This window comes from Triticum aestivum, chromosome 7A, assembly GCF_018294505.1.
Source record: "Triticum aestivum cultivar Chinese Spring chromosome 7A, IWGSC CS RefSeq v2.1, whole genome shotgun sequence".
Classification (NCBI taxonomy): Eukaryota; Viridiplantae; Streptophyta; class Magnoliopsida; order Poales; family Poaceae; genus Triticum; species Triticum aestivum.
Window position 1 is genome coordinate 136008307 of NC_057812.1, and position 72089 is coordinate 136080395.

A 72089-nucleotide genomic window follows, 5' to 3' on the forward strand; every position below is an offset into this window, starting at 1 on the left:
GGGAGTACTTGTAGATCTGTTCGTGTTATGCTTCCGCCGATGCCTAGGCTATTTGAAGTGCATAGTTATGTATGCGCGGTACAGATTTCGCAGGTATATGAGGCAGACAGCAGAAGCCGAACTACTAGTCCTGCTCCGAACTTGGTCGATCCTGTTAAATGGAGACTGATGGCTTAATGGACAACAAGGTATGCAGTTTAATGAGACCGCTTTGTACTTTGGCTGAGGGCACCGTAGTGTGATCCTCAGTCCGGAGAGAGTGTTTCTCCTGCTCCCCTATAGAGTTGTATGTCACGTATACCATGTTCACTGTTTTCACTTCAGGGGGAAATTGCTTCTGACCCCCGGTATTTCGTTGGTGACCCTCTTCGTCATCGCTATCGCCCGGCGGCTCCTTGCTTTGTGTTCGGCGTTGAGCTTGCCGACCTGCTTGAAGACCCAACATCTTCTGTTGGTATGGTTAGCTGGTTTGTCGGGGTGGCCATGAATCTGGCAGGGCCAGTCCAATATCTTGTCTAAATTGGATGGTCCATCTTTATTTGCCTTGAATGACTTCTTCCGTTGACCGGATTTGGGGCTGCTGAATCCGGCGTTGACCGTTGTGTCATGCATTCTTTCGTTATCACTGCGGCGCTTGTTTTTGCCGCGTCGTGGTTTACCATTGTTGTCCCGGACTTCGGAAGTGCCCGGATCACTGGCGTTGTTGCTTCTCCGAGCGAGCTAGTTGTCTTCTTCCATGCAAAAACGGGTCATCAGAGCGGTAAAGGCTGGCATGGATTTTGGTTTTTCTTGACCGAGGTGGCAAGCGAGCCACTTGTCCCGGACACTGTGCCTGAAGGCCGCTAGGGCTTCCGCGTTCGGATAGTCGATGATTTGGTTCTTTTTAACTGAGAACCTGGTCCAGAGCTTCCTGGCTGACTCTCCGGGTTGCTGGAGAATGTGACTTAAGTCATCGGCATCTGGTGGCTGGACATATGTACCTTGGAAGTTGTCGAGGAAAGACTCTTCCAAGTCCTCCCAGCTACCAATAGAATTTTTAGGCAGACTGTTTAGCTAGTGCCGAGCTGGCCCTTTGAGTTTTAAAGGGAGGTATTTGATGGCGTGGAGGTCATCTCCATGAGCCATATGAATGTGGAGAATAAAGTCCTCGATCCACACCGCGGGGTCAGTTGTTCCATCGTATGATTCAATATTTACGGGTTTAAACCCTTCTGGGAATTCATGATCCATTACTTCGTCAGTGAAGCAAAGAGGGTGTGCGGCGCCTCTCTATCGGGCCGCATCGTGACGTAGCTCCGACGAAGTCCGTCTGCAATGTTCGGCCCGTGCCTGACTAGGCTTGTCACATCCGAATAGATAGCCATCGACACGTGCCGATGTACGTCCTCGCGATCCATAGATCAATCTGGTATGCCCTGCTCTATTGTTTAGGTCCTGACGGAGGTCATATGTGTGACCACAAGCTGTTTTATAATGAGGTGGGGCGGGCTGGTGTTCATCTTGAGTTGCCGCTTTATCCCGACTGTGTGGTAGTCGGTCAGCCTCGTTGCGTGATGATGGTATGGGCTCCAGTGCCTCATCATCGAACTGAGGTAGCAATTTGCGCTTCGGATAACTTTTGGCTAGGCGCTTAAGGCCATATTCTTTGGCTGTCAGGACATCAGTCCACCTATCGTTTAACAGGTCTTGATCAACTTGAAGTTGCTGCTACTTCTTTTTCAGGCTTCCTGCGATGGCTATTAGCTGGCGCTTGAAGCGCTCCTGCTCGAGAGGTTCTTCAGGCATGATGAAATCCTCATTGCCGAGGCTCACCTCATCCTTGGAGAGCAGAATATAATTACTGTCCTCCGAGTCTTTGTTGATGGCCTGTTCGTCGGAGCTAACTGCCCATCTTCCCGTTCTTCTTGTTCAGGAGTTGTTTCAACGAGGTCTTCATTATCGTCGGCACCGTCAGGAGTATTATCTTCTCCTATGCCGGTATTGCTATCTTTTGCACGACGTGACTTAGAGCGGCGCCGCCAACGTCGGCGCTTAGGCCGTGTCCCAGGAGGTTTGTCCTCGCCTGGATCTTCTTTGTCGTCGTCGTTAGATTCTTTAGGCGTATCCACCATATATACGTCGTACGAAGAAGTGGCCATCCCGCGTCTGGTAAACGGCAGGTTTTGGCCATGCTCCTCGTCTGCATCGTCATCCATACCGTCGATGTCTTCGGAGCCGTAATCGAGCATGTCTGTTAAGTTTTCGACAGTGGCTATGAAGTGGGTGGTGGGTGGGGAGCGAAATTCCCTATCATCAGCTTCTAGTTCAAACCGGATACAGTTAGGTTGGCAATCCCCCTCTAAGGATAGATTTTTTTAATGAATTCAGCACATCGCCCAAGGGTGAGTGCCAGAAGATGTCCACGTCGCTGAATTCGGCGATCGATAACCGATCATGCTCGACATGCGTGGATGCACATAGTTCAAAACTTTTAACCGGAAACGAGCCCGAGGTTCCGGTGACACAGGCATTACCAGAGGTTAGGTCTGTGTGCGGCTCCAATGCCGTGGAGTCTGCGACTTCCATGGCGGGGTTAAGCTTCCTGTCCTCGGATGGCGCGACCTGCTCCGGATCTAAGGCCAGAGCGGTTACAGGTGCAATTTCCTGGGTATGGCCCGATGACAGATCTAAGTCATGTTCATCGAGGTGATGCGGAGTGATTGCCGTGGTATCGAATCCGTCAAATATCAAGTCTCCGCGGATATCCGCGACGTAGTTCAAGCTCCCGAATTTGACCTGATGGCCAGGGGTGTAGCTGTCGATCTGCTCCAGATGGCCAAGCAAGTTGGCCCGCAGTGCGAAGCCACCGAACACGAAGATCTGTCCAGGGAGGAAGATCTCCCCTTGGACAGCGCCATTGTAGATGATTGAAGGAGCCATCAAACCTTTTGAGGATGGCACAGTGGAACTCTCAATGAAAGCACCAATGTCGGTGTCAAAACCGGTGGACCTCGGGTAGGGGGTCCCGAACTGTGCATCTAAGGTCGATGGTAACAGGAAACATGGGACATGATGTTTACCCAGGTTCGGGCCCTCTCTGTGGAGGTAATACCCTACTTCCTGCTTGATTTATCTTGATGAATATGAGTATTACAAGAGTTGATCTACACGAGATCGAGATGGCTAAACCCTGACAGCCTAGCATGTATGACTATGGTAATGATTGTCGCCCTATCCGGACTAAGCCCTCCGATTTATATAGACATCGGAGGGGACAGGGTTGTACAAGGTCGGTTACAGAGAAAGGAATCTTCATATTGGGTCGCCAAGCTTGCCTTCCATGCCAAGGAGAGTCCCATCCGGATACAGGAGAGACTCTTCGGTCTTGTTTCTTCACAGCCCATTAGTCCGGCCCATGTCCAACAGGCCGGATGCCCAAGGACCCCTTAGTCCATGACTCCCTCACCCGGGTCTATTTTATATCATATAAGTTTCCGATCTACAATTCTAGTTTACTATTTATTTATTTTTGCAATCTTTACTTTTCAATCTATACAACAAAAATACCAAAAATATTTATCTTATTATCTTTACCAGATCTCACTTTCGTAAGTGACCGTGAAGGGGTTGACAACCCCTTTATCGCGTTGGTTGCAAGGTTCTTGATTGTTTGTGCGGGTACTAGGCGACTTGCATGTAGTCTCCTACTGGATTGATACCTTGGTTCTCAAAAACTGAGGGAAATACTTACGCTACTTTGCTGCATCACCTTTTCCTCTTCAAGGGAAAACCAACGCATGCTCAAGAGGTAGCAAGAAGGATTTCTGGCGCCGTTGTCGGGGAGATCTACGCTCAAGTCAAGACATACCAAGTACCCATCACAAACTCTTCTCCCTCGCATTACATTATTTGCCATTTGTCTCTCGTTTTGCTCTCCCCCACTTCACCTTTGCTGTTTTATTCGCCCCTTTTTCCGTTCGCTCCTTTTTCCGTTCGCCTCTTTTCGCATGCTTCTTGTGTGATTGTGTGTTGGATTGATTGTTTGTCACGATGGCTCAAGATAATACTAAATTATGTGACTTTTCCAATACCAACAACAATGATTTTATTAGCACTCCGATTACTCCTATTACCGATGATGAATCTTGTGAAATTAATGTTGCTTTGTTGAATCTTGTGATGAAAGATCAGTTTTTCTGGCCTTCCTAGTAAAGATGCCGCTACCCATCTAAACAACTTTGTTGATTTGTGTGATATGCAAAATAAGAAATATGTGGATAATGATATTGTTAAATTGAAGCTATTTCCGTTTTCTCTTAGAGATCGTGCTAAAACTTGGATCTCTTCTTTGCCTAAAAATAGTATCGATTCATGGAATAAGTGAAAAGATGCTTTTATCTCTAAGTATTTTCCTCCCGCTAAAATTATCTCCCTTAGGAACGATATTATGAATTTTAAGCAACTTGATCATGAGCATGTTGCACAAGCTTGGGAGAGGATGAAATTAATGATACGTAATTGCCCTACACATGGTTTGAATTTATAGGTGATTATACAAAAAAATTATGCCGGATTGAATTTTGTTTCTAGAAATCTTTTAGATTCGGCCGCGGGAGGCACCTTTATGGAAATCCCTTTAGGAGAAGCTACTAAACTCCTAGATAATATTATGATTAATTATTCTCAATGGCATACTGAAAGATCCACTAGTAAAAAGGTTCATGTGGTTGAAGAGATTAATGTTTAGAATGGAAAGATGGATGAATTTATGAAATTGTTTGCTAATAAGAGTGTTTCTTCTGATCCTAATGATATGCCTTTGTCCACTTTGATTGAGAGTAATAATGAATCTATGGATGTGAATTTTGTTGGTAGGAGCAATTTTAGTAACAACGCTTATAGGGGAAACTTTAACTCTAGGCCGTTCCCTAGTAATTCCTCTAATAATTATGGTAATTCCTACAACAACTCTTATGGAAATTTTAATAAGACACCCTCTAATTTTGAGACTAGTGTTAAAGAATTTATGATTTCGCAAAAGAATTTCAATGCTTTGATTAAAGAAAAAATGCTTAAAATTGATGAGTTGGCTAGGAACGTGGATAAAATTTCTCTTGATGTTGATTCTTTGAAACTTAGATCTATTCCACCTAAGCATGGTATCAATGAGTCTCTCAAGGCCATGAGAATTTCCATTGATGAGTGCAAAGAAAGAACCGCTAGGATGCGTGCTAAAAAAGATTCCTTTGTGAAAGCGTGTTCTCCTAGTTTTCATGATAATAATGATGTAGAGCTAAAAGTGATTTATGTATCTCCTATTAAATCTTTGTTTTCCAATATGAATCTTGATAAAGATGGGACTGGAGATGAGTCAACTTTAGTTAAAAGGCGTCCCAACGATTCGGAGTTTTTAGATCTTGATGCTAAAATTAATAAAAGTGGGGTTGAAGAGGTGAAAACTTTACATAGCAATGAACCCACTATTTTGGATTTCAAGGAATTTAATTATGATAATTGCTCTTTGATAGATTGTATTTACTTGTTGCAATCCGTGTTGAATTCTCCTCATGCTTATGATCAAAATAAGGCTTTTACTAAACATATCGTTTATGCTTTAATGCAATCTTATGAAGAAAAGCTTGAATTAGAAGTTTCTATCCCTAGAAAACTTTATGATGAGTGGGAACCTACTATTAAAATTAAGATCAAAGATCATGAATGCTATGCTTTATGTGATTTGGGTGCTAGTGTTTCCACAATTCCAAAAACTTTGTGTGATGTGTTACGTTTCCGCGAATTTGATGATTGTTCTTTAAATTTGCACCTTGCGGATTCCACCATTAAGAAACCTATGGGAAGAATTAAGGATGTTATTATTGTTGCAAATAGGAATTATGTGTCCGTAGATTTCATTGTTCTTGATATAGACTGCAATCCTACATGTCCTATTATTCTTGGTAGACCTTTCCTTAGAATGATTGGTGCAATTATTGACATGAAAGAAGGAAGTATTAGATTCCAATTTCCGTTAAGGAAAGGCATAAAACACTTTCCTAGAAATAAAATTAAATTATCTTATGAATCTATTATGAGAGCCACTTATGGATTGCATATCAAAGATGACAATACCTAGATCTATTCTTGCTTTTATGCCTAGCTAGGGGCGTTAAACGATAGCGCTTGTTGGGAGGCAACCCAATTTTGTTTTTGTTCCTTGCATTTTGTTCCTGTTTAGTAATAAATAAATCATCTATCCTCTGTTATGATTGTGTTTTTTATGTTTTAATTAGTATTTGTGCCAAGTAAAGTCTTTAGGATCTCCTTGGGTGATTGTTGTTTGATCTTACTGAAAAAAGCAGAAAGTATGCGCTCACGAGAATAAATTTCGTTTTTACCAGAGAGCGATAAAATACCAATTCAAACTGCAGTAGATCAATATACAAATTATTTATATCATCCTAATTTTTCCGAATTTTTGGAGTTACATAAATATTCGAAAACTCCAAATTGCTATAGACTATTCTGTTTTTGACAGATTCTGTATTTCGTGTGTTGTTTGCTTATTTTGATGAATCTATGGCTAGTATCGGGGGGTATGAACCATAGAGAAGTTGGAATATAGTAGGTTAAACACCAATATAAATAAAGAATGAGTTCATTACAGTACCTTAAAGTGGTGGTTTTTTCGTATACTAACGAAGCTCATGAGATTTTCTGTTGAGTTTTGTGATGTGAAGTTTTCATGTTTTTGTGTAAAGATTTGATGGATTTTGGAACAAGGAGTGGAAAGAGCATAATCTTGGGGGTGCCCAAGGCACTACAAGGTAAAATTCAAGGACAACCAAAAGCCTAAGCTTGGGGATGCCCCGGAAGGCATCCCCTCTTTCGTCTTCATCTATCGACAACTTTACTTGAGGCTATATTTTTATTCACCACATGATATGTGTTTTGCTTGGAGCGTCTTGTATGATTTGAGTCTTTTCTTTTTAGTTTACCACAATCATCTTTGTTGTACACACCTTTTGGGAGAGACACACATGAATCGGAATTTATTAGAATACTCTATGTGCTTCAGTTATATCTTTTGAGCTAGATAATTTTGCTCTAGTGCTTCACTTATATCTTTTTAGAGCACGGTGGTGGTTTTATTTTATAAATTTTTTTGATCTCTCATGCTTCACTTATATTATTTTGAGAGTCTTTTAGAACGGCATGGTAATTTGCTTTGGTTATGAAATTAGTGCTAATTTGATAGACATCCAAGATGGGTATAATAAAAACTTTCATATAGAGTGCATTGAATACTATGATAAGTTTGATACTTGATGATTGTTTTGAAATATGAAGATGGTGATATTAGAGTCATGCTTATTGAGTATTTGTGAATTTTATAAATACTTGTATTGAGGTTTGCAAGTCCCATAGCATGCACGTATGGTAACCGTTGTATAGCAAATTTGAAGCATGAGGTGTTTCTTTGATTGTCCTCCCTATGAGTGGCGGTCGGGGACGAGGGATGGTATTTTCTTACCAATCTATCCCCCTAGGAGCATGTGTAGTGCTTAGTTTTTGATGACTTGTAGATTTTTGCAATAAGTATGTGAGTTCTTTATGACTAATGTTGAGTCCATGGATTATACGCACTCTCACCCTTCCATCATTGCTAGCCTCTTCGGTACCGTGCATTGCCCTTTCTCACCTCGAGAGTTAGTGCAAATTTCTCCGATGCATCCAAACCCTGTGATATGATACGCTCTATCACACATAAGCCTCCTTATATATTCCTCAAAACAGCCACCATACCTACCTATTATGGCATTTCCATAGCCATTCCGAGATATATTGCCATGCAACTTTTCACCATTCCATTTATCATGACACGCTTCATCATTGTCATATTGCCTTGCATGATCATGTAGTTGACATCGTATTTTTGGCAAAGCCACTGCACATAATTTTCTATACATGTCACTCTTGAACCATTGCACATCCCGGTACATCGCTGGAGGCACTCATATAGTCATATTTTGTTCTAGTATCGAGTTGTAATTTTTGAGTTATAAATAAATAGAAGTGTGATGATCATCATTATTAGAGCATTCCCGTGTGAGGAAATAAAAAAAGAGAATGCAAAAAAAAGAAGGCCCAAAAATGATTGAAAAAGAGAGAAGGGACAATGTTACTATCATTTTTCCACACTTGTGCTTCAAAGTAGCACCATGGTCTTCATGATAGAGAGTCTCTTATTTTGTCACTTTCATATACTAGTGGGAATTTTCATTATAGAACTTGGCTTGTATATTCCAACAATGGGCTTCCTCAAAATGCCCTAGGTCTTCGTGAGCAAGCAAGTTGGATGCACACCCAATTAGTTTCTTTTGTTGAGATTTCATACATTTATAGCTCTAGTGCATCCGTTGCATGGCAATCCCTACTCCTTGCATTGACATCAATTGATGGGCATCTCCATAGCCCGTTGATTAGCCGCGTCGATGTGAGACTTTCTCCTTTTTTGTCTTCTCCACAGAACCTCCATCATCATATTCTATTCCACCTATAGTGCTATGTCCATAGCTCGCGCTCATGTATTGCGTGAAAGTTGAAAAAGTTTGAGAATACTGAAGTATGAAACAATTGGTTGGCTTGTCATTGGGGTTGTGCATGATAGGAGCATTTTGTGTGACGAAAATGAAGCATGGCCAAACTATATGATTCTGTAGGGATGAGCTTTCTTTGGCTATGTTCTTTTGAGAAGACATAATTGTTTGGTTAGTATGCTGGAAGTATTATTATTTTTATGTCAATATTAAACTCTTGTCTTGAATCTTTCAGATCTGAATATTTATGCCACACTAATGAAAATTACATTGAAATTATGTTAGGAAGCATTCCACATCAAAAATTCTATTTTTTATCATTTACCTACTCTAGGACGAGCATGAATTAAGCTCGGGGATGCTGATACGTCTCCAATGTATCTATAATTTTTTATTGTTCCATACTATTATATTATCTGTTTTGGATGTTTAATGGGCTTTATTATGCACTTTTATATTATTTTTGGGACTAACCTATTAACCGAAGGCCCAGTGCCAGTTGCTGTTTTTTTGCCTATTTTCAGTGTTTCGCAGAAAATGAATATCAAATGGAATCCAAACGAAGAAACTTTCGGGAACGTGATTTTTGGAACAAACGTGAATCCAAAGGACTTGGAGTGGAACGTCAGAGCAACCAACAAGGAAGCCACGAGGCAGGGAGGCGCGCTACCCCCCTGGGCGTGCCCTCCTTTCCTCGTGGCCCCCTCGTTGCTCCACCGACCTAATTCTTCCTCCTATATTATACCTACGTACCCTGAAAACCATCAGAGCACCACAAAACCCTATTTCCACCGCTGCAACTCTCTGTACCCATGAGATCCCATCTTGGGGGCCTTTTCCGGCGCTCCGCCGGAGGGGGCATTTGATCACGGAGGGGCTTCTACATCAACACCATAGCCTCTCCGATGATGTGTGAGTAGTTACCTCAGACCTTCGGGTCCATAGTTATTAGCTAGATGGCTTATTCTCTCTCTTTGATCTTCAATACAAAGTTCTCCTTGATGTTCTTGGAGATCTATTCGATGTAATATTCTTTTGCGGTGTGTTTGCCGAGATCTGATGAATTGTGGATTTATGATTAAGTTTATCTATGAACAATATTTGGTTCTTCTCTGAATTCCTATATGTATGATTTGATATCTTTGCAAGTCTCTTTGAATTATCGGTTTAGTTTGGCCTAATAGATTGATCTTTCTTGCAATGTGAGAAGTGCTTAGCTTTGGGTTCAATCTTGCGGTGTCCTTTCCCAGTGACAGTAGGGGCAGCAAGGCACATATTGTATTTTTGCCATCGAGGATAAAAAGAAGGGGTTTATATCATATTGCTTGAGTTTATCCCTCTACATCATGTCATCTTGCCTAAAGCATTACTCTGTTCTTATGAACTTAATACTCTAGATGCATGCTGGATAGCGGTTGATGTGTGGAGTAATAGTAGTAGATGCAGAATCGCTTCGGTCTACTTAACATGGATGTGATGCCTATATTTCATAATCATGCCTAGATATTCTCATAACTATGCGCTTTTCTATCAATTGCTCGGCAGTAATTTGTTCACCCACCGTAATACTTGCTATCATGAGAGAAGCCACTAGTGAAACCTATGCCCCCCGGGTCTATTTTATATCATATAAGTTTCAGATCTACAATTCTAGTTTATTATTTAATTTATTTTGCAATCTTTACTTTTCAATCTATACAAAAAAATACCAAAAATATTTATCTTATTATCTTTATCAGATCTCACTTTCGTAAGTGACCGTGAAGGGATTGACAACCCCTTTATCGCGTTGGTTGCGAGGTTCTTGATTGTTTGTGCAGGTACTAGGCAACTTGCGTGTAGTCTCCTACTGGATTGATACCTTGGTTCTCAAAAATTGAGGGAAATACTTACGCTACTTTGCTGCATCACCCTCTCCTCTTCAAGGGAAAACCAACGCATGCTCAAGAGGTAGCACCCCTCCACCATTTACTCCTCCGGTCATATTGTCGTAGTGCTTAGGCGAAGCCCTGCGCGTATCACATCGCCATCACCATCACCACGCCGTCGTGCTGACAAAACTCTCCCCCGACACTTTGCTGGATCAAGAGTTCGAGGGACGTCATCGAGCTGAACGTGTGCAGAACTCAGAGGTGTCATACGTTCGGTGCTTGATCCGTTGAATCGAGAAGACGTTCAACTACATCAACCGCGTTATGCTGACGCTTCCGCTTTCCGTCTATGAGGGTACGTGGACACACTCTCCCCCTCTCGTTGCTATGCATTGTAGGAGATATGCCCTAGAGGCAATAATAAATGCTATTACTTATCTCCATGTTCATAATTATGTTTATGTTCCATGCTATAAATGCTATGGTTCTCGAGTCTGCAATAACCCGAGGCTCGGAGGAAGACTCATATGCACGTGTGGAATAATAAATGGTAAGCAGTATTCCTAGTCTGGCCTCTAAGACTAGCTCAAGTGTTGCATGATGATTCTGTTTTCCTGGTCATGGGCATGTCTATGCCAGCAACTTTGAGGGCACAATGTTAAGAGAACATTTGTGTTGAATCGACCCGGATTGATGTTATGCTATGAGATTCATTCATCACAAGTTAATCATAGATAACATAGAGATGGTTAACGTTTGCATAATTCCTTAGACCATGAGAGTATCGAGTTTCTTCATACTTGCTTCATGAACTTTGGGGTTTGTTAAACATCATCCGTAAATGGGTGGCTATTACGGGGGCTTACGGGTTCATGGAAAAGTGTGTCAAGTAACTTGATAGCTCAAGATTGGGATTTGCTCCTCCGACGATGGAGAGATATTCTCGGGCCCTCTCGGTGTTACGATATCCATCATCATCTGGCCAGACACAGTGTGATTTGATCACAGGGATGCCGCAACACGGAAACGAGAAAAGAGAACAAAACCGGTAACGAGGTAACTAGCATAGTGGACAAGTCGTTGATCCACGGGGATGCAAGTAAATCTCACCTCGGGTATTTGTAACATATCACGAAGCAACAGGAATAGCACACGGCAACTGGAGGTTCACTCGAATATTCATTCGTGTGGGTATAGGGGTCAATATGGGTGTCCACGGCTCCGATGTTGATCATTGATCGGAAGGGGTTCCAGGTCATGTCTATACTTCACCGAACCTATAGGGTCACACGCTTAAGGGTCATCTATCTGCTGAATACTAGACAGGGAGTCTGAGAGAAAGTCACCGGAAAAGTTTCGGAGACAACGGAAGAGTTCCGGAGAGAGAACACCGAAAGAGTTTCGGTAAAACCGAAAAGTTGTTTCGGAATATATTATTAGGTCAAAATGGTTTTGGCACTCGCCTAGAAATTCTTAGAGGGCCCCAGAATTGGTCTGGGAACTTTTGGGAATTTTCGGAGAGAAAAACCGAAAATGTTCCGGAGCTGCCGTAACCGCCGTTGTTGCTTTTCGCTGATAAAAATCACCACACCGGAAATGTTTCGGATCATGCCCAGAAGAATTTTAGAGGGTGCCAGAAATGTATTGGGACCTTCTGAAAATTTTCAGAAAAAATGTTTCGTGGAAAACATCTTGTCTCAGCACGAGGGGACAAGATCCCACGAATCGGGGGTTACATGTTTGGTGGCTTTTTGTCTAGGGAGCACCCATGTTTCTAGGAGACATGTTGGTGGCTTGTCCCCCCCCCCCCCAATGGGAGGGGGCAAGGTTGTGGCTGGCCAAGGGGGTGCCTCCATGGTGTCCCCTTGGTGCCCCACTTGAGTTACCATTTCATCCTTCATGTGGGACATGTAGCATGGGTGTTTTGGTATTTCCTCCACCACCCCACCCCTTGCCTTGGCCTATAAAAGGAGGAGAAGAGGCTGCCATTCTCCTCATCCCTTCTCACATACAAGTGCCATGTAATGATCTGGCTTCTCTCTCCCTCCCCGCAAAATAGTTTCATAGAGCCGAAAGGCTGTCTGGGTTCCGGCAGGAACTAGTTCTGGACGGCGAAGCCCTGTCCGATAGACGACACCGTATGTGTGCAACACTGTAGAGAGATCATAGTTTCGGTCTTAGTTCGTGAGTGCCTCCCGGAGGGCTGTCCGTGTGTCCGTCTGAGTTTCGAAGGTCCTCCCGAACGGCTGTCCGAGTGACCGTTTGAGTATCGAAGGTCCTCCCGAAGGGCTGTCCGCGACACCGTCCGGGGGCTATTCGACCGCCTCCCAGAGGGCTGTTTGAGGAGAAGATGAGGGTATACATCCTCGCGGTTGGTAGGTTGTAAATCCTAGTTGCGGGGATCTGCACCGCCGATCGTCATCGACTCTACTTCCCGCTGCGCTACGAGTCGGTAACGAAAAAGATCAAACCATGTATGCAGTCTCCATAGTGGTCCTGGGCTGGTGCGTAGGTCGGTAATTTTTTGTTTTCTGTTGTGTTACCCTATAGTGGCATCAAGAGCCGTGCTATGCGTAGATGCAGGTTTCGATCTAGAATACATGGAGATGTGTGGGTATTGCATAATATAATTGGGTAGTAGATGAGATCTATTACGAAAAATTATTTATGCGGGTGACAGATGAAATCTGTTACCCGACGTTCTTGTTGCTTCCCTAGAATTTGCGTTTGCTCAATCTCGAGACAGCATGGTGGAATTTGACAAAGTTCTGGCAATCCGTGATCCTGATTGATCATGGAAGTGCTATCAGTTCTTTGGGTTCTGCCGTAGTCAAAAGAAAGATGAAATTCGCAGATGAAAGGGCATTGCAGATATGATCTGCACGGGGGTCATGCATATGACGAAGTTTAGTATGGGGCTCGATATTTAATTATCTCGTGTTTCATACACCCCGAGATGTTAATCTAGCAACTTGAATAATCATACTTGATGATAAAACGTTGGTAGCTGCGGTTTAAGTCAAAACCTTAGAAGCCACGTAAAATAAAATTTTGCATAAACCGATTAGAGGCGTCTAACTTGGTTTTGCAGGATGTGCATGTGATGTGGTATAGCAATGCTCATATTCAATTTTATTATGTATGAGATGACTATATGATGTAATTAACATGACCTGCATGTCATGATTCGGCATGATGGTTGGAGCCATATGATTGTCACTTTAATGACCTGCGTGTAAACCTTAAGTAATGCACTTATTTTATTAGCCATAGAGATAGCAATATTATCTAGTGCATCGACAAGGTGGTGGCAATCTTCGTGAAGGTGAACACCGACGCGAATGCCGAAGACAAAGAAATGAAAGACTTCTCCATCAGAAAGGGCTATACCATATCATGCTATTATGAATTGCCTGAGATGTTTATCCCTTATGATGCACCGTTCTTGATTGCGCGGTAATCGCTTTTTATTAGGGTGATCTCTCACTAAAATATCAAGTAGTTAGTGTTCTCCCAAGTGTAGCACCATCACAACACCTATCTTTTCGGGGTGCGCCATGGATGCATGGGTACGAACGATTAGAGAAGTGTGAGGCGGGTGAGGTCAGACCTCGCAGCAAGATCACTTGGTTGTCTTGACGTTCATGGCAGGATCGTCCTGAGCTCGGAACACACACATCGAAAGATGAGCAAGAGTCACATAGAGATGTGATCGACAAGTTGGCCTACCGATTAAAATTCCCGTTACAAGATGATGATTCTATGGCGATGAATTGAAGTCTGGATCTTGTATCACTCAAAATTAATTATGAGAGATATTGATTTGAGTGGGAGCGCACTGTTGAATTAACATGTTTAATTCTCAGTGCAATTAATTATGAACACTGTCTAAGTGTTTCTTGCAAAATAGTTGTAGAATAATGGCTCGCGTTTCCACCTTCCCTGTTAAAATTGAATAGCTGTTAAATATCTGGTTAAAACTTTACGATTGGTAACGTAATGTGAGGATTGTCCTCAAAAGTGCCGAGAAGGACTTTGTCCTATCGCATGCTTTCCGTATCCTCCCGCTAATGCTATGGATCATGTGACTCTCGTCCTTCGATCCAAAAGCTAGAATTCTGTTACGGTCAAGTGGAATATGTTTGCTTCCATGAAACCCAAACTTCGAAAGTTGGGATAGTTATATGATATTCATGGAACTGAAAATTATTTTCAGATACAAACAAAGCAATGTTTGTTTGCAAGTATTAGTAAAAGTGTTTACTATGCATTTGACTGTTGGGAAAGGGATCCAGAAGAACGCCTGTCATATAATGAAAGGTGAATAAAACAACAACTTAAAGAGAAAGGAAGTGTCCAAAGGGTGTTAGTATGACTTACACGCCTAGGAAGTCTGGGGCTAACGCCACTCTTAAGTTGGGTGCTTCTTTTGCGAGTAGGAGAAATACTAAAACATAAACTGTTAGAAGTATAAAGGCAGAAAGAAAGATGACTGGAATATCCAGCTCATGTATGAATGTCATACAAGTTTTTGATGTATAGTAGGCTGGTCAAAGATATAGTTCTTGGGAATTATGGTTAAACATGTTAATCACTAATTCTTGGGTATTGTGAGTTAATCACAAAGATACCCGCTCGACTGCATTCTGTTGCGAATCAATGTAAGAGCTACTATGGCCTAAAAAGACTAGCCAGAAATGAGGTTAAGGTATACACAGGGACATAGTAAATGTTACTATACCTTTCATCGGTGTATTGCCTTCTGTATTTATTTTCATAATTCATTTAGAGTTTTACAAACTCTAGCCCATTGCATAAGGTATCTTGCAAGAAGGTTGTTCATAAGAGAACTTTTTATGTTCGGTGTTATGAATAACACAAGGGCCATACTTTCATTATGAATGAGATGTATGTTATGAATATTGATAATAATACAATACCTCTGGGTTTACTTTCATAATTCATCTTAAGTTTCATACACTCTAGCTCATTGCACAATGTTTGTTGCAAAAGAGTTATTCATAAAACCAACAATTGTTGTTAAGTATTATAAATAACATGAAGGGTAATGCTTCCATCCAAGATGGGATATATATTATGAATATTGATGGTAATATGATACATCTATAACGCAGACGCTAAATGTTGCGAGACTATAAGAATACAACACTATAAGAGTCGCTATAGGTGCGAACGCTCGTGTTGTCCACGTGGCGCCAGGAACAGTGCTTGGTGGAAAAACTCGTTCCAGATTGGCCCATTGAATTACAGGAGAGAGAGAGAAGAGGGCCTCACATTTGCTTCTGATTCCACGCAACTTCCCATCTCTCTCGTTCTTTCCACCGCCACCGCCGCTAGGGTTGCCGCCGCCGCTGCCAACGCCGCCCCAAGCCGTATTCGCCTCGACGGGTCTCAACCTGCCAGGCGGAGCGACCCCCCGATGCCGGTGCTCGAGGGCGAGGGAAGCTTCTAGAAGGGGGCTGAGGAGGCGTGGTTAGGCCATTAGGGTCTGACTGGTGTTGGGAGGCGGGGCCGGATTGGGGGAGGTTTCGAGGGAGGAGGGGACGCGGATGAGGGCCGCTGCAACGTCGGGGACATCTTGCCGGGGACCATTGTGTGGGTGCGGCGAAGGAACGGCTACTGGTGGCTCCGACGGGATCTTGGGCCAAGGCGAGTTGCCGCCATCGCTGATCATGTCTCCCAGGTCTGGCACGCCGGACAAGCTTCTCGGCCACGAGGACGCCAGCATGTAAGTCTCCACTCCTGTGTTTTCCCTTTTGGTTTTGTTCTAAAGCAGACGAACTGTTCCGATTAGCCGCTGTTTCTGATGCTTTTTGCTACGCTTGAGTTTGGAATTGGAACCTGCGCTTCGTGTCGGGAGCTCGCCCTTCGGGAGACCAATCCTTGCCTACAATCTTGTTGTCCTTGTCCTTCGCCCAGAGTTTTGGGCACAACAGCAGCACCCATCCTCATAGTGGTACTCATTGTTTGGTCTTGTTTGTCAGGTCCTCGCTCGCTTCACAATCCATACAGGAGGGGGACTGCATACTATAAGTGCCTCAAAATGTTTTCTGTACCTAATCCTAATCCTAAGCCATCCCTTTTTTGAAGAATATCCTGCTATTTTCCTCTCTAAGATGCAGTATCCTACTAATTTTGATGGTTTGTTAAATAATTTTCTTGTATACAGGTTGCGGCTGATCTAGAGATGGTCTCCACAAGAAAAAATTGGACCAGTTGACCTTCCACGGGCATGCATATCATGATATAATCAAGAGCCACAAATTTTAGTTTTGCCTTTTTCACATAGCTTTTAAAGATAAACGAGGATCTGCCTGATGCAGATGGCACATGACAGGTACTTCCTTTTGAGTGCTCTTACTATGTACTCCCTCTGTTCGGAATAATGGACATGGTTTTACTTCAAATAACTGAAGTAATAATACACTATAATAATTTCTAGGATTCTGAATATGACTGTAATTATTTCATTCACCTTTTTATTTTGCGGGTATTATACCCTGGGAGTTCATTTGTTCTGTGTTTCTTACCAGATTCTGATTAATTAACTAGCGCGAAGGATTGTGGTGAATTAGTCGGCCACCAGTGAAGCCTAGCAGGTAGGCGAGTTGATGAGTGAACCTGTTCAATTTTGATTATGCCATTGATATCAAAATCTTGCATGAGTTTTTTTTTATTGTTTGGTGACTAAGCCTATGTTGGTTAATATGAATTTGAATTGTACTCTAGATCAAGTGATTCTCTGATATAGTAACTCATTTCTAAAAAAAATCGCCCATTCTGATTTAAAAACGAAGCAGTAAGAAATCGGTTGTGATGTTTCAAGCAGGAAAAAACTAAATGTAGACCATTTCATCAGAATTTGTACAAGAAGGCGGGGATGAGCGTATGGCAGCAAGGGAGGCGGCTCGGCTCGGACCGGCCATGGCGCTAGCGCTTCTGATTCCCCACCGGCCTCCTTAGTCCCCTAGCCACAACCGGCTCCAATCCCTCGTCTGCTATGGTGCTGTGGGAGGAAGAGGAAGAGTAGGCATGCTTTCTGCTGCATCCAGCATCCACACGTCAGATTGACGAGCCTAAACTCTGGGTGAGCTCCTTCACGACCATTTTGTTTACTTTACTGAGTAGAGAGAACTCAGGCAGAGTTGTGGCATTTATTTATGTTTCAGTTTACATTTAGATTCAGATTTAGATTGGAGAATAGCTCGAACTCAAGCAGAGTTGTTTTTGTTAATTTTCCAGTTTACATTCAGATTGATTTTGTTTTCTGAACTCGATTTAATTTGTGTCTACTCTGTATCCTCCTGATTTCTATACACGGTTGATTTCTGCATTTGGGTTGGTTATACTGTGATCACCAGGTTATGAAAATCTGTATTTTAAAAAAAAACATGATCTTGGTTTATTTCAGGCTTTGAGAAGGCTTCAATTTTCAGAAACTGTTGCCCAGAGAGATGTCGATGAAGCACTACGCCTGTTGCAGATGTCAAAGTACTTGATCTACTTTGATGACCGCCAGCGGTCTAGCCTTGAGGTGATCTCTGACATATACTCCATCCTGAGAGATGAAGCAGCAAGGACTAGCAACATGGATGTCAAATTTGGTCTTTCTCTTAACCTTATCTCCAGAAAGTTATAATCTCTACCTATGGCTACATTAATTAGTCCATTGCTGGGCATTGATTGCTAACAGAAATTCTCTCCTGCTCCAATGTTTGTGAGAATAGGAGTGCACTGAGGCTCAGCTGAAGGAATGCCCGGAGGAGTATGCATCCTTGAACGTGTGGCAGATCCACCCAAGCACATTTGACATACAGTTCTGCGACGCCTGATCCAGGAACAAACATTCCATCATAATCAGACGATTGTGATGCATGATTAGGGCGTCTAATGCCATTGTTTGGGATCTATTAAGTTTGAAGGACCTTAGTGATAGCACATGCAGATTGATTACAGTTCTACAGATTTTTATGCATAAATGGAAGTACAGTGGTAGACCTGAGAAGGTTTGAACATTTATTTCATAATTGGGGAATCAATTGTTGACCAAGTTGCTCCATTCTAATTCCTGCTGATAATTTTATTCTTCTTACTCCCTTTTTTGGGTGTTGTTAATGATGTTGGTTGTTTGCATATTGTCTAAAGATATAATCCTCACTAAGTAATTATTTCTGTAAGTTGCAAATAGAAATGTAGCACTAAAACGATAAGGTTGTATTAACTTCCTCTTTCTTTTCTTTTCATCTGCTTTTGATTCATATTTCGGTTATTTGCTGTTACTAATGATAAGATTTTTTTGTGTGCGTAGTTCATTGACTCCTTATTACAATGAGCATGTCCTTCTTTCCATAAAAGAGCTTGAGGAGGTAAATGAAGATGGTGTTTCCACTCTGTTCTACCTACAAAAATTTACCCAGGTCGAGGGAAGAGGAAGAACATTTTCTCTTTGACCAGTCACGAATAACAATGTATATTCTGAAGAAACCTGTCATTTACTGTCTGTCTATGCTTGTGTATGCAGATGAAGGGATGAGGTAAATGAAGATGGTGTTTCCACTCTGTTCTACCTACAGAAAGTTTACCCCAGTTGAGGGAAGAGGAAGAACATTTTCTCTTTAAGCAGTCACAAATAACAAATTATATTCTGAAGCAACCTGGCATTTACTGTGTGTGCCTATGCTTATGTATGCAGATGAATGAGCTTCCAAGCAAGGGTTCATTGGGAGTAAGAACTTAAAGAAAATGAAGAACCACTGAAGGAAGAGCTTCGCCCATGAGCTTTGGATAAAGAGGTCAAACGGTAATTTGAACGGCTACTATTGATTAACACTATTTTGTTGATTTAAGCTACACATATCACCCAATAATGCTTAATCATGTGATTAATCTGAAAACGTATGAGGTTCACCTATGTGTTATCATGCCAGCAATTTGGAAATGACAAGTGTTCTGGTCATTCTAATGCCCATGTAAGTGTAGCTCTTCTAATCTTATTAGATTTGCGACATGCTCCATTTCTGTTCAATAATTGAGCACACAATGCTCTTAAGCTTACTTAAATTGAGAAGGAAGCTTAAGATGTAGCTTCCACACCTGTCTTGATGTAGTTAAAGATGTAGCTTCCACACCCGTCTTGGTGTAGTTAAAACTTAAAACGAATGTAAGGGAAATTCAGGGATGTAGTTTGCTCTGCTTCATTCTATTTTTTGTTCAACTTTAACAAATGATTCCTGATAAAATATTCCCTCTTTAATATTTATCTTTATCATTCTGGCTGATTTCTGCTGACACTGACAACCTCCAATTGCAGTACATATCCAGAGTCTTTTAACTTCTCTTTTTAGCTTTTGGTTTTCAATTCTGTTACATATGAATGATGGATTTTTCCTTTATATTTGTTGTTTAAGAAAAGCTAATAACTACTCATATTATTATGATTGTTGATTTTCCATTCAATACAAATCCTTTTAGGCAATTTAAATCTCAGCGAATGTGGTATTTCACTAAACATGCGCTCAGATTCTTCCAAGTTAATAGTATGAATTCGATTGGATGGGACCACCAGAAAATATTTTACTTGTAGTTCCCATTGCTGCAGATATTGGTTCTTCCTAAATTTATTCATTAGGTAGTCAATGCTTTTCTTATTACTACATTTTGCACATAGCCAGATTCTTTAATAGCCACCATAGTACTTATTAAGTTATTTGTTCTATTTCAGGCAATAAGAGCATACCTCCTGTGTTGCAATGTTCAAACCAGAATTAGGCATGATTTTGGGATTGTCCAGTGAAACTTTTCAGTTCTACCATGTATATTCTTGGTGCTTGGATTTAGTATTAGACCTGGAGATTCTACATAAATACAAATAATGTGTGGATTTTCCTGTTGAAACTGCTTCTGTGTAATAATATTTCTGGAATGACATTGTCAGTACTACATTTTTGCTGGTCTTGTAACGAATGAAAAGTGCGGCCACCCACCTGGCATCGTACATGCACGCCTCTCAGAGATATGCAGTGTCACTTTCGTTCCCTATTTCAGCAAGTGTAATAGATGAGGAAAACTAACGCTCATTTGGACTAAATAAACACGTTAGCAACTACATCAACATGATTAGTGTGCAGAGTCACGCCCAGGAGGCGCGTCAAGGGCGCGCCCCAGCCACTAGTACCACACATGTGTGGCACTGCATTTGGCCACATTGGAGAAACCCGCATGGAAAAATTCCATTATGATGGATTTTGAAGTCGTTTGATTTTGAATCATCTGACACTTGCAACTTTCCTCTGAAAAGTGAAGTGACCGAAATACCGTTCACAGGCCATAAGGAACGAGCAACAAACTTATTGGTGATCATACATTTTGATGTGTGTAGTTCAATAAATGTTGTTGCAAGTGGTGGATTTATTTATCTTCAGAAATGACTCAAGTAGATATATGGATATTTACTTGATGAGACGTAAGTCTGGATCTTTTGAAATCATTCGAAAAGTTTTCAAAAATGAAGTAGAAGTTATTGTAACAAGAAAATTATGTTTCTGCAATTTGATTGCACAAAGGAATATTTGTGTTACATGTTTGGCGAATGTCTGATGAGTTGTGAAAGGGGTTTCATAACTTGCACCTCCCGGAACACCACTTCAAGTGGAAAGTCTGTGGAGATGTAATCTAACCATTTATGACATGGTAAGGTTAAAGATGACATAAATAAATTTGCCATTATCCCTTTTAAAGTGATGCTTTAGAGACTGCGGCTTTTACACTGAAAAGAGCTACATCGGGTCTGTTGAAATGAAGCCATGGTATGGTACACCCAACCATGTTATATATTTTCTTACCATTTGGAATATGGGGCTTGTGTAAAAGGTTACAAACCTAATCCAAATCAGACAAGTGCTACTTTGTAGGTTATACCAAAATGTTGGGTATTCCTCCCTCACTATACCAAGGCAAATAGTTTTGCCGCGAAACGGTGTGATTTTAAAGAGAATGGTTCTTTCAAAAAGGTGAGTGGGAGAATAGTGCAACTCAATGAGATAAACAGTATCTTCGTCATCAGATCAAAGGAAAGAGACCTTGGAAGTAATTCCAGAGTTTCCTACTGCGACTGATACGGAAGTCTCTACAATAAAATGTATGAACTTTAGTCAAACTTGCAGCTGAACAACGTAGGCAAGGCTCGTGCAAACCTCTCAGGTGCGCAAACAAGATATTGTTGTTATACAACATTATACCTACGATACACAAGGAAGCATTGATGGGCCCTGACTCCGGAATTGGCTAAATGCCAATACAACCCGAGTTAGTTTCCATATAAGTGATTCAAGATTAAAACCTTGATACGCCTTTCGGAAGACTTAGAGTCTAACGAATATTTATGGAACTTAAAACTGATACGGATAAAAATGTTTTATCCATAAAGCTCGACTTGTTGAAATAACAAGTTCAAGAGTTGACTACAATGAGGTTGTTTTCATCGTAGCGATGCTTAAAGTCGGTTCGGGTTGAACTAGCAATTAATACATATTTCAATCATGAGATATGAAACATGGATGACAATTGGATTTCCATCTGATGGAAATGAAACCAAGGACTTGCATGTGTTACAGTCCAAGGCATTTTGTCTATCGAGAGGATGCTAGTAAGGGTGCAAACTTCATAGTTCCAGCGATGGATAGAAGAGAGCAAAATGGAGTTTGAATCTTCGTGCTTTGATGAAATGGTCAAAGGGTTCTGACTTCATCAATGGGTAACGAAGATGCTTGTAATTCAAGAAAGTAAGTGGGAGCATAATAATATTTCTAAAAACCTTGTGTGCTTGACACATTGTTAATTGGAAATAAATTTTTTAACATGAATTAGGACTTCATTTGAAAATAGTTTTTTTGATGAAGTGCTTAGGCTAAATAGCCTCAATATTACGCATAATGATCTATGGCGATAGATTTACCTAATAGGGCCAAGCAATGAATACATATTGACAACGCGCTAAAACCTTTTAGCATTTAAAACCGCCAAGGAGTGATTCTTGCCGGAGTCACATGGAAGAGTTTTTTGCAAGACTCGGTGTCCCAAAACACTAATGAGCAAAATACATGATGCAGATTCCACACACTTTTGTGTTTGGATTAATCATGTACTCCATGGTATGTAAAACAACCAGATATGTCTGATACTCCCAAGGTGTTGCGAGTATGGATACTAAAGTGATCAAAGTACTGATCGTGGGACAACAGTGAAAGATGTCATTGAGTACTAGAGTAAGTACTGATGATATGTTTTCTCGCAAGCGGAGATCATGAAGAGTTCGTTGTAAAATGTTACATCAATACAGTCTTCATCTTTTCTCCATGCGATTTTCGATTTAAGTTAAGGGTTTTGTGTAATACACAATATGGTGGTACGGTAGTTGGAAATTGTTCCCAACAGGATACTGTGGCGAATTCTATAACAAATGACTAAGTATGTTGACGCTTTAGAAGCAACAAACAAGATGTTGAATCATATAGTTCATTCATGAACTTAGTATGGTTCCAAGATGGCTTTTGTCAATGGGACACTACTGCAGGTAGTTTCTCCACAACTCAGTCTGAGGAATCCAGGTTCAACCTGTTATTCACATACATAAAAGCCAAGTCCGCACAAAATATGAATTTTGTGAAAGCGTGAAAACGTGAGGATATGCAGAGATAGACACGCAATTGAAGTTATCAGATCCGATGGAAATCAGGCTATACCACATGCGAAGCAATTTTTACACCGGTATGCCATAGGTGTAAAGTGCATTAGCATTACCTAGATTATTGACTCTAGTGCAAGTGGGAGTCTGTAGGAGATATGCCCTAGAGGCAATAATAAATGCTATTACTTATCTCCATGTTCATAATTATGTTTATGTTTCATGCTATAACTGCTATGATTCTTGAGTCTGCAATAACACGAGGCTCGGAGGAAGACTCATATGCACATGTGGAATAATAAATGGTAAGCAGTATTCCTAGTCTGGCCTCTAAGACTAGCTCAAGTGTTGCATGATGATTCTGTTTTCCTAGTCATGGGCATGTCTATGCCAGCAACTTTGAGGGCACAATGTTAAGAGAACATTTGTGTTGAATTGACCCGGATTGATGTTATGCTATGAGATTTGTTCATCACAAGTTAATGGTACATAACACAGAGATGGTTAACGCTTGCATAATTCCTTGAACCATGAGAGTATCAAGTTTCTTCATACTTGCTTCATGAACTTTGGGGTTTGTTAAACGTCATCCGTAAATGGCTGGCTATTACGACGGCTTACGGGTTCATGGAAAAGTGTGTCAAGTAACTTGATAGCTCAAGATTGGGATTTGCTCCTCCGAAGATGGAGAGATATTCTCGGGCCCTCTCGGTGTTATGGTATCCATCATTGTCTGGCCAGACACAGTGTGATTTGATCACAGGGATGCCGCAACACGGAAACGAGAAAAGAGAACAAAACCGGTAACGAGGTAACTAGCATAGTGGACAAGTCAGTGATCCACGGGGATGCAAGTAAATCTCACCTCGGGTATTTGTAACATATCATGAAGCAACAGGAATAGCACACGACAACTGGAGATTCACTCGAATATTCATTCGTGTGGGTATAGGGGTCAATATGGGTGTCCATGGCTCCGATGTTAATCATTGCTGGGAAGGGGTTCCAGGTCATGTCTATACTTCACCGAACCTATAGGGTCACACGCTTAAGGGTCATCTATCTGCTGAATACTAGACAGGGAGTCTGAGAGAAAGTCACTGGAAAAGTTTCGGAGGCAACGGAAGAGTTCTGGAGAAAGAACACCGAAAGAGTTTCGGTAAAACCAAAAAGTTGTTTCGGAATATATTATTAGGTCAAAATGGTTTCGGCACTCGCCTGGAAATTCTTAGAGGGCCCTAGAATTGGTCTGGGAACTTTTGGGAATTTTCGGAGAGAAAAACCGAAAATGTTCCGGAGCTACCGTAACCGCCATTGTTGCTTTTCGCTGATAAAAATCACCACAACGGAATTTTTTTGGATCATGCCCAGAAGAATTTTAGAGGGTGCCAGAAATGTATTGGGACCTTCCGAAAATTTTCAGAAATAATGTTTCGCGGAAAACATCTTGTCTCAGCACGAGGGGACAAGATCCCACGAATCGGGGGTTACATGTTTGATGGCTTTTTGTCTAGGGAGCACCCATGTTTCTAGGAGACATGTTGGTGGCTTGTTGCCCCCCCCCAATGGGAGGGGGCAAGGTTGTGGCTGGCCAAGGGGGTGCCTCCATGGTGTCCCCTTGGTGCCCCACTTGAGTTACCATTTCATCCTTCATGTGGGACATGTAGCATGGGTATTTTGGTATTTCCTCCACCACCCCACCCCTTGCCTTGGCCTATAAAAGGAGGAGAAGGGGCTGCCATTCTCCTCATCCCTTCTCACATACAAGTGCCATGCAATGATCTGGCTTCTCTCTCCCTCCCCGCGAATAGTTTCGTAGAGCCGAAAGGCTGTCTGGGTTCCGGCAGGAACTAGTTCTGGACGGTGAAGCCCTGCCGGATAGATGACACCGTATGTGTGCAACTCTGTAGAGTGATCGTAGTTTCAGTCTTAGTTCGCGAGTGCCTCCCGGAGGGCTGTCCGTGTGACCGTCCGAGTTTTGAAGGTCCTCCCGAAGGGCTGTCCGAGTGACTGTTCGAGTTTTGAAGGTCCTCCCAAAGGGCTGTTCGTGACACCGTCCGGGGGGCTATTCGACCGCCTCCCGGCGGGCTGTCTGACGAGTAGATGAGGGTATACATCCTCGTGGTTGGGAGGTTGCAAATCTTAGCTGCGGGGATCTGCACCGCCGATCGTCATCGACTCTACTTCCCACTGTGCTACGAGTCGGTAACGGAAAAGATCAAACCATGTATGCAGTATCCATAGTGGTCCTGGGCTAGTGCGTAGGTCGGAAATTTTTTGTTTTCTGCTGCGTTACCCTACATGCATCTCCTCGATAGATCTTGTGTGATTGTAGGATTTTTTTTTGAAATTGCATGCTACTTCCCCAATATCCCACTCCATTCGGGAGTCCATTTGCGAGGCCGAGCGACGCCGGGTTCCAAGCTCCCGGACGGCGTCCAGTACGACGGTCAACGGCGGCGACGGAGCGCTCGAAGCGGAGATGGCGGCTCGCGCCAGTGTCGGGCAGACCCGCGCTGCTGCTTGTGCCAGCGACGTCCGCAGCAGAAGTCCCTCCTATCCCGAAGAGGAAGATGCGCTGCTTGCCGGGAGCAGCAGGGGAGCGGCCGAACGCCCATGGGGCGCTGCTTGTCCCCGTGGCGTCCACTTCAGGCCCTGGACCAATGCTGCCACTTTCTCCGGAAGTGGTGACCGCGCCCTCGGTGGCCATGGCGCGTCCTGGAGTCGGGATGAAGACGAGGCCGTCGCCCCTGGCGCTGGCGACGCGCGTTTGAGCCGGGCTGTAGCTGCGTGAAGGTACGTCGTCGACGATCTCCCGCTCCTCCTCCTCTGCCGGCTTGGTGATGGCAGGCGTGTGCCACTAGAGCGAGCGGGACATAGGCCATATACGTGCACACGGCACCACCGTGGTGCGGTTGGAGCGGAAACTGCAGGCTCTGGCACGCCCATCCTGGCGTTCTGCAGTGGTGGAGCACTCGGTCCGGCGACTAGCCCTGGGTCCAAACCTTGGCGGTTGTCCAACGGCATGGCCAGGTGTCTATTTGTCGGCGTGGCGTGACAGCGTCATCTGGCGGCCGCGTGATGGCGGCATCCTCCAGCGAAGTACTGGCGGTGGTTAATACCGAGGCCCGACACTTGTGGTGGTGTCCCCCATCGATGGCAGACGAACCGGCGGCGCTGCTCGTCAAGGAAGTGGTGGCGACCTTCTTCCCAGAGACGACCAAGGAGAAGGGAGGCGAGGGACGACATCCTCACCGTTCCAAGTCTTTCTCCGGCGAGTTCCTGTGCCTGTGTGGCCTGTCGCTCTCACTGGAGAGACATGCGTGATAACGTGTGAAGAAACTGTGTGAATGAACAGTAATGATTTACCGTTGATTGATGTCGATGATTTACATATTTATATCCCTGGAAGGGGTGTCGCACAGACGCATTCGAGGGGCATGTGGGTTCGCTAAACATAGATTTCCATTAATTAATCCTAACAAGTCGACTGGCCGAAAAACCAAAATCAGTCAACTTACACATAGCCTATCCCATATTGAATTATGTGTGCTTGAGTTTTAATTCTCATAGTGCTAACTAGAACACTAAAATTTCATACCATCAAACATCTTAGAATTATAACATCCAATTCCGGCTGCATCGCAAGGTTATCATCTTTAGTTTTTTTTTTCTGAAAGACAACCCAGCCAGTAGCATGAAAAAAAGGAGTACTCTCGATCACACATGATGTGAGGTGTCACCATAGAAACGTGTCTTACGTGTCACATCGCCATGGATATGCGCTTTGGACACGTCAGACCAAAGGGTCGAGAGCCATCCCTCATGCTAGTCGTAATGGAAGTATTATAGGTAGTATTATGCATGTCAAATAGGCAAATTTGATGAGGTGATATAAAATTAAATGAAGAAAGAGAGGGTTGAGTATCATATCATGATACTGTATCATATTAAATGTTGTGCTACTATGTGTCATGCATGCTAATAAATGTAGTCATCTATGATACTCCATCCGTTTCTTTTTAGTCTGCATATAAGATTTGATCGAAATCAAACTTTGTAAAGTTTGACCAACTTTATAGGAAAAAATATCAACATTTACAATACTAAAATTATATGGTATGAAACTAATTCCATGAGGCATCTAACAATATTAATTTCATATTTTGAATTTTGATATTTTTTTCTATAAACTTAGTCAAAGTTAACAAAGTTTGACTTTAATCAAATTTTATAGGCGGATTAAAAAGAAACGGAGAGAGTACTCCAGTTGTGCGGTACAAAGTCTGATTTACATTTTTATTTAGCACGAGAAGATCCAAACACAGGCTCATATATGAACTATTTACACATATATGCACTACGGTACAGTACTAGTTGCACCCAATACACTCTTGGCTAGACGGGCAGCTAGCGGATTTGACTCACTTCACTTGTCGAGACCACTGTGGCGCCGTACTCCTACACGAGCGTGGAGCAGGCGGAGGTGGCGGGGTCGAACAGCGCCGGGAGCAGGTACTTCCTCCCGTGCGCGCCGTGGGCGTTGTAGCTCGCTCCGGTGGCCCCGTCCACCAGCAGCTGGCCGGCGTTCCCGGGGTACGCGCCCTTGCCGTACACCCCCGGGCACGCCGTCGCGGCCTCCAGCGGGGCCTCGCGCTCCCCCTGGTAGAACCCGTCGCCGAACGGGTTGGTCACCGCGCCGGCCACCATGCTCGCCACGTTGATGATGAGCCCGTCCATGCCCACGTCGCCGTTCGGAGCCACCAGCGGCGGTGCCTGGGGCCCGGACGCCGGCTGGTGAAACGGCCACGCGCACTGCCCGGCGCACTGCGTCGCCGGGTTGCCGGCCCACACGTAGGCCGTGCCGGACTTGGCGTCCACGGTCCCGTGCCGGCCGCACCGGCTCATGCAGAAACCCTCCACGCTCACGTCCTGCGCCGTGAGCACCAACGCGATGCCGCCAATCGCGGGCCTCGCCTTCGCCGCCAGCGCCGGGAGCTGGGACAGCTTCAGGCTCTTCCCGAGCGAGCACGCCTCGTCGGAAACCTGGTCGGACAGGACCACCCGTGCGGCCTTGGTGGCGCCGGCGCCGTGCTCGCCGACGGCTGCCGCCTTGGAGAGGTACAGCTGCTGGATGCTGCTCCACCACTGGGATACGGACGGCGCCGGGGAAGCGGGGGGCGCGGCGGAGAGGGAGAGGAGGAAGTCGGAGACGATGGCCTTCTGCGCAGCCGTGAAGCTGCCGTACCAGAGGACGGAGATGGGGATATCGCCGTGCAGCACGGCACCGTTGTGGTACGTGAGTTGGTTCGGCTGGGGCTGAACCAGGAACATGAGCTTCCTCGTGCTCGAGGTAACCGACGCGGCCGCCATGCTTGAGGCGAGCGCCATTAGCGCCAGGAGGAGCAGGTTTCTCTTGGCCATTTGGGGGAGGAGTTTAGATTTGGGAAGAAGGTTTTGCGTACGTGCCCCGTGTCTCGTATGGTTGCTGTTTGTGAGTGTGTGGGGAGCAATGGCAAGCCGGGATCTGTTTATATAGGGGCGCCCAGTGCGAATTGTGAGTGTCGCTGCGCATCTATCTATCTATCTGTCCTATAAAAGGCGCTACCGCCATTTTAGAGCCCCGCGTGCGCTGTGCTTCTTCAACCGCTCGATTCGTTCCATTTAGCTCACTTTTGCATGCTGGCATGTGGTGAACCGTTAGCCTTTTTTTACATTCACATTTGCTTCATGACTGGCTGTCAAGTGGGCCTCATTAGCCATCTATCCTATAAAAGGCGCTAGGCTACCCGCCATTCTAGAGCTTCGCGTGCGATGTGCTTGTTCGATCCCCTCGATTCGTTCCCTGTAGCTCATTTTTGGCTGCTAGCGTGTGATGAACCGTTAGTATTTTTTTACATTCACATTTGCTTTATAAATGGTTGTCAGTGGGCCTCACTAGGCATGGTCCAGTGGATCATTTGCCTTTTACCGTCATCGAGGTGTGTGTTGTTCAGGCTAGAGATGGGCCGTTCTAGAAAATATCTGTCCCCACTTCCCATCTCTCTCTCTTCCCTCACTCGCCCTTCCTCCGCGCCGCCGCATCTCTTTTGATTCACCTTCTCATCTTCGTGGGCGGCCGGTGCAGCAATTCGCGCCGCCGTCCGTCCAGCCTGCCGCTCTCTCATTTTTCTCCTCTCCCAGATCGAGGGTGGTCGGTGCATCATTCATTTTTTTTCCTTTCTTCTTTTTACCCTTTTTTAAAGTTTACAATATTGCAATAATGTTTTTTAGAGTACGCCAATGACGTACCATAGCTTTGTAGAAGAGAGAGAGGTTTAATTACAAGATTGTCGTTCGAGGTACGAACACAAAGGACGGGGTATAACTTACACGACACCAGCACCTCGCTATCCTAGGCTAACTTCTCACAAAATGTTGTAGTCCTCCGACGCAAACCGTAGCTTGCCTCCACTCTGAGATCTCGTCCAGTATCATGTGCGGGAGGTCATTTGCAGTCTTCTGCTCGTTGATCCTGTTGACAACCCTAGCATTCCTCTGCTTCCAGAGAGCCCAAGCCACTGTCGTCACCAACATGTCAAATCCTCTATGGTCAGCTCCCCTGAATCTCGTACGCACTGCGAGCCACCAGTCCTTGAACAGGTCTAACTCCACAGGTCCCTGCACGTCAATCGAGATAAGGCTAAACACCATGTGCCACACCTCCTGCGCGTAAGTGCAGTTCGCAAGGATGTGATCCACGTTGTCTTCTGCCTGCAAACACGTGTAGCAAGCTGACGGTGGGTCCTATAACTCATGCCTGGCTCTCTTGTCTGAAGTCCATATTTTGCGCTGCAGTGCCAGCCAGACAAACAGGTTACACTTGAGCGGTGCCTAGCTTCTCCAGTTGCATTCCGCCGTAGGCGATCTTGTTAGCTCGGAGCATAGGTAGTCATAAACCGACTTAGCCGTGTAGGTGCCCGTCGATGAAATTGGCCAAGTAAAATTGACAGGTTGTGTCGGGTCTTGCTCCACCGTGTTAATTGCATGGCAAAGGTGCATGTACTGGATTAGGGTGGTGAAGGAGGTGTTAGGCTCAAAGTCTTCTATCCAGCTGGTGTCCTCAAGAGCATGACGCATGGTGCGTCTGTTAGCCATCGTAGTCGGGACAGTGTCAACAATCAGTGGTGCTATTTCCGCTGCCGCCACACCGTGTATCCACTTGTCCCTCCAAAAAAGCACCTTCTCTCCCGATCCCACATTGGTGTTGACCAACGTATGGAACACCTCCCTTGCCTCCGTGTCAGACGTCATTGGAAGTCTTTGCCATGGCCTTTGAGCATTGGTCCTCTTTAGCCATTCCCACCTAACTCGTAGTGCAATGGCTTGCCATTTCAAGTTTTTGATCCATAATCCGCCAAATGCTTTGGGCCGACAAATTTTATCCCAAGCCACAAGGCATTGCCCTCCATTGCACTTGTCTTTTCCGGCCCAGAAGAAAGATCTCATCCACTTGTTCATATCCTCTAGCACCCACTCCGGTGCCTCTGTAATCATTAGGTGATGTACTGGATGTGTCGCCACTACCGACTGCACCAGAATTAGACGTCCCGGCCTCTGAATGAGCCCTCTTTGCCAAGCTGGCATGAAATGCCGCACCTTGTCCAGCATGGGTTGCCACTCAGCATGAGTTAGACTTTTTATCGCAAGTTGTAGCCCAAGATATCTACAGGGGAACTCAAAGATATCGCACTGTAGCATGCCCGCTACTCTGACCGTGTCCTCTTCACTGCCTCTTATAAGCACTGCGGTAGATTTGCGGTAGTTGACCTTAAGGCCTGATGGTTCTCCAAACGCCGCCAGGATTGTTCTAACAGCAGCCAAATCTTGCGCTGAGGTCCTCGCAAACATGTCCATGTCATCTGCATATATGGACACACTTTGCATCAGTGTGATCCCAGTGAAAGCGCTAAGAGCACCTATCTTTGTGGCCTTGTGCATCAGAGCCGAAAGGGCTCCATGGCTATGATGAATAGCATAGGCGAAATCGGGTCCCCTGCCTCAAGCCGCAGGCATGCATGATCTTCCGCCCTGGCACCCCATTGACAACCACCTTTGTGCTAGCCGACTATAAGAGGGCAGCCATCCAATCCAACCACCGTTGACCGAAGCCTTTCGCTCTCAAAACCTCAAAAAGAAATGGCCAAGAGAGGGAATCGAAGGCTCTTGAGACGTCCAGCTTTATGAAAACACCCGGGGGTTCTTCTTGCATGAATTTTCCTCACCACTTGAAGAACCTATAGGAAGTTATCATGAAGATGTCTTCCTTTGATGAAGGCGGATTGGTTCATCTCCACTAGCTCATGAATTTGTAGTCGGAAGCGGTGAGCAAGTACTTTTGCGAAGAGCTTCGGAATGTTGTGTATTAGGCTTATGGGCCTAAAATCCCCTATTTCTTCAGCGTCAGCTTTCTTGGGGATGAGGATAATCTTTGCTTTGTTCATTTTAGTGAAGCCACGAGTGTCTCCAACGAAAAGCTTCATCATTAGTGCCATGACATCCTGTTTGATGATCTACCAAGCTCTTTGAAGAAGGCTCCAATGTATCCATCTGGCCTCGGTGCCCAGTCCAGCGACATCTCCTTAATCACCTGCCAAACTTCCTCCTTTGTTATCATCTCTTCTAAGCATTGCAAGTCCTTGGTCTCGATCCCCAGATATTGCAAGTTGAGGGTGTGCTCCCTAGCTTGCGCCGTCCCCAACAGCCTCTTAGAGGCATCGGTGAATACCCCCGCCTTCCTCTCTTGGACAATAATGATGGCGTCACCAATCTTGACTTGTGTGATGAAGTTCTTGGTCCTCCTCTCGTTAGCCACTGCTTGAAACAGTTTAGTGTTGGCATCACCCTCCCGAATCCATCTAAGTCTGGAATGTTGCTGGTCAATAGTTCTCTCTAAGGCCGCCAGATACGTCTCCAACGTATCTATAATTTATTAAGTATTCATGCCATGTTTACAACAATTTTATATGATTTTGGTATGATTTGATTAGAACTAACCCAGGCTGACGTTTTTTCAGCAGAACTACCATGGTGTCATTTTTTGTGCAGAAATAAAAAAGTTCTCAGAATGGGCTGAAAATTTATGGTGATTTTTATGGACCAAAAGAGACCCCCGAAACACAAGAGTTAGGCCAGAAGAGTCCTGAGGCAACGACAAGGGTGGAGGGCGCGCCCTCCTGTCTTGTCGCTGCCTCGTGGACCCCCTTGATGTGAGACCGACGCCAAAAATTCCTATAAATACCAACCCCCCCCCCAAGAAAGAAACCGAGATCGGGAGTTCCACCACCGCAAGCCTCTGTAGCCACAAAATACCAATTGAGAGCCCATTCCGGCACCCTGCCGGAGGGGGAAACCATCACCAGTGGCCATCTTCATCATCCCGGTACTCTCCATGATGAGGAGGGAGTAGTTCACCCTCGGGGCTGAGGGTATGTACCAGTAGCTATGTGTTCTCTCTCTCTCTCTCTCTCGTGTTCTTGATTTGGCACGATCTTGATGTACCGCGAGCTTTGCTATTATAGTTGAATCATATGGTGTTTCTCCCCCTCTACCTTCTTGTGATGCGTTGAGTTTTACCTTTGAGGTTTCACTATTATCGGATTGAGTACTATTATGGATTTGAGAACACTTGATTTATGTCTTGCATGGGATACCCGTGGTGACAATGGGGTGTTCTATTTATTCACTTGATGTATGTCTTGGCACTCAACTCGCGGATTCCTGAGGTGACATTGGGGTAATCTATGCATAGGGGTTGATGCACGTTTTCGTCCTTGTTTCTCCGGTAGAAATCTTGGGGCACTCTTTGAGGTTCTTTATGTTGGTTTGAATATTATGAATCTGAAGTTGTTTGATACATATCGTATAATTAACCCATGGATACTTGAGGTGACATTGGAGTATCCAGGTGACATTAGGGTTGATTGATGTGTGTCATATGGTGTTATTTTACGACGAACTCTAGGGTTGTTTGTGACACTTATAGGAATAGCTCGATGGATTAATTGGAAAGAATAACTTTGTAACATCCCAAATTTTCAATTTGGAATGTTATACATTAGATCATCATGCATATCATATTTTATTTTGCATTTTGGTTGATCCTAGAAATTCTACGCAACTCAATGACCCACGGAGAGAGTTGGGTATTTCGTTATTTTCATATTTGAGTTCTCTCAAATTTTGAGAATATGATCATTTGATTTTATTTATTTTATCATCAATTATTTCTATTACAAAAACATGAGAGAGGGAATAAAATGAATTTCCCAAAATAAAGAAATATTGAGGATTTAATAAAAAAATCAAATAAGATTTTATTTCGGAATTTTTTAGTGTTTTATTTGAATTTAGGAAAAAGTGTGTTTTTCAAAATTGCATTTAGGGCCCAAATAAATGTTCACCTTGTGCGGCTTGATTTTAGAAGCCCGTGAAAAATTATTTCGAAATTTTTGGAGTCTGTTTAGTATTTCTTTTTATTTTTTTCTGAGCGGAATAATTAAAAAAAACGAACCGACTTCAGGCCGTACCCGAGCGGGACACCGCCCGAGGGCAGCCTTTAAATAGCGCCGCCCCGAGCCGCCCCAGCCCATCAGCCCTGCCTCGATCCATGCGCGCCGGCGGAGCCGCCGCCGACGATCCCGCCGCCCGAGGTTTGTCGCGCCTCATTTTCCATGCCGAAAAAAGGAAAAAAATCGGCGTTCGTCATTTTTCTTTTCTCGGATTAAATCCGCGATTTTTCTGATCGCGATTCCTGATTCGATTTTCGTTTTAGTTTAACTTTTCGCTCGTTTATCGGAATCAGGCGATTCAAGCGCCTAGGGATTCGTCTCGAAACCCTTTATCTGTTTAACCAACTTAAACAAGATTTTGCTACTGTAAAATTTGCCCTAGATCCAGATTAGTAGAACGAAGTTGTTTTCTTTCGCAGTTTAGTTTTCGTTGCTTCGTTCGATTTGATTCTTTTTGCCAACCAGAGTTCTTAAGTTGAACCTTCTGGTTAGATCTCTTATTTGAGTTTTACCTGTGCATTAGATGAGTCCTTATTGTATGCTTGTTTGTTTGTTTGCGATAGAATACCCGGAGTGCGCCACCTGTTACTTCGAATCGTTAGGTTTTGCGGATCATCAGCAAGGCAAGTAACACTTTGATCATACCTTTTCTACCACCCAGTTTTATTGCATTAGATCAATCCTCACACATTGCATGATTAGGATCTAATTAAATTGTGGGATGAGAAGTAGATGAGGTAGTACCTATTACCTGTTTATTATCAAACCTTTGGGAGTTACTTCTACGTTTGCTTATTATGCCATGCTATGCTAGTAGACGTGGATTGGGTGAGTGAAAACCATGACAGATGTGAGATTGTTAATTAATGGTTTATCTAAGGTGGCAACTTAAACACACATCTGGGTGGATTGAGGCACCTGGGTATTCTAGGACTTGCCTGTTTTCTTTTGGACCGCCACCCAGGCTCAAAGGGATCATGAGACTATTCATACTAGAAATTTCCGTGTGCAGCCACAAGCTATTATGGGCTCTAGCATAGTTGACTAAGTTGTGCGAACTCTTAAAGTGGTAGACTAGCAGATGTAGGGGATGTAGGTGGTACGTCTACCCGATCGTAAGGTGCTAGCGCTTCTGAAAGACTATGTCTCGGTCATCCGTCTTCTCAAACACCATGTAGTGCGAGAAACCAAACGGAGGCGATCGAGTCTTGTGGGAAAAAGTGCGCAAACGTCTGCAGAGTGTAATAAACTAATCATGGTTAGCCGTGTCCCCGGTTATGGACATCTTGAGTATCTAGTACTTGGATTATCATGTGAATCTCAACACGTTACTCTAAATTAATTTTGTTTGGTTATGTTTAATGATGATTTTTAATTGGGATTGAGAATGCTGTCAACCATTCTCAATGTTTAACAACCACCATGATAGTAATTAAATTTTATTCCTTTGAAGTAGGGAAAATTGGCTTTACACAAAACTGTAACTGTCGGTGTCAAAACCGGCGGATCTCGGGTAGGGGGTCCTGAACTGTGCATCTAGGCCGGATGGTAACAGGAGGCAGGGAACACTTTGTTTTACGCAGGTTCGGGCCCTCTCGATGGAGGTAATACCCTACTCCTGCTTGATTAATATTGATGATATGGGTAGTACAAGAGTAGATCTACCACGAGATCAAGGAGGCTAAACCCTAGAAGCTAGCCTATGGTATGATTGTTGTGTATGGAGTTGATTGCCTACGGACTACAACCCTCCGGTTTATATAGACACCGGATAGGGTTAGGGTTACATGGAGTCGGTTACAATGGTAGGAGATCTTGAATATCCGCATCGCCAAGCTTGCCTTCCACGCCAAGGAAAGTCCCATCTGGACACGGGACGAAGTCTTCAATCTTGTATCTTCATAGTCCAGGAGTCCGGCTGAAGGTATAGTCCGGCTACCCGAACATCCCCTAATCCAGGACTCCCTCAGTAGCCCCTGAACCAGGCTTCAATGACGACGAGTCCTGCGTGCAAATTGTCTTCGGCATTGCAAGGCAAGTTCCTCCTCCAAGTTCTTCATAGAAGATTGTAAACACCAATAGTAGTGTCCGGCTCTGCAAAATAAGTTTCCACATATTGCCATAGAGAGAATAATATTGACACAAATCAAATCTGCCGACGTATTCCACAATGCGCCGTCACACTACGGCCAAGTCCTTTACTCGAATCTTTTTTACTTTTCCACCTCAGCATGTTTTGCGAGGCAGTTTCCTTGGCACGTCTTGTCAAAGCAGAGATCGTGTACCCCCCTTACGGGATTATCATCAATACGGACGTGGGTAACCCTAACCGCGCCATTTATCACGGCGCTTGGGAGGAAAGCGAGTTTTACTAGGCTGGTGGGGACGCACAACCGCATCCGCCCATATAAGGGGATAAGGACCCACCTTTTTACCTACGCCTTCTTACTCCTTTGCCTATCCATCTTCTGCGCACTCGAGCTCCAGTGCCCAAGCCCGCGCTTCCCACCTCAATCTTCTCCAGCAATGTACGGAGCGGGAGGCAAGTGGATGGTCTCCTCCGTCATGGAGGGCCATGTCAAAAGGCTAAGGAAGGCCGGATATTTGTCCAAAGACATCGCGCACCGGCTTCCCGAGGAGGGGCAGCTTCTCCCCACCCCAAGGCCCCATGAGAGGGTAGTATTCCTTCCCCACTTTCTCCGCGGACTGGGTTTTCCACTCCACCCATTTGTCCGGGGGCTCATGTTTTACTATGGCCTGGATTTCCACGATCTGGCCCCGAACTTCGTCCTCAACATCTCGGTGTTTATCGTCGTGTGCGAGGCTTTCCTTCGCATCCGCCCCCATTTTGGCCTCTGGCTCAAGACCCTCAACGTCAAGCCCAAGGTGGTGCGCGGCAGCCAGGCGGAGTGCGGAGGCGCCATGGCGGGCAACATGGCCAACGCTCTATGGCTCGAGGGATCCTTCATGGAGACCCTGAAGGGGTGGCAATCGTGGTGGTTTTACATCACTGAGCCGTGCGATCCGAAATGGATCGCAGCCCCTGAGTTCCGATCCGGACCCCCCACGCGGCTTATGTCCTGGAAAGAGACGGGCCTGTCGTGGGGCGACGAAAAAGAGCTGACCGGACTGCAGACATGCATCCAGTCCTTGGTGAGCAAGCCGATCAAGCTCGTCAATGTAGTCCAAGTTATGCTCGTCCGCTGGATCCTCCCATGTCAACAACGGGACTTTAGTCTGTGGGAGTTCGACCCGGCGCAACACCGAACCCTTAACAGGCTCTTCGACACGATGTATGAAGACGTCTGGAGGGTGCTAACCAAAGGCGCCGAGGCTCCTACATCCGCTTCCGAGGACCGCGGATACAACTCGCAGCGTCACGCTAGTGATGTAAGCTATTTTCACCTTTTACAGGATGTTAAGTTTTTTCATAGTTTGACTCTATGCGGGATCTAAACTCCCTTACCTTTGACAGGCTTGGCGGGCGAAGTCCGGATTGATTAACTGTCCGGCTCCCTTGCCTGAAGACCCAGCCCCCGCTCTACTAGCGAAGCTGCTGGTTCCGGCGCCTTATGTGGTGCCGGAGAAGAAGGCCAAGAAGAAGAAGGCCACGGGGACTCGAAAGAGTTCCCGGCATATGGTGGTGTCAGATTCGTCGTCCGATGAGTCCGAGACGCGCTCCTCCCGTGGAGATAAGGAGGAGGAAGAAGAAAGCTCTCCCCCTCCAGCGGGGGGAGGAAAGAAAAGGAAGGCCGCCCCAGTAGGGGGGGCCGAAGGGTCCAAGAAGAGGAAAACCCCTCCGCCGGACTACGCCCCGACACCGACGAGGACGAAGAGGAGTGGCCGGGCAGGGCCAGGCATCCGGCGAAATCGTAAGTGTTCAGATACCAGAGTAACTCATGATATTCTTTTTGTTGCACGGCTTTCCCTAATGTCGAATATAATCATGCAGCCCGCCCCGGGCCGAACTCAACGAGTTGTCGAGCGGCTCCCTGGATTCATCGGATGTGAACTCAGTTCCGCCCGCTGTCTCCCCCCGCACTGCGGATGACGCCGAAGTGGCATCGCAACGAGCTCCGGGGTAGGAGGAGGTGGTCCTGGAGGAGCCGCAAGGCGACCTCCCGGACTCCAGGAGTAAAGGGGACAAGACCCCAGGGCTCCAAGTCCGGCTTTATGCCGGACACCGCGCCGGAATCTTCAACAGTTCCGGACTGCGGTAGGCAAACTCCTTCTAAGAGGAGCAAGCCTTCTGAGCCGGTGGCCTCCGTCCAACCGGAGGTGCCGGACAATCTGCTGGAGGTGCTTAACGGCGCCTCCATCGACGAGGAGCACCGTACTATTATGAGTACGGTGATCCAGAAGGTTCAGCCCGCCAAGAGCGGACTGACTGAAGCTTGCGCTAGCCTCCTAACAGGCTTCGAGGTAAGTAAAAAATGTAAAAATATAACCGCATAGACAGTAGCCCCTGATGCTCTGTATAGCGCTCGAAAAGAAAAGCCGAATAGAGGATCTATTAAATTTTGCAAGAGTCTAACAAAAAGAGTCAATATGCGTATGCAGGCTTCGCTGCTAGCCACCGCCGCACTGACTGCGGAGGTGGGTGCCCTGAAACAGGGCCTTGAGCGAACCGAGCAAGAGCTCGGCCTTGCCAAACGGCAGCTCGAGGAGAAAGAAGGTAAGAAAATACCTTACAGAAAAAGTGCCTATAGAGAGGCGCGATTGCAAAAAATAACAGGATTGTACTGCTTATTATAGGGGCCATGACTGAGGTGGCGACCCTCAAGCAGGCGCTGTCCGAGGCCGAAAAGAAAACGGCTGCGGAGCGCACCGAGCGAGAGAAACTTGGGGCTCAGGTCGGCGAGGTGTAGCAAGAGCTTCAGGCTCTCATGAAAAAACATGAGAGTTTGGAGCTTGAGTCAAAGACCCAAGCGTCCGATCTTGCGGCGGCCCATGAGACTGCCAAGTCTGCCAAGGCCGAAGCCCAAAAGGCCCTCCAAGAGTTGGAGGATATGAAGAAGATAGCCGCGGGTAAGGCATTCTTTATTCAAAGCAGAAATATAAAAGTAAACTACCTGTTACTTACCCGAATCCGGAGTTCTCCAGGGGCATTCGCCGATCTTCCCCGCAGCGTATCCGACACCACCGCATTCTACCGAGCTGAAGAGGGCAGCTCGATGGAGAAGGTGTTCTGGTCTCAGTATGCTGAGGCCGGACACCCTGTGCCCTTGAGTGACCAGCTGAAACAGCTGGTCGAGCTCCACAAGGCAGCTGAACAGGCCATGAAAGGCTTCATAGTTCGGCTGTGGCCCGGAGAGGCCTTGCCTGGGAGCTACTTCAGGCTGGTGCGGCGGCTGGTGGAGGCCTGTCCAAGGCTCGAGGTCATCAAGTGCTCCGTCTGCATCGAAGGTGCCCGTAGGGCCCTTGCCCATGCAAAGGTGCACTGGGGTAAGCTAGATGGTGAAAAGCTTGTGAGGGACGGGCCGCCGCCGGGGAAGGAGCATCGCAAGCCCGAGAACTATTACAAGTATGTTCTTGCAGGTGCCCGCCTTGTGGCGGATGAATGTACCAAGGATGTAATTTTTGAATAAACTCGCTCATTTTTATCTTGTGCGCTGAAAACTTGTTCATATGCGCTAAGCAATGCTTATTGAATTTAAAATATTATTTTCTATGTGGCCGTTTATCAAAAATTGAGAGATGGCCAGTCGTCGACTTCTGCCCCCATACCACTAGTGCTGGGGTGTTCGGTGATAAACCTGAGCGCTCTTTTTCCCATGGTTGGGTCCTTCGAGGGAGGCGCTCAGCACGACGAACCAGGCAATCGGACTATAATGCTTGAACACCCACTTAGCCATAGAACTTTATAATTTTAAATTTTGGCGAAGCCCCTAGTTCGGAAGACCAAGTTCGGGGCGCTATCCACGCCTTGGCCGGACAAATCCGGCTCCTCGCTCGAAGCGGCATAAGTCTTTAGGGACTCGAAAAACCTCTCGAACAGCGACCGGTCTCTCGCCTCATCATGACAGTCAGTTTTAGCTTTCTCCACTGAGGTGCTTAACCCAGCTCAACCGAGGCACAATCGCAGTGGTTCTCCTAGTGCTACCTTAGCCGATAGAGCGGAACGTAAGGCACCAAAATATAGGAGCTGGGCAAACCCAACTATTGACCCAAATCATGATTCGGAGCCAATGCATATAGTGCTATAAGTTTGGGGTGCCGCACTTGTGAAAGTGTACGGACTTCTCACACCATATTAAAGGGTACTGAAGCCCCTGGCGTACTTGCCGTACCACAGTGTATGGGTGCAACATGTCATTAATGAACATATATAAAAGAGAGTAACGCAGAAAATAGACAAAAGCTATGCATTGTTTATAGAGAGGCTATTTATCAAAGCCGAACGATACAAGTAGTGCGATGAGCAAAAAGATGTTGGACTATTAAGTATGTCTTGACCAGGGGCAGGCTGCGGAATTGTATTTAAAACAGGTATACCGCTCGTAACAGAGACCACCTGGGAGTTCCATAATGCGACATGGCTTGTCTGCCTCCCTGGATCTTGCATTGTTTGTGCGGCAGTCGAATTGCCGAACAGGTCATCCGAAGTATGGAGTCCTGAAAATAAGAAAAAATGAAAAATGGAATCCGGCAGCCCCTAGTACGTTTTAAGCCGTATTTTGGGCATGCCGTTATTGTGCCCCTTCCCATGTGCCCATGGTATTTCAAGGGCATAGTTATGTACGCGAGGTACTGGTTTCGCTATGTCGTGAAAGCTGGGGTTGGGGCCGCATTGCTACGCTTGCTCAGGGTGTGCTAGGCGGTCCTTCTGTGGGTTACTCCGGGCGCACTTGGTAGTGTCTGGCTTTTTAATGGCCAGACTGGAGAATTGCCTGAGAAGGCTACTTTGTACCTCCGCTGCGAGAGCCGCCGTATGCTCCTCCGTACGGAGGGAGCATTCGGTGTTTTCGTTGACCGTAATTACTCCTTGAGGGCCTGGCATCTTGAGCTTGAGATATGCGTAGTGCGGCACCACATTGAATTTTGTGAATGCGGTTCGTCCGAGCAGGGCGTGATAGCCACTGCGAAACGGGACTATATCGAAGATTAACTCTTCGCTTCGGAAATTGTCCGGGGATCCGAAGACCACGTCAAGTGTTACTGAGCCTGTACAGTTGGCTTCTACACCTGGTATAACGCCTTTAAAGGTCGTTCTTGTGGGCTTAATCCTTGAGGGATCTATGCCCATTTTCCGCACTGTATCCTGATAAAGTAGGTTCAGGCTACTGCCGCCGTCCATGAGGACTCTTGTGAGATGAAATCCGTCGATGATTGGGTCGAGAACCAATGCGGCGAAGCCGCCATGACGGATGCTAGTGGGATGGTCTCTTCGATAAAAAGTGATCGGGCAGGAGGACCATGGGTTGAACTTTGGGGCGACTGGCTCTATCGCGTATACATCCCATAGCGCACGCTTCCGCTCCCGCTTGGGAATGTGGGTTGCGTATATCATGTTCACCGTCCACACTTGTGGGGGAAAGCCCTTCTGTCCATTATTGTTCGGCGGCTTGGGCTCTTTGTCGTCGCTGTGCAGCCCCTTGTCTCTGTTTTCGGCCCTTAACTTGCCTGCCTGCTTGAACACCCAACAATCCCTGTTAGTGTGATTGGCTGGCCTTTCGGGGGTGCCATGTATCTGGCACAAGCGATCGAGTATTCGGTCCAAACTAGACGGGCCCTGAGTATTCTTTTTGAATGGCTTTTTCCGCTGACCGGATTTATAGCCTTCGAATCCGACATTGACTGCCGTGTCTTCATTGCTGTCGCTGTTAACGCGGCGTTTTTTCTTATTCCGACGTGTCCTGCCACTTTTGTCCTTGGTATCCGAATTACCAGGGTTCTTTGATAAGTTGTTACTGTGAGCTAGCCAGTTGTCTTCTCCCGCGCAAAAGCGGGTCATGAGTGTCGTGAGGGCTGCCATGGATTTCGGCTTTTCCTGTCCCAGGTGCCGGGCAAGCCACTCGTCGCGGATGTTATGCTTGAAGGCCGCTAGGGCCTCTGCGTCCGGACAGTTGGCTATCTGGTTTTTCTTTGTTAGGAACCGTGTCCAGAATTGTCTGGCCGATTCTTTTGGCTGCTGAATTATGTGGCTTAAGTCGTCGGCATCCGGCGGTCGCACGTAAGTGCCCTGGAAGTTGTCGAGGAATGCGGCTTCTAGGTCCCCCCAAGAACCAATTGAGTCTGCTGGCAAGCTATTAAGCCAATGCCAGGCCGGTCCTTTAAGTTTGAGCGGGAGGTATTTGATGGCGTGTAGATCATCGCCGCGTGCCATGTGGATGTGAAGGAGATAATCCTCGATCCATACCGCCGGGTCTGTTGTGCCATCGTATGATTCGATGTTTACGGGTTTGAAACCCTCTGGGATTTTATGATCCATTACTTCATTCGTGAAGCATAGCGGGTGTGCGGCGCCTCTGTACTGGGCTATATCACGACGCAGCTCGGAAGAGCTATGTCTGTTGTGTTCGGCCCGGCCGGATTTGTTGTATCCAGCGTGGAGATCATTATCACATGCTGTGGGGCGCCTGCGCGATCCGTAGATCGATCTTGTTTGTCTTGCCTTATCCTCTAGTATGTCTCGCAGGTCGGGCGCATTTTCCCTGCCTTAGTTGAGCGGCGTCGGGGCATGGCTTGGGTGGAGGGCCGAGAGGCCTCTCTGTCGCGGCCGCGAGGTGGCCGATCTACCATGTCATGCGCTGGTGATGTAGGTGCTTCTTCCTCTGATCGGGGTAGCGGCCTGCGCTTTGGGTGACTCTTGGAGGGGCGTTCGAGTTCGTACTCTTCGGCCGCAAGGACTTCATTCCATCTGTCAGCTAGCAAATGTTGGGTAGCTTTAAGCTGTTGCTGCTTTTTCTTGAGGCTGCTTGCCGTGGCTAAAAGCTTGCGTTTAAAACGCTCGTCGTCATCGAGGCTTGCCTCGTCTTCGGAGGGAGGCGTATAGTTATCATCCTCGACCTCTCGGTTTGCCGCTCTCTCATGAGGGCTGGCTTCTCCATCTTCCTGCGTCGAATCTTGCTGAGGTGGCTGTTCTTCGGCGCTATTCGGGGTAGTAATGTCTCCCGTGCCGGAATCACTGTTTTTACTATGGCTGAATTTAGAGCGGCGCCGCTGACGCCGACGCTTTGGCTGTTTCTTGGGGGCGTTATCCCCCACTGTTCCATTGCCATATCCATCTTTTGGTGTATCCACCATGTATATGTCATATGACGAGGTGGCCTTCCAGCGCCCTATAGGTGCTGGTTCCCGTTCGTCTCCTACATCGTCGTCCATGCCGTCGATGTCTTCGGAGCTGAAGTCAAGCATGTCGGTTAGATCGTCGACAGTGGCTACAAAGTGAATGTCGGTTAGATCCGTATTCCACCCTCGCTGACCGTAGTCCGGCCAGGGCTCTCCTGATAAAGAGAGAGACTTAAGAGAATTCAGGATGTCGCCAAAAGGCGAATGCTGAAAGATGTCTACGGTGGTGAACTCCATTATCGGCGCCCAATCGGATTCGATTGGCAGGGGCGCGGGGGGTTCGGAGTCCGGGGAGGAGTCCGGATCCTCAGAGTCACGGGTAGTGCAGAGTGCGGGGCTAGCGTTCGGCTCGATCGCCTCTGAGATCGCAGCCCCTGAGGCAGCGTCCAACCGCTGATCCTCGATCAGCGCAGTAGGCTCCGAATCAATGATCAAAACCGATGCGTATGCGGCCTCCAAGGCGCTGTTCCGCGGCAGAGCTATATCATGCCCATCGAGACAGTGCGGCGCGCTTGGCTGTGGCTCGAATCCATCGAAGATCAAGTCTCCACGGATGTCGGCCGTGTAGTTTAAACTTCCAAACCTGACCTGATGGCCAGGGGTGTAGCTTTCGATCTGCTCCAGGTGGCCGAGCGAATCAGCCCGCAGAGCGAAGCCGCCGAAGACGAAGATCTGTCCGGGGAGAAAAGTCTCACCTTGGATCCTATCGTTGTTGATGATCAGAGGAGCCATCGGACCTAAAGGCGACAACACAGAGGAACTCTCAATGAAAGCACCAATGTCGGTGTCAAAACCGGCGGATCTCGGGTAGGGGGTCCCGAACTGTGCGTCTAGGCCGGATGGTAACAGGAGGCAGGGAACACTTTGTTTTACCCAGGTTTGGGCCCTCTCGATGGAGGTAATACCCTACTCCTGCTTGATTAATATTGATGATATGGGTAGTACAAGAGTAGATCTACCACAAGATCAAGGAGGCTAAACCCTAGAAGCTAGCCTATGGTATGATTGTTGTGTATGGAGTTGATTGCCTATGGACTACAACCCTCCGGTTTATATAGACACCAGATAGGGTAGGGTTACATGGAGTCGGTTACAATGGTAGGAGATCTTGAATATCCACATCGCCAAGCTTGCCTTCCACGCCAAGGAAAGTCCCATCCGGACACGGGACAAAGTCTTCAATCTTGTATCTTCATAGTCCAGGAGTCCGGCTGAAGGTATAGTCCGGCTACCCAAACACCCCCTAATCCAGGACTCCCTCAGTAACCATAGAGCTTTCCACCAGCCAAATATGCATATAGTATAGCTGTTTCATTCCATTACTCTCTATGTGTTACCTTGCCAGCATATTCCATGTGCTGACCCGTTTCGGGCTGCAACGTTAATGTTGCAGACTTTTCAGACGACGATTAAGGAGTTTTAGGTCGTGGTTCTATACTTAGTGATGCTGTTGGAGTTGATGGACTCACTTATCTTCCAAGCCTTCCGCTGTTATCGTTTTAGATGGCCTTAAGCCATATTTTTTGTAATAAGTTCTCTTATGAGACACTCGATGTAAGAAGTGTGTGATTGCTACTCTGCTATAAATCCTCTGAGTACTGTGTGGTGTCAGCATTACTGATCCAGGGATGACACCGGAGCACAGAGATCAGACTGCTTGAGGTCTGGTCGCTACAGAGATGGTATCTGAGCACACGCTGATTGTAGGACACGACCACTAAGCACAAGACCTAGATCACTATTCACTCTCTTCTCTTTTGACCTCTCATCTTTTCTACTCTTTAGGATGGCGGATGCAAGGAACAGGTCCACACAACCGGATGAAGATACACCCTTTGGACGACACTTGAAGGAAGTCACTAGATACGTGAACATAGGAGTACCAAGCTTCACCGGAACTACAACGCCACTTTACCTGAAGAAGAGCGCTGGATGATTCATGTTCAAGTTCCAGGAAGGACATTCATGCCAGTCACTGAGCCCATAGAATTTTCTTTTGATGCACCAACTTGGAGTCTAGGAAAGAGCATGGCAGCTCACATCGCCATGGGACGCATTGGAGAAGTCTACCGCAAGGATCTCAAGGATACTATCTACCAGATTTGTGGGCGCCGAGATGAACACTGGGAGATGATCAGCACCAGGAAGGATAGATCAATCGCAGCTTTTATCCAGGAGCTAAACCAGCACATCCGACGACAGGAGAACCAGATGTGCGCCGACATGATAGATCTGAAGAAGGCTAAGACTAGAATCAAGGAACTGGAGGAAGAACTCAAGGCTACACAGGAAGATTATGAAGAGGAAATTGAAGTATTGGTGGAGAAGAATGACGACCTGATCAAGAAGATTGGAATATTTATGGGAGACCCTACTCCAGTAGAGGAAGACGAAGAACCCCAAGAGATTAGCCCGGAAGACTACATCATCATCGACGGCACCGACTCAGAACCAGATAGTAGCGATGATGACTATGTTGATGAAGCTGGAGCAGATATTATGGAGTCAACAACCGAAGAATATTTCTAGTAGACCACCTCATCAGTAGTAGTAGTCCACCATGTAAATATAGTAGTACGAGCACTTTGCGATAGTTAGATCGATTGTATGCCTTTGCTTGATTGATTGAAGTGAATTGTTTGTTTTTGCCTCATGTGCATATGGGTAGTGTTTTCTCTTTAGACCCCCTCTATTCTTATATCTCATCTTTTCTAAAACCCTCAGATGCCTCTGAGACGTGACCCCGGATTTACCTTTCCACCGGAGCTCACCCAGTTGATCCAGCATCAAAACATATTGATGAAGTTACTAGTCCAGAATCAGAATCAGGGGAACAACAACAACAACAACAACAACAACAACCCACCACCACCACCACCACCTGTTGACCACTTAGCCCGTTTTCTTAGGCTGAATCCGCTGGTGTTTTCCAGTAGCACCAAGCCGATAGTAGCAGATGATTGGCTCCGCAAGACAGCTAGGGAGTTGACCACAACAGGATGCACAGATGCGGAGAAGGTGAAGATTGTCGCACATCAGTTAGAAGGACCCACGCATCATGGTGGGAGAATTTCACAGCCACTTTCCCTGTCGACACTGTCACATGGGACCAGTTTCAGCAGGCTTTTCGTACTGCCCATGTTTCAGCAGGAGCTATGGCCATGAAGAAGCATGAGTTTCGCAACTTGCGCCAAGGAGGACGGACAGTTGGCCAGTATGTGGAGGAATTTAGTAAGCTAGCATGTTATGCCCCAGATGACGTCGCTACGGATGCAGCTAAGCAGGAGAAGTTTCTGGAAGGACTGAATAATGAGTTGAGCATGCAGTTGATGGTAGCCACCTTCAACAACTACCAGGAGTTGGTAGATCGTGCTCTTATGATTGAAGGGAAGCAACAGCAGATTGAGAATCGCAAGAGGAAGTATGGACAAGGAAATTATAATTCAGGAGCTCAGCAGAAGCCACATTTTACCCCTAGACCGGGAGGACATTTTCAGCATACTCATGGAGGAGGTAGCATGCACAATCATAATGGCACCAAGAATGGAAATGGCAATGGAGGAAGCAACGGCCAGAACCGCACCAACCCCTCAACCCCAGCCAAGAAGGACCTAAGCCAAGTCACTTGCTTTAAGTGTTCGAAGACAGGACATTATGCCAATGAATGTCCTGAATTACAAAATGGAAATAGCAATGGAAGTTCTGGGAAGAAGCCAAACCCTTTCAACAGGGAACAGGTGAACCACGTTAGCGTGGAGGAGGTTTAAGCTCAGCCCGATGCAGTAATAGGTAAGTTTTTGGTTAAGTCATTTACTGCACTCGTTCTTTTTGATACTGGCGCATTGCATTCATACATCTCAAGGGGATTTGTGGATAAGTATAACCTACCAACCCAATCCCTTAGGTCACCCATGTTAGTAACCTCGCCCGGAGCAGAATATGTGGCTAGTCTATGGTGTGATCGGTTACCATTAAGGATTGGTAACTATGTTTTTCCCTCAGACCTAATAGTATTGGAATCTCAAGGATTGGATGTGATATTAGGCATGGATTGGTTATCAAAGTATGAAGGGAATATTGAATGTGCTAGTAAGTCAATTTTGCTTACCACCCCAGAAGGGAGAAGGATCAAGTATGTATCCCGGCATGTGCCAAAGAGGACTCAAGTGAATTGCCTAACAGGAGTTGTGCAGGAGGAAGTACCAGTGGTAAGGGATTTCCCTGATGTATTTCCAGAGGAGTTGCCAGGCATGCCACTGGATAGAGATATTGAGTTTTTGATTGAGCTATTGCCAGGCATAGGGCCAATACCAAAGAGACCATATAGGATGCCAGGAAAGGATTTGGTGGAAATTAAGAAGCAGATTAAGGAGTTACTGGATAAGGGATATATTCACCCAAGTTCTTCACCTTGGGGATCGCCAGTACTACTAGTGGAGAAGAAGGATGGATCGTTAAGGATGGTTGTTGATTATCGAGGATTGAATGAAGTAATGATCAAGAACAAGTACCCGCTACCAATGATCAATGATCTGTTTGATCGATTGCAAGGAGCTAAGGTATTTTCCAAGATCGATCTGCGATCAGGATACCACCAGTTGAAGATTCGAGAACAGGATATTCCAAAGACAGCTTTTACCACCAGGTATGGGCTGTACGAGTATACCGTTATGTCATTTGGTCTGACTAACGCACCTGCCTATTTTATGAACATGATGAACAAAGTGTTTATGGAGTTCTTGGATAAGTTCGTCGTAGTGTTCATTGATGATATCCTGGTTTATTCGAAAAATGAAGAGGAACATAAGGAGCATTTGCGGTTGGTACTTGGAAAGCTCAGAGAACATCAATTATATGCCAAGTTCACCAAATGTGAGTTTTGGTTGAAGGAAGTAGGATTCCTCGGACATGTTATATCTGGAGAAGGTATATCAGTAGATCCCGCTAAAGTTGAAACCGTGACCAAGTGGGAAGCCCCAACAACAGTTGGAGAGATCCGGAGTTTTCTTGGACTCGCAGGATACTACCGGAGATTTATTGAGAATTTCTCAAAGATTGCGAAGCCTATGACGGAGTTATTAAAGAAGGATACTGTCGGCGTTCTGGGAACGGGGGTCCCCAGACTTGCCTGCCTGCGGCCTGCGACGTGGCTCAAAGGGGGCCCAACACGGCCCATCTTCACCAACACAGACCCAAGACCCTCGCGAGGGGCCAAGCCTCGTGGGGCGGATGACGCGGAGCTTCCTCAGGCATGGCCTCATCAAGCTGGCTCGCAAGGAGGTGGAGAGATCAAGGCGGGGTACCTCACGAGGTGCCCGTGACGCAAGCCATGACGACAAAAGGCGCCAGGCGGGTGCCAGCCCGTGCAGTGTCCTCCTTTCCTCTTTGGTGCAAAGGGAGCAAGCGCATCCGCGGAGTACCGAGGCATCAGGCAAAGGTTGCCATTTCGGTGCAACAAGACCAAGACCAGGAGGACTGCAAGACGGAGGTCACCGTGGAGCCCAAGACGACGTCACCACCAGAGCTTTGTGCAGGCGAAGACTACTTTTGTCAGGATAGCTAGTACTAGCTGTCCCCCTTCAAATTAGCCCGCCATTGTTGGCTCCCTTCCTGCTCGATATTTGGGAAGAGGACCTGGGCCTCTATAAATAGGACCAGCCACCCACAGGGCAAAGGGGGGGAAAAGGAGAGAGAGTTTTAGGGGGATCGAGATCAACAATCAGAGAGAGAGAGAGGAGGGTGACTGAACTCCTCCCAGCAGTTCATCGCCCCAGCCAAGAACAGACCCTCGCGAGGCTGTTCTTCCTTGTATTGTTCATCATCATCAGCCCAAGAGGCAATCCACCACGCCACACACTGGAGTAGGGTATTACACCACAACGGTGGCCCGAACCAGTATAAACCCTGTGTCTCTTGTGTTGTTCTTTCCATAGCTTAGATCTTAGCGAGGCAGAGGGGTGCAGGTAGGTAGGAGGCAAAATCTCCACGCGCACCCCAGTGTTCGAACCTCAAGGGTCTGCCGAAACCCGAAATCCGACATTTGGCGCGCCAGGTAGGGCTGCGCCAGAATCCACCTTCTACTGCTTCGTGCCCCGTCGAGTCGTCATCACCATGTCCGGCGACCAGGCGGGCAACCCAGATCCATGGGCGGCGTGGCCTGCCCGCGCAGAGCCGCTCGCCTCGGGCGACCCCGTGCCCCAGGCAGCTCGCGGTCCGCAGGGTGCTGCGGGCCGAGGGCGACGCGGACAGGCTTCGACAGCTCTCACACCGTGGTCGGCGCGGTCGGCAGCAAGGGCCTCCAATCACGCCGCGACCACGACACCGTATACCCGCCGGGAGCAGGCGAACTCGAGGGCCGCGCTCACGATGGCCCGAGAGCTGCTGAAGTGCAGGCTGCTGGAGGGCGGCCGCGACGTGCTGCTGGAGAGGGTGGCAGAGCTCCTGGGCTTCGCCGCCTCGGGGGCTCACCCCTTCTGCACCCAGCTCCCATCTCAAGCCCAGGGCGGCCCATGTGGGGGCTCCGCGCGCGCCCGCGGGCTCCAAGGCTACTCCAACGCCAGCGAAGCTGTCAGCACCGGGCCGGCGGCGGCGCTGCCCCCGCTCCCGGTCCGCGAAGAAGAAGGACTCGACGCGACCCGCGGCCCCAGTGGATAGTCGCGCTGCCACCCCACGGTGGGCGCGTCAGGCAGGACCGCGTGGCACATGGAGCACTACGACGTGGCCTTCGGGATGACGGTGCCAGAGGAATACGTGCCCCTCATGATGGACCAAGGACACCCTCACGAGAGGGAACAAGGCTCGCTCCTTAGCCCAAGCTGGGGGGACGAGGCGCCAGAAGCTGAGCCTTTTCGGGAGCCCCGGGACGGTCCCACTGTCCATGGTGGAGGCAACGATTATCGGGTACCGCTAATTCTTCAGGAGTAGGCATACACTAACCATGGATCGCAGGAGGTGCAGGTCGCCACAGCGAGCAGCTACCCCGCTCCCACAGTCTCCTACCCCTTGGGAGGAGGGCGCAGGGGGCTGCAGGAGAGGGGCCGAGATCCGACATCACCACCGCGGCGTTCGGAGCAAGGTGTTCTCAGGAGGTAGGCCCTCTGCTGGGGAGGTGCCTCAGGGCCTGCCCCTAGCGGAGGACCCATGGTCGTCGGGGGAACCGCTGGCGACCGCTCTACCCCATCGGCGGCGTCCTGATTTTTGGTCGTCGTTGATGGCACTAGAGTGTGGCGCAAGGCGGGGCCCTCATCTAGCGATATGAAGCAAGGCCAGTACCTGTGAAGAAGGCCCAGCGCCTGTGAAGATCGCCGCCCCGTGACACTCTCACGTAATAATGAGTGGGGCTGTACACGCCTCGGAGTCTCAAGGGTGCCGGCCTCAGGCCCTGGGGCTCCCTCCCACGCCCAGTGGCAGCACTTAGCTCCACGCTGGTGAGAAGACGTCCAAGACTAGATTAGGTGCCGGACGCGGCCTTTTGTCTGCTTTCGTTGCTTTTCCATTTGGTTGTCGCTTTCCCCCGCTGGATTCAAGTTGGATTCGAAATTGAGATTTGCGTGTGTTCGGGGAAGGGGTGCTTAGTCTCGTTCGAGCAATTTCTCACATTTTGGTTACCACTTCGCCTCAGCTGCCTCCCCTCGTGAGCCCCTCGCGAGCCGGGTCAGGCCTAGCTTGCGCGCAGCCCAGACTGCCGCCGCCACGTCCTCTCAGGAGGGTGTTTAACTGCAGGTCCTACGGATCCAATCAGGGAACACTCGGGACACCACAACCTCCCACAGGCTACCTCAGGGCCAGCACGAGACAAAGGTAAACTAGCCGACCAGTGCGTCACTTAAGCCAACCACTTGGCGCGGGCGCATGGGCAATGTAGCGTCTACTAATACGATGAACACAAGTTTTACATGAGGGGCTCCCCCTCCAAAATGCTCTCACAGCCATCAGGCCAAATCCCGAGTTCTATTCATGCAGGGTAAGGAAGCAGGAACGATGCACAATCAGTCGGATAAATCCCCCAATGTGTCCTCAAGAGCACCACCCGAGCCGTTGCTGGCGTCGCTGAACTCGCCATCGCTGTCCGCGTCGCCGCCAGCGGCGTCAGGGCCATTCACCACACCTCCCTCGTCGGCAGCTACGATCACACCGTCGTTGTCTGAAGCGAAGGCCCTGATAAGAGCATCCACATTGTCTTCCACCCAGTGTGCCAGGTCGCCTCAGATGGCCTGGGGGACTGGGGCGATGGCAGCATCGAAATCGAAGTGGGGATCCATGTTCCGGAGATGGCTGAAGACGCGAGAAAAGGCACGCCCGAGCAGGGCGCGGCTCCTCTCCTCCACCAACTTGTCAGCCCTAACCGACCGCGCCTCCAGCTGCGTCACCACGTCAGTGAAGAACTGAAGATTGCCGGCGTAGTTGACTGCATGCGGCTCGCCAACAGCCGCCTCGCAGATGTTGCCCAAGGCTGTGTTGGCTCTCTCCCGGAGCGTGGTGAGCATGGGGCCGTGCTCATGCTCTAGGATCTGCCGCTAACGTATCTCATCCGCATTCTGGCGCGCGACGGCCCCAGCCTCTCAACGCATCTTCAAGCAGTTCGCCCGCGAAGTGAATGTAGTCCTCCCCAGGCTTGAAGCCACGTGCCCTCTCAGGTGGTCGGCGTGCGCCATCACGTTCAGCTCAGCAGATTAGCTCAAGTGTGCGGCTACAGTCGGAGTCCTCCCAATGCTTTGTTCCCCAATCATCAGCAACATGGTGGTCACCAGGACCCTCATCGATGGCGGGGCAGGGCTCAACGTCCTGTCCATGGAAACATTCAACAATCTCCAAGTGCCCTACAGCCAGCTTCAGCCAGCCAAGCCTTTCTCCGGAATCACCGATGGCTCCACGGTCCCGATTGGGCAGGTCTGCCTCCCTGTCACCTTCGGGGCACGCGACAACTACCGCACCGAGCTCATCGACTTCGACGTCGCTCACATTCGCCTACCGTACAACGCCATCCTTGGGTACCCGGCGCTGGCCAAGTTCATGGCCGTAACTCACCACGGCTACAACATCCTCAAGATGCCAGGAAGTGGCGGAGTCATCACGGTGCCCTGTGAAGAGAAGGACGCGGTGTGTTCCCTGGAACGAGCCTTTCAGGCCGCGTCACTGGAAGACCTGGATCGCGGAAGCAGGAGGCTTCCCGAGACCGCCCCCAAGAAGAAGAAGACATTGTCTGGCCCGGCCCCTCAGGAGACCGGCCCCTCTGGGCCCGTGCCTGCCAAGGGGGAACCTCCTTCCATCGCATAGGGAAGCGCGCCCGGCGCCCTCCTCAGGCAGGGCTCGGGGGCTCTCCCCTAGAGGGCCACTGACCTGGCTAGGGTCACGAGGGAGGCGCTTGGGCACCACATGGAGGCGTGTTTCGAAGCACATTTCCCTCAAGAAGGAGTAAGGCAAGGAGAGCCAGACCCTCAGGAGTTCGTCAGCAAGGCCATTCAGGAGCTACAGGAGTCAAGGGTCATGAAAGGCGGCCGCCGTCTACCAGCAGTGGCTCCCCATCCAGGCGAGGATGGTGGGCTGCGCGTCTGCATCGACATACCAGGGATCAACCGAGTCGCCTCTCTGGAGCGCCTCTGGCCCTCGCGAGTGGGGCGCTGTGGAGGTCCACCCCACAGCTACGTTCGCATACCTCACGGCTTGTCGAACGCGGCTGCCACGTACCAGCGCCTCATGAGGGGCATCATGGAGGCACAATAGGCTGGGTGTTCCGCGGCCCTGGCGGATATGGAGATGGTCCGCGAGGAGCCACCAGCGCCTCCGGAGCCTCCCGAGGCCCCTGGGCCTGGGGGCTCGTGAGGATCTGCTCCCGTAGCCCACCGAGTCTGCTACACCAACACCCCTTCGTCCTCAACGTCATCAGGTGACATCTTTCAAGTTTTCACTTCCAGCTGCGAGCGCCCCCCAGGGCTGCATTATTCCCAGGCCGCGTGGGTCCGTCCCTGCGGCGTGTATCCCTTTTATTTCATGTTGTTAGCTTACCTTGTTGGGGGCGCCCCTCGGGCTGCATGATCCCCAAGTCGCTCGGGCCTGACCCAGTGATGTCCGCCTTCCCAGCATCTATTTGAATGAATCCACTCCTTCGTGGCTAATGTGTTTGACCTAGCTGCCCGCTCAGCTAACGCCAACTGACGGAACTGCTCCCAAACGGCATGACGCTTGCGCATGGGTCCGTCCCTGCAACACCGACAAACCTGGATGGCCGAGCTCTGGCCGCGGCAGCCCCGCATGGCGCCACCTCGTCAAGCCTTCAGTGCCATGTTACCCTCGGAAGCAACCAACGGCTGACTGTCAATTGTCGTGGCAACCCCTCGTTCTTTCTCTGATGGGTCTACAGGATCTCTTAAAGGAGCTGCATCAGGTGAGGCCCTTGCGGTGTCTCCTTCACTCTCATCCACGCAAACCGCTTGCACGTTAAAGGGGGGGTGCCTGAGCATCATGACTCAGGGCTCCTACTGGCTCTCTAGCCCTCACCCTCTGGCCTTGTCCACGGCATCGCGACCTGGCATACCAGTGACGGCTGAGACTCGCTCGAGGGCCAGGACCCGAGGACGTAGAGCAGAAAGGGGAGCAAAGGCGAGAGGGGAGGGACACGAGAGGACCTCGCTGAGCAACCTCCCGCCTGCCGATGCACGGACCCGGCGACACACCAGAGAGCGACCCCTGATTCTCGAGATAATTCACCACCCGGAAGCGCCAGCTACCGTGGCACCATCCCCGCACCTAATGCAATCCCGTGTTAGTGACGCCGCTCCCCTTTATCACCGAACGACGGCTGCTTGAGCGCCAAAGGGGACCTCCTGAGCATCGCGACTCAGGGGCTCTTACCGGACTCCGGGTCGCTCACCTCCTGGCCTTGACCACGGCATCGCGATCTGGCATACAAGCGACGGCTGAAGCCGCCTTGGAACTGGGACCTGTCGGCGCAGAGCACCAAGCCCTCGTGAGGTTCGAAAGGGAGAACTGAGCTAAGACGGAATGAGCAACTCGCACAATTCTACGACAAGGGTTATATTAACAAAACAGGATCACAGGCATCTTACAAGCCCCCACGGGGCGCGTCTTTGATTCCTCACAGGGAACAGATCCTAAAGGGACACTAACTACGTGCGCCCCTGCAAAAGACGCCATCATCAACAGTGGGCCATCAAGCACCGGCGCCAACCCCATCCAGATCAGAGTCGGCGGCGGCCTGACGAGCCCGCCCTGCTCCAGGAGCGGCGCCGGCTCGGGGGCTCGTAGCTGTCATCGCTCGTCTCCGGAGTCGCGAAGAGCTCGCCGGAGGCGCTGGAACCTCCGACGCCTCCACCGCCTGAGGAGCCGCTAAGGAAGCGGTCGGCGGGCCCAGTCCTCGCCGCAGCAGGGTCTCGGCCACCTCTCCCGGGGCAGCATTCTAGCCGGCGCCCGTTCGCACCGAAGAGCTTGAAGAACATCACCGAAGCACCATCGTAATCCAAGTGGATCGCGAAGGCGCCCCTTGTCCTGCAAGCCCGAGCGATTTCGCTCCAGCCCCGAGTCATGAAGACCTCGCCCGGGGTAACGACCGCGACCTCTGCCTCGGTCGCGAGGGTGCTGCAGCCGGCGTGCTGCAGCCAAAGCTCCAGGGGCTCTCCCTGCGGGATGATGGAGGCGAAGAAGGAAGGAAGGCGAATCCAAGACTGAGGAGGCATGGCGACGTGAAACACGAACTCTCGGGAGGAGCCCTCGGTGTGGACCCCAGGGGGGACGACCCACACCTTCGTGATCCGTCGGCGCCGACGGCGGCGCCCCCCGTGGCGATCAGCATCAGCTCCTTCAGGGCCCTTGATGTGGGCGTACAAGGGAAGCGGGAACCCCGGCGGTGCCCGATCGCACCAAGGCCTCGACACCACCTGATGGGCCCCCTCGTCCGGGCCATGGAGGACGAGCCGTTTCTTCGGTGGGAGCGGGTCTGGTTCCTCTTGGGGAGCCTTTCCATTCTCTGCCGTCGAGAACTGGCGGATCGGAGCCATCGCAGCAAGACGGAGCAAGGATCGGGAAGAAGGAGAAGAAAGAAGGGATGGACTGGAAGGGCGCGCACCGTTCCGTACTTATAGCCGGCGAAGGCCAACCGCCGACTTCCACGATCGTAGGTAATCATGACCCGCTTTGCATGCAGGGACTTGTCCAATCCGTGCAGTTGCCGAGGCGCCACGGGGAAGTGGAGACGCCCACGTCCAATCAACCGCCACGCGGCACCCAAGGCCGCAGGCTGTTAGGGCCCGCGGCGCTTTGCCCTTCCGCCTCCCTGCACGGCCAAGTCCGGGCGCGCCTTGGACCCGGGGGCTACTGTCGGTGTTCTGGGAACGGGGGTCCCTAGACTTGCCTGCCTGCGGCCTGCGGCGTGGCTCAAAGGGGGCCCGGCATGGCCCATCTTCACCAACACAGACCCAAGACCCTCGTGAGGGGCCAAGCCTCGCGGGGCGGACGACACGGAGCTTCCTCAGGCACGGCCTCATCAGGCTGGCTCGCGAGGAGGCGGAGAGATCATGGTGGCGTACCTCACGAGGTGCCCGTGACGCAAGCCATGACGACCAAAGGCGCCAGGCGGGTGCCAGCCCACGCAGTGTCCTCCTTTCCTCTTTGGTGCAAAGGGAGCAAGCGCAGCTGCGGAGTACCGAGGCATCGGGCAAAGGTTGCCATTTCGGTGAAACAAGACCAAGACCAGGAGGACTGCAAGACGGAGGTCATCGTGGAGCCCAAGACGGCGTCACCACCAGAGCTTTATGCAGGCGAAGACTACTTTTGTCAGGATAGCTAGTACTAGCTGCCCCCCTTCAAATTAGCCCTACATTGTTGGCTCCCTTCCCGCTCGATATTTGGGAAGAGGACCAGGGCCTCTATAAATAGGACCAGCCACCCACAGGGCAAAGGGGGGAAAAGGAGAGAGAGTTTTAGGGGGATCGAGATCAACGATCGGAGAGAGAGAGAGAGAGAGGAGGGTGGCTGAACTCCTCCCAACAGTTCATCGCCCCAGCTAAGAACAGACCCTCGCGAGGCTGTTCTTCCTTGTATTGTTCATCATCATCAGCCCAAGAGGCAATCCACCACGCCACACACTTGAGTAGGGTATTACACCACACCGGTGGCCCGAACCAGTATAAACCCTGTGTCTCTTGTGTTGTTCTTTCCATAGCTTAGATCTTAGCGAGGCGGAGGGGTGCAGGTAGGTAGGAGGCAAAATCTCCGCGCGCACCCCAGTGTTCGAACCTCAAGGGTCTGCCGGAACCCGAAATCCGACAGATATCAAGTTCAAATGGACCGAGGAATGTGAGGCTAGTTCCAGGAGTTGAAGAAACGCTTGGTTACTTCACCAGTGTTGATTTTGCCAGATCAGACCAAGGACTATGAGGTGTATTGCGACGCTTCACGTCGAGGACTTGGAGCAGTGCTTATGCAGGAAGGGAGAGTTGTTTCATACGCCTCAAGACAACTGAAGCCTCATGAGTTGAATTATGCCACACATGATTTGGAGTTAGCAGCCGTAGTGCATGCTTTGAAAACATGGAGACATTTTCTCATTGGAAACCATTGTGAGGTGTACACAGATCATAAGAGTTTGAAGTACATTTTCACACAGAAGGAGTTAAATCTCAGATAAAGGAGATGGTTGGAGCTTATCAAGGATTATGATATGAAACTGCATTATCACCCTGGAAAGGCTAATGTAGTAGCAGACGCATTAAGCCGCAAGAGCCATGTCAATACGTTAATGACGGGAGAAATACCAAGGGAGTTAGCCGAAAATCTTCGTGAACTGTGTTTGGAAATAGTTCCGAGAGGCTATGTAGCAGCATTGGAGATTCCGTCAACCTTGATGGATAAAATCAGGGAAGCTCAGAAAGCTGACAAAGAGATTGCCACTATAAAGGAGAAACTGAGCAAAGGAAAAGCTAAAGGATTTCGTGAGGATGAGCACGACACCTTATGGTTTGAAGACCGTGTTTATGTGACCAATGACCCGGAGATCAGGAAGTTGATTTTGCAAGAGGCACACAACTCACCGTATTCAATTCACCGAGGAAATACCAAGATGTATTTGGATTTGAGGGATATTTTCCGGTGGACCGGAATGAAGAAGGATATAGCGGAGTATGTAGCAGTTTGTGATGTATGTCAAAGAGTAAAGGCAGAGCATCAGAAGCCAGCAGGATTGTTACAACCATTGCCGATACCCGAATGGAAGTGGGATAAGCTAGGCATGGATTTTATCACGGGATTACCCAGGACTCGTTCATGCTATGACTCGATTTGGGTTGTAGTTGATCGATTGACGAAGGTATCTCATTTCATCCCAGTAAAGACCACTTATACCAGTGCTAAGTTGGCAAAGATATACATGACCAGGATCGTATGTTTGCATGGAGTTCTGAGGAGTATCGTATCAGATAGAGGAACCCAGTTTACCTCAAAGTTCTGGAAGCAGTTGCACGAAACTTTGGGTACCAGGCTAGAATTCAGTACAACTTTTCATCCACAGACAGATGGACAGACCGAGAGAGTCAATCAGATTTTGGAGGACATGCTGAGAGCTTGTGCACTAGATTATGGATCTAGTTGGGACGCTAATTTGCCATATGCAGAGTTTTCTTACAACAACAGTTACCAAACCAGTTTAAAGATGGCCCCTTTCGAAGCCTTGTACGGAAGGAGGTGCAGGACACCGTTGTCATGGGACGAAGTTGGAGACCGCCAGTTGTTTGGTCCTGACTTGATTAAAGAGTCTGAACAGAAGGTGAAGTTGATTCATGATAGGCTCAAGGTAGCCCAGTCTAGACAGAAGAGTTATGCGAATTCTAAACGCAAGGAGAAAGTTTACGAAGTCGGAGACAGAGCTTATCTTCGAGTATCTCCACTTCGGGGAACAAAGCATTTTGGAGTTAAAGGGAAGTTAGCGCCACGATTTGTAGGACCATATCGAGTTTTGGAGCGTATGGGAGAAGTGGCCTACAAGTTGGAATTGCCCGAAGGATTGTCAGGAGTACATGATGTGTTCCACGTTTCTCAGTTAAAGAAATGTCACGCGGAGATGGCTGACATACCGTTGAGAGACACAGTGCCATTGGAAACTATTCAGTTGGATAACGATTTGACCTACGAGGAGAAACCAGTTAAGATTCTCGAGTTTGCCAGCTGAGTTACTCGCAACAAGGTTATCAAGTTTTGGAAGGTTCAGTGGAGCCACCACACGGAGGATGAAGCCACCTGGGAGCGAGAGGAAGATTTGCTCAAGGACCACCCTCACCTATTTTCTAGCCAACCCGAATCTCGAGGGCGAGATTCATCTTAAGGGGGGTAGGTTTGTAACATCCCAAATTTCAATTTGGAATGTTATACATTAGATCATCATGCATATCATATTTTATTTTGCATTTTGGTTGATCCTAGAAATTCTACGCAACTCAATGACCCACGCAGAGAGTTGGGGATTTCGTTATTTTCATATTTGAGTTCTCTCAAATTTTGAGAATAGGATCATTTGATTTTATTTATTTTATCATCAATTATTTCTATTACAAAAACATGAGAGAGGGAATAAAATGACTTTCCAAAAATAAAGAAATATTGAGGATTTAATAAAAAATCAAATAAGATTTTATTTCGGAGTTTTTCAGTGTTTTATTTGAATTTAGGAAAAAAGTGCGTTTTTCAAATTGCATTTAGGGCCCAAATAAATGTTCACCTTGTGCGGCTTGATTTTAGAAGCCCGTAAAATTTATTTCGGAATTTTTGGAGTCTGTTTAGTATTTCTTTTTATTTTTCTTCCGAGCGGAAAAAAAACGAACCGACTTCGGGCCATACCCGAGCGGGACACCGCCTGGGGGCAGCCTTTAAATAGCGCCGCCCCGAGCCGCCCCAGCCCATCAGCCCCGCCTCGATCCGCGCGCGCCGCCGGAGCCGCCGACGATCCCGCCACCCAAGGTTCGTCGCGCCTCGTTTTTCGTGCCGAAAAAAGGGAAAAAAATTGGGCGTTCGTCGTTTTTCTTTTCTCGGATTAAATCCGCGATTTTTCTGATCGCGATTCCTGATCTGATTTTCGTTTTAGTTTAACTTTTCGCTCGTTTATCGGAATCAGGCGATTCAAGCGCCTAGGGATTCGTCTCTAAACCCTTTATCCGTTTAACCAACTTAAACAAGATTTTGCTACTGTAAAATTTTCCCTAGGTCCAGATTAGTAGAACGAAGTTGTTTTCTTTCGCAGTTTGATTTTCGTTGCTTCGTTCGATTTGATTCTTTTTGCCAACCGGAGTTCTTAAGTTGAACCTTCTGGTTAGATCTCTTATTTGAGTTTTACCTATGCATTAAATGAGTACTTATTGTATGCTTGTTTGTTTGTTTGCGATAGAATACCCGGAGTGCGCCGCCTGTTACTTCGAATCGTTAGGTTTCGCGGATCATCAGCAAGGCAAGTAACACTTTGATCATACCTTTTCTACTACCCAGTTTTATTGAATTAGATCAATCCTCACACATTGCATGATTAGGATCTAATTAAATTGTGGGATGGGAAGTAGATGAGGTAGTACCTATTACTTGTTTATTATCAAACCTTTGGGAGTTACTTCTACGTTTGCTTATTATGCCATGCTATGCTAGTAGACGTGGATTGGGTGAGTGAAATCCATGACAGATGTGAGATTGTTAATTAATGGTTTATCTAAGGTGGCAACTTAAACACACATCTGGGTGGATTGAGGCAGCTGGGTATTTCAGGACTTGCCTGTTTTCTTTTGGACTGCCACCCAGGCTCAAAGGGATCATGAGACTATTCATACTAGAAACTTCCGTGTGCAGCCACAAGCTATTATGGGCTCTAGCATAGTTGACTAAGTTGTGCGAACTCTTACAGTGGTAGACTAGCAGATGTAGGGGATGTAGGTGGTACGGTCTACCCGATTGTAAGGTGCTAGCGCTTCTGAAAGACTATGTCTCGGTTATCTGTCTTCTCAAACACCATGTAGTGCGAGAAACCAAACGGAGGCGATCGAGTCTTGTGGGGAAAAGTGCGCAAACCTCTGCAGCGTGTAATAAACTAATCATGGTTAGCCGTGTCCCTGGTTATGGACATCGTGAATCTCAACATGTTACTCTAAATTAATTTTGTTGGGTTATGTTTAATGATGATTTTTAATTGGGATTGAGAATGTTGTCAACCATTCTCAATGTTTAACAACCACCATGATAGTAATTAAATTTTATTCCTTTGGAGTAGGGAAAAATTGGCTTTGCGCAAAACTGTAACCATAGAGCTTTCCACCAGCCAAATATGCATATAGTATAGCTGTTTCATTCCATTACTCTCTATGTGTTACCTTGCCAGCATATTCCATGTGCTGACCCGTTTCGGGCTGCAACGTTAATGTTGCAGACTTTTCAGACGACGATTAAGGAGTTTTAGGTCGTGGTTCTATACTCAGTGATGCCGTTGGAGTTGATGGACTCACTTATCTTCCAAGCCTTCCGCTGTTATCGTTATCAGATGGCCTTAAGCCATATTTATTGTAATAAGTTCTCTTATGAGACACTCGATGTAATAAGTGTGTGATTGCTACTCTGCTATAAATCCTCCGAGTACTGTGTGGTGTCAGCATTACTGATCCAGGGATGACACCGGAGCACAGAGATCAGACTGTTTGATGTCTGGTCGCTACAAACTTTCAGGTGGTTTCATACCCTACAAGCAATTTCATCTTATGTTCTCCGTGATAGGAACTTTGGAGTGACTCGTTGTTGCACATTGAGGGATTGCCATATGATTTAATTATGTTATCATTGTTGAGAGAACTTGTACTAGTGAATGTATGAACCCTAGGCCTTGTTTTCAAGCATTGCAATACCGTTTTGCTCACTTTTACCACTTGCTACCTTGCTGTTTTTATATTTTAAGATTACAAAAACCTATATCTATCATCCATATTACACTTGTATCACCATCTCTTCGATGAACTAGTGCACCTATACAATTTACCATTGCATTGGGTGTGTTGGGGACACAAGAGACTCTTTGTTATTTGGTTGCAGGGTTGCTTGAGAGGGACCATCTTCATCCTATGCCTCCCATGGATTGATAAACCTTAGGTCATCCACTGGAGAGAAAATTGCTATTGTCCTACAAACCTCTGTGCTTGGAGGCCCAACTGTTGGGGAACGTAGCAGAAATTCAAAATTTTCTACGCATCACCAAGATCAATCTATGGAGTCATCTAGCAACGAGGGAGGAGTGGATCTACATACCCTTGTAGATCGCGCGCGGAAGCGTTCAAGAGAACGGGGTTGATGGAGTCGTACTCGTCGTGGTCCAAATCACCGATGATCCTAGCGCCGAACGGACGGCACCTCCGCGTTCAACACACATACGGAGCAGCGACGTCTCCTCCTTCTTGATCCAGCAAGGGGAAGGAGAGGTTGATGGAGATCCAGTAGCACACGACGGCGTGGTGGTGGAAGTAGCGGGATTCCAACAGGGCTTCGCCAAGCGCTGCGGGAGGAGGGAGATGTGTCATGGGAGGGAGAGGGAGGCGCTAGGGCTTAGGTATGGTTGCCCTCCCTTCCCCCCACTATATATAGGGCCAAGAGAGAGGGGGGGGGCAGCTTTTGGCCCTTCCTCCAAGGAAGGGTGCGGCCAGGGAGGAGTCCCTCCTCCCCAAGGCACCTAGGAGGTGCCTTCCCCCTTTAGGACTCTTCCTTTCCCTCTTCTCTTGGCGCATGGGCCTCTTGGGGCTGGTGCCCTTGGACCATATAGGCCAAAGCACACCCCCTACAGCCCATGTGGCCCCCGGGGCAGGTGGCCCAACCAGTGGACCCCCGGGACCCTTCCGGTGGTCCCGGTACAATATCGGTGACCCCGAAACTTGTCCCGATGGCCGAAATAGCACTTCCTATATATAATTCTTTACCTACGGACCATTACGGAACTCCTCGTGACATCCGGGATCTCATCCGGGACTCCGAGCAACTTTCGGGTTACCGCATACTAATATCTCTATAACCCTAGCGTCACCGAACCTTAAGTGTGTAGACCCTACGGGTTCGGGAGACATGCAGACATGACCGAGATGACTCTCCGGTCAATAACCAACAGCGGGATCTGGATAACCATGTTGGCTCCCACATGGTCCACGATGATCTCATCGGATGAACCACGATGTCAAGGACTTAATCAATCCCGTATACAATTCCCTTTGTCTAGTGGTACGATACTTGCCCGAGATCCGATCGTCGGTATCCCGATACCTTGTTCAATCTCGTTACCGGCAAGTCTCTTTACTCGTTTCGTAACACATCATCCCGTGATCAACTCCTTGATCACATTGTGCACATTATGATGATGTCCTACCAAGTGGGCCCAGAGATACCTCTCCGTTTACACGGAGTGACAAATACCAGTCTCGATTCGTGCCAACCCAACAGACACTTTCGGAGATACCTGTAGTGTACCTTTATAGCCACCCAGTTATGTTGTGACGTTTGGCACACCCAAAGCACTCCTACGGTATCCGGGAGTTGCACAATCTCATGGTCTAAGGAAATGATACTTGACATTAGAAAAGCTTTAGCATACGAACTACATGATCTTGTGCTAGGCTTAGGATTGGGTCTTTGTCCATCACATCATTCTCCTAATGATGTGATCCCGTTATCCATGACATCCAATGTCCATGGTCAGGAAACCGTAACCATCTATTGATCAACGAGCTAGTCAACTAGAGGCTTACTAGGGACATGGTGTTGTCTATGTATCCACACATGTATCTGAGTTTCCTATCAATACAATTCTAGCATGGATAATAAACAATTATCATGAACAAGGAAATATAATAATAACTAATTTATTATTGCCTCTAGGGCATATTTCCAACACCAACACGAGTCTACGAGAAGAAGGTTGCATAGTAGACATCACCACCATGCTCAAAAGTGCCTTCTTGAGAGTAAAACGAAGTTTGATTCCTTTCATATAAAGAGCATTGAATAGATGAGAAGTTTGATTCCTTGCATTTGTTTTGAGATATAAAGATGGTGATATTAGAGTCAAGCTAGTGAGTAATTGTGGATTGGTATAAATACTTGTGTTAAACTTTGTGATTCCCTAGCATGCACGTATGGTGAACCGTTATGTGATGAAGTCGGAGCATGATTTATTTTTTGATTGTCTTCCTTATGAGTGGCGGTCGGGGACGAGCGATGGTCTTTTCCTACCAATCTATCCCCCTAGGAGCATGCGTGTAGTACTTTGTTTCAATGGCTGATAACACACAAGTATAGGGGATCAATTGTAGAATTTCTCAATAAGTAAGAGTGTCGAACCCAACGAGGAACTAAAGGTAGAACAAATATTCCCTCAAGTTCTATCGACCACCGATACAAGTCTACACACGCTTAACATTCGGTTTACCTAGAACAAGTATGAAACTAGAAGTACTTTTTAGGTGTAAAGGGATAGGTTTGCAAGATAATAAAGAACACATAAATAGAAGATAGTGGATGCTTAGATAAAGAAACAACAAAGTTAGTTTTAGTAGAGAGCTTTTTGTCACAAGAAAGTTATTTGTCCCTAGGCAACCAATAACTAGACTGGTAATCATTATTGCAATTTTATATGAGAGAGAGGCATAAGCTAACATACTTTCTCTACTTGGATCATATACACTTATGATTGGAACTATAGTAAGCATTCGCAACTACTAAAGATCATTAAGGTAAAACCCAACCATAACATTAAAGTATCAAGTCTTCTTTACTCCCATACACAAACAACCTACTTACCCGGGTCTGTGTTTCTATCACTCACGCCACCCACCATAAGCAAATCATGAACATATTGCAAACCCTATAGCGGGGATCCCTCATGCTTGCGCGACATGGGGAGCACCATAGGATAGCATCAATAATAAAACATACAACTCAAACCAATCATGATCATCAATCAACCCATAGGACAAAACGGATCTATTCAAACATCATAGGATAGCCATACATCATTAGGAAATAATATATAACATTGAGCACCATGTTTAAGTAGAGATTACAACGGGGAGAAGAGGTGTTACACTGCTGCATAGAGGGGAGAGAGAGTTGGTGATGACGGCGGCGAAGTTGTTGGTGTAGATCGCCGTCATGATGATGGCCCCGGCGGCGTTTCGGCGCCACCGGGAGAGAGGGGGAGAGAGCCTCCCCCTCCTTCTTCTCCTTCCTTGACCTCCCCCTAGATGGGAGGAGGGTTCACCCTCTGGTCCTTGGCCTCCATGGCGGCAGAGGGGCGGGAACCCCTCCGAGTTTGGATCTCTCTTTGTTTCCTTCTATTTCTGCGACCCCTATTTATGGCCTTTCACCGTTTCTTAAATTCCTGGAGATCCGTAACTCCGATTGGGCTAAAATTTTAACACAATTTTTATCTGGATATTATCTTCTTTACATCCGAAGGACACCTCCAACCGACATTCGGGGTGCCACAAGCCCCTAGGCGCGCCCTACCCCCCAGGGAGTGCCCCTTTGGCTTGTGGGCCCATTGGGCACTGCCTTCCATTGATTCCACTTCCCAAAATTCACATATATTCCTAAAAAAATCTCCGTAAGTTTTTATCCCATTTGGACTTCGTTTGATATGGATTTTTGGCAAAAAAAAACGTGCAACAAACAGGAACTGGCACTGGGTACTGGATCAATATGTTAGTCCAAGAAAATCATATAAATTGTTGCCAAAGTATATAAAAGTTGTAAAACATTGGCATGAAACAATCAAAATTTATAGATACGATGGAGACGTATCAATGGCTAATAATTTTTTTCAATAAGTATGTGAGTTCTTTATGACTAATGTTGAGTCCATGGATTATACGCACTCTCACCCTTCCACCATTGGTAGCATCTCTAGTACCGCGCAACTTTTGCCGTTGCATCAAACCCACCATATACCCTTACTCAAAATAGCCACCATACCTACCTATTATGGCATTTCCATATCCATTCCAAGATATATTTCCATGCAACTTCCACCGTTCCGTTTATTAAGACACACACCATCATTGTCATATTGCTTTGCATGATCGTAATATAGCTAGCATGATGTTTTCATGCCTTGTCCGTTTTTTGATGTCATTTGCTATGCTAGATCATTGCACATCTCGATACACTGCCGAAGGCATTCATATAGAGTCATATCTTGTTCTAGTATCGAGTTGTAATTCTTGAGTTGTAAGTAAATAAAAGTGTGATGATCATCATTATTAGAGCATTGTCCCATGTGAGGAAAGGATGACAGAAGCTATGGTTCCCTCACAAGTTGGGACGAGTGTCCGGACTTTATAATAAATAAAAGAGGCCACAGAAGCCCAAATAAAAAATAAAAGAGGCCAAAGAAGCCCAAACAAAAAAATGAAAAAATGAGAGAAAAGAGGGAAGGGGCAATGTTATTATCCTTTTTCCACACTTATGCTTCAAAGTAGCACCATGATCTTCATAATAGAGAGTCTCCTATTTTGTCACTTTCATATACTAGTGAGAATTTTTCATTGTAGAAATTGGCTTGTATATTCCAATCACGGGCTTCCTCAAATTTCCCTAGTTCTTCATGAACAAGTGAGTTGGATGCACACCCACTTAGTATCTTTATGAGCTTTCATACACTTATAGCTCTAGTGCTTTCGTTGCATGGCAATCCCTACTCACTTGCATTGATATCAATTGATGGGAATCTCCATAGCCCATTAATTTGCCTGGTTGATGTGAGACTTTCTCATTCTTTTTGTCTTCTCCACAACCACCTTATTCTATTCCACCCATAGTGCTATATCCATGTCTCACACTCATGTATTGCATGAAAGTTGAAAAAGTTTGAGAACACCAAAAGTATGAAACAATTGCTTGGCTTGTCATCGGGGTTGTGCATGATGAAATACTTTGTGTGATGAAGATGGAGCATAGCCAGACTATATGATTTTCTGGGATAACTTTCTTTGGCCATGTTATTTTGAGAAGACATGATTGTTTTATTAGTATGTTTGAAGTATTATTGTTTTATGTCAATATTAAAATTTTGTTTTGAATCTTATGGACCTGAACATTCATGCCACAATAAAGAAGATTACATTGATAAATATATTAGGTAGCATTCCACATCAAAAGTTCTGTTTTTATCATTTACCTACTTGAGGACGAGCAAGAATTAAGCTTGGGGATGCTTGATGCGTCTCCAACGTATCCATAATTTTTTATTGTTACATGCTATTATATTATCTATTTTGGATGTTTTATATGCATTAATATGCTATTTTATATTATTTTTTGGACTAACCTATTAACCTAGAGCCCATTTCCAGTTTCTGTTTTTTCCCTTGTTTTTAAGTTTTACATAAAAGGAATATCAAACAAAGTCCAAACAGACTATAACTCTCCCGATGATTTTTCTTGGACCAGAAGACATCCAGAGGGCTTGGAGAGGGGGCCAGAAGGTTCCCGAGGAGGCCACAAGCCTGCCAGGCGCGCCCCAAGGGGGGCCCGCCCTAAGGGATTGTGGGCCCCTCGGAGGTCTTCCAACCCTAATCTTTGTAGTATAAATTCCAAATATTCCCAAACCATCAGAGGCATCCACCAAAATACTTTTCCGCCGTCGCAAGCCTTTGTTCCTGTGAGATCCCATCTTGGGGCCTTTTCCGGCACCCTGCTAGAGGGGGATTCGATCACAGAGGGCCTCTACATCAACCTTGCTGCCCTTCCGATGAAGCGTGAGTAGTTTACCACAGACCTACGGGTCCATAGCAAGTAGATAGATGGCTTCTTCTCTCTCTTTGATATTCAATACATTGCTCTCCTCGACGTTCTTGGAGATCTATCCGATGTAATATTCTTTTGCGGTGTGTTTGTCAAGATCCGATGAATTGTGGATTTATGATCAGTTTATCTATGAATATAATTTGAGTCTTCCCTAAACTCTTTTATGAATGATTAAGATGTCTTTGTATTTCTCTTTGAACCATCGGTTTGGTTTGGCCAACTAGATTGGTTTTTCGTGGAATGGTAGAGGTGCTTTGTTTTGGGTTCAATCTTGCGGTGTCCTCACCCAGTGACAGAAGGGGTAGTGAGGCACGTATTGTATTGTATCCATCAAGGAGAAGAAGATGGGGTTTATATCATATTGCTTGAGTTTATCCCTCTACATCATGTCATCTTACTTAAAGTGTTACTCCATTCTTATGAACTTAATACTCTAGATGCATGCTAGATAGCGATCGATGTGTGGATTAATAGTAGTAGATGCAGAATCTTTTCGGTCTACTTGACACGGACGTGATGCCTATATTCTTGAGCACTGCCTTAGATATCGTCATAATTACGCGCTTTTCTATCAATTGCTCGACAGTAATTTGTTTACCCATCGTATGCTATCTTCAAGAGAGAAGCCTCTAGTGAAACCTATGGCCCCCGGGTCTATTTTCCATCATTTATTTTTAGATCTATAAACCAAAAAACCCAAAAATACCTTGCTGCGCTTTATTTATATTTACTTTCGTTTGCCTTTTTATTTATCTTTTATACCTATCTCTATTAGATCTCAGTCTTGTTTGAGACCGTGAAGGGATTGACAACCCCTTTTTCGCGTTGAGTGCAAGTGTTCGTTAGTTTGTGCAGGTGCATAGATTGCACACTTGCTTGTGCCTCCTACTAGATTGATACCTTGGTTCTTAACTGAGGGAAATACTTATCTCTACTTTGTTGCATCACCCTTTCCTCTTTAAGGAAAAAATCAACGCAAGCTTAAGAAGTAGCACCTGTCCACTGCCATCACCCGTGGGCCCCCTGTGTGTCCTCGACGACCGCGCCCATGGGGGGGGGAGACGCCAGTCCGAAGCAGGGGAACCGGTCCGGTGCTACTTCTTGAGCTTGCGTTGATTTTTTCCTTGAAGAGAAAAGGGTGATGCAGCATAGTAGATAAGTATTTCCTTCAGTTAAGAACCAAGGTATCAATCTAGTAGGAGAAATGCGCAAGTCCCAAATAGATGCTCCTACAAAAACAATCAAACACTTGCACCCAACACGATAAATGGGTTGTCAATCCCTTCATGGTCACTTGCAAAGGTGAGATATGATAGAGATAAATAAAACTAAACAAATGATAAAATATTTTTGTTTTTTTTTGGTTTATGGATCTGAAAATAAAAGACTGCAAGAATAGTAAATCGGAAACTAATGTGATGGAAAATAGACCCGGGGGCATAGGTTTCACTAGAGGCTTGTCTCTTGAAGGCAAATAATACGGTGGGTGAACAAATTACTGTCGAGCAATTGATAGAAAAGTGCAAAGTTATGACGATATCCAAGGCAATGATTATGTAATATAGGCACCACGTCTGTGTCAAGTAGACCGACTCCTACCTGCATCTACTACTACTACCCCACACATCGACGAACTCCTGCCTGCATCTAGAGTATTAAGTTCATAAAGAAAAGAGTAACACCTTAAGTAAGATGGCATGATGTAGAGGAATAAACTCAAGCAATATGATAAAAAACCATCTTTTTATCCTCAATGGCAACAATTCAATATGTGTCTCGCTACCCCTACTTTGTCACTGGGTGAAATCACACAAGTTTGAACCCAAAGCCAAGCACCTCTCCCATTGCAAGAAAAACCAATCTAGTTGGCCAAACCAAACCAATAATTAAAAGAGAAATACAAAGATATCAAATCATGCATATAATAATTCAGAGAAGATTCAAATAATATTCATAGATAAGCTGATCATTAATCCACAATTCACCGGATCTCGACAAACACACCGCAAAAGAAGATTACATCGGATAGATCTCCAAGAACATCGAGGAGAACATGGTATTGAGAATCAAAGAGAGAGAATAAACCATCTAGCTACTAGCTATGGACCCATAGGTCTCTGGTAAACTACTCACGCTTCATCGGAAGGGCAATAGAGTTGATGTAGATGCCCTCCGTGATCAAATCCCCCTCCGGAAGGATGCCGGAAAAGGCCCCAAGATGGGATCTCACGGGAACAAAAGGTTGCGGCGGTGAAAAAGTGTTTTCGTGGATGCTTCTGAGGGTTTTGGAATATATGTGAATATATATAGGACGAAGATCTAGGTCAGGGAGTCATCGAGGGCCCACAAGGTAGGGGGCGCCCCCCTAGGGCGCGCCCTCCACCCTTGCTGCCGCCTCATGGCTCTTCTGACTTGCACTCCAAGTCCACTGGGTGTCTTTTTGTCCAAGAAAAATCATCGCGAAAGTTTTATTCCGTTTGGACTCCGTTTGATACTAGTTTTCTGCGAAGCTAAAAAACAAGGAAAAACGTAAACTGGCACTGGACTCTAGGTTAATAGGTTAGTCCCAAAAAAATATAAAATAGCATATTAATGCATATAAAACATCCAAAATAGATAATATAATAGCATGGAACAATAAAAAATTATAGATATGTTGGAGACATATCAAGCATCCCCAAGCTTAATTCCTGCTCGTCCTCGAGTAGGTAAATGATAAAAACATAATTTTTGACGTGGAATGCTACCTACCATATGTATCCATGTAATTTTGTTTATTGTGGCATGTTCAGATCCATAAGATTTAGAACAAAAGTTTAATATTGACATAAAAATGATAATACCTCAGGCATACAAATAAAGCAATCATGTCTTCTCAAAATAACATGGCCAAAGAAAGTTATCCCTACAAAATCATATAGTCTCGCGATGCTCCATCTTCATCACACAAAATATTCAAATCATGCACAACCCCGATGACAAGCCAAGCAATTGTTTCATGATTTTGATGTTCTCAAACCTTTTCAACTTTCACGCAATACATGATCGTGAGCCATGGACATAGCACTATAGGTGGAATAGAATATGGTGTTTGTGGAGAAGACAAAATGAAGGAGATAGTCTCACATCAACTAGGTGTATCAACGGGCTATGGAGATGCCCGTCAATAGATATCAACGTGAGTGAGTAGGGATTGCCATGCAACTGATGCACTAGAGCTATAAGGGTATTGAGGGAGTCCTGGATTAGGGGGTCTCCAGACAGCCGAACTATTAGACTATGAAGATACAAGATTGAAAACTTCATCTCGTGTCCGGATGGGACTTTTACTTGGCGTAGAAGGCAAGCTAGGCAATACGGATATGTATATCTCCTCCTTTGTAACCGACCTTGTGTAACCCTAGCCCCCTTCGGTGTCTATATAAACCGAAGGGTTATAGTCCATAGGACAACATACAATCATACCATGGGCTAGCTTCTAGGGTTTAGCCTCTCTGATCTCGTGGTAGATCAACTCTTGTACTACTCATATTATCAAGAACAATCAAGCAGGACGTAGGGTTTTACCTCCATCAAGAGGTCCCGAACCTGGGTAAACATCATGTCCCCTGCCTCCTGTTACCATCCGCCTTAGACGCACAGTTCGGGACCCCCTACCCAAGATCCGCCGATTTTGACACCGACATTGGTGCTTTCATTGAGAGTTCCACTGTGCCGTCACCGTAAGGAAGGATGCCTCGTCTCGTTGTTAAAAACAACATTACCGCCGGGGGAGCCCTGGCTATCGGCCAAACTCTCAGGCTAGGCAGTTTCATCATGACCACCCGTTCGGCTGCAGCACCGACGATGACTTCTCGGGTCATCGAAAACAGCCTCCACGTCGGCTCGGAATTTGCCGAGAAGATGGATCCAATGGAGCTGTCTTCCCTAAACGAGCTCTTGGATCGCACCGCCGCCTTGGGAGTCGCTACGGACTATGATCGGATTGGGCTTAAACCCGATCAAAGGGAGATTAACTCTCCAGCGGTCACCCATCATATTGCAGTGGTGGAGGAACAATGCGGCGATTCTTCCTCTATCTTGAGTACTAACTATGTCCGGATTCCTGAGCTCTCCGAGCCGGATACCCGTTTACGGGAGGACATCACCCAAGCCCTGAATCTAGAGTCAGGCAGCGGGCCAGACTTATCGGGCAACATCCCGGAATCCGAACTTCCAAGATTGGAAACTCCTCGGCCCCTGGGTTTCAGATCGGGTAAGGGTTCGGACTCAAATCCACCCACCCACCCAGACATAAACGATCTTTCCCATATCAGGCAAGAGCCCCATGAAAGAGTACATCATTATTGGGCCAGATTCCTCCTTGTGATGAACAAGGTTAAGGACTGTCGTGAGGAAGACACAGTCTCATTTTTCTGCAATAATTGCACGGACAAGGGAATCCTTAACGCCTTAAGTCGCCGTGACATATCACGCTTCGCTGACTTGGCGTCCATAGTACGAAAGTACTATGCGATGGAAAGCTCCTGGAAAACCGAAACGAAATTTTGGGATAATCCGGCTCCAAATATACACCCAGTCCGAAGTAAAAGGGTGCACTATCATAAGACACCCAAGTTAATTACAAAGAAGCAAAAACCCTCTACAGGGCGTGGAACCGTATTGGAGGGATGGCTCAACGGACCCTGTAAAATTCATAGTACAGCGGATACCATACCAACACACAACCTTAGAGCATGTTGGGTACTCCGGCAGGTGGCCAAAAGTGGTGAGGATCTTCTCATCCCAGATGCCACAGAGCACCATCCCGGAGATAACAATACGGTATTAACAGTCTTTGAAACCTTCACATCAAATAATAGGCACAAGCGAACACTCCACAGCCTTGCCGAAATCTGCCATGTGGCAGCAATAAATCCATGGAGTGACACGGCTATTACCTTCAATGCCAGTGACGAACCTAAATTCCGAACAGCCCGAGCACCAGCTGCACTGGTCCTTAGTCCAATTGTGGACGGCTTTCGACTCACCAAAGTACTCATGGACGGCAGGACTGGATTGAACCTCATCTATGAGGAAACTCTTCAAAAAATGGAAATAGACTGGAACCGCATTGAGCAAAGCAGCACAACCTTCAGAGGAATCATCCCCAGTCAGGAAGCACGCTGTGCTGGGAAAATCACACTAGATGTGGTATTCGGCACGCCGGAGAACTATAGGTCCGAAGAAATTACATTCCAAGTGGCCCCGTTCAGTAGTGGATACCACCCTCTTTTAGGGCGAG

At 46.9% G+C, this 72089-nt stretch overlaps 1 protein-coding gene and 1 long non-coding RNA gene across 10 annotated transcripts; one reads left to right on the forward strand and one right to left on the reverse strand.

Moving 5' to 3' along the window:
• Positions 1 to 15725: 15725 nt before the first annotated feature.
• On the forward strand, positions 15726 to 20404 carry LOC123148003 (uncharacterized). Of its 9 annotated transcripts, none has more exons than XR_006473579.1 (8): positions 15726 to 16196; positions 16453 to 16520; positions 16638 to 16805; positions 17002 to 17067; positions 17298 to 17555; positions 17880 to 18474; positions 18777 to 18885; positions 18990 to 20404. It is a non-coding gene; the product is annotated as an uncharacterized lncRNA (long non-coding RNA). The 9 variants fall into 9 exon arrangements; XR_006473580.1 differs by having other exon boundaries at positions 17880 to 18100; positions 18196 to 18885; XR_006473576.1 differs by having other exon boundaries at positions 15727 to 16196; positions 17880 to 18885; positions 18990 to 19437; positions 20190 to 20404.
• A 6970-nt stretch (positions 20405 to 27374) lies between these two features.
• Positions 27375 to 28695, reverse strand: LOC123150240 (protein PHOSPHATE-INDUCED 1). Its single transcript, XM_044570074.1, has one exon. It carries the CDS (start codon positions 28572 to 28574, stop codon positions 27612 to 27614), a length of 963 nt encoding a protein of 320 aa, XP_044426009.1. The 5' UTR covers positions 28575 to 28695; the 3' UTR covers positions 27375 to 27611.
• Between the last annotated feature and the right edge of the window lie 43394 nt (positions 28696 to 72089).

Coding starts and splice junctions, on each gene's coding strand:
- LOC123150240 (XM_044570074.1), bottom strand. CDS start 28,574: ATGGCCAAGAGAAACCTGCTCCTCCTGGCGCTAATGGCGCTCGCCTCA.